We start from the raw sequence: 72,089 nt of genomic DNA, 5'->3' as shown, positions 1-72,089 counted from the left end.
ATTTATGTAAAAGTGTAGTATGAATGTGTATTAATAAAAAAGAATCATGAGTGTGTGTGTGTGTGTGTGTGTGTGTGTGTTTGGGTATTGGGAGATAGGAAGTCTTTTTTGCTCATCACATTTTGCACATCCCCATGTCGCTCCCTCTATTTCGTATGCCCGCAGAGGAGCTTAGAGCACTCACTTTATTTTGTTATCAAAACAAAGTATTTTTTGTTTACGTCTACAGTGCAGCATGTTTATTCAGGTGCAGTGTCTGCAAACCTATAACTGTATGCAGCTTTGCGTGGCTGGTCATTTCTTCAGTGACAATGAAGAGACGCTTCAGCTTAGAGGAGGGTCTGGCTGCTGTCCTGCAGTTGTCTGAGGGTGAGGAGATGTCCTCCATCAACACAGACACAGCCACTGAGGACGAGGAGGAGGATGTCCTCCATCACAGCCACTGAGGACGAGGAGGAGGATGTCCTCCATCACAGCCACTGAGGACGAGGAGATGTCCTCCATCACAGCCACTGAGGACGAGGAGGAGGATGTCCTCCATCACAGACACTGAGGACGAGGAGGAGATGTCCTCCATCACAGCCACTGAGGACGAGGAGGAGATGTCCTCCATCACAGACACAGAGGACGAGGACGAGGATGTCCTCCATCACAGACACAGAGGAGGAGGAGGACGAGGATGTCCTCCATCACAGACACTGAGGAGGAGGAGATGTCCTCCATCACAGTGTGTGTGTGTGTGTGTGTGTGTGTGTGTGTGTGTGTGTGTGTGTGTGTGTGTGTGTGTGTGTGTGTGTGTGTGTGTGTGTGTGTGTGTGTGTGTGTGCGTGTGTGTGCGTGTGTGCGTGTGTGCGTGCGTGCGTGGTGATCACTTCAGTTGGTAACAAAAGGTCAATCTAAAATGTGGTCTGCTCTCAACTAGCCATTCTGAATAATGTTATAATAATGTTGAATAACCATTAATAGTCAGAAGATCCTTAAGAACTTCTACTCATGTACAATAGAGAGCATCTTGACTGGCAACATCACCTCCTGGTTTGGGAATAGCACTGCACAAGACCGAAGCAGACTACAAAGAGTGACACGTTCAGCCGAACGCACAATTGGAGGGGGGCTCCCCACCCTCCAGAACATTTACAACAAGCGTTGCAAGGGCAAGTCTAAGAGAATCATTAAAGACTCCAGTCACCCGAACAACTGCCTCTTTGAACTGCTGCGGTCAGGCAAGCGATACCGGAGTCTCAAGGCGAGCACAGAAAGACTAAGAAGAAGCTTCTATCCCCAGGCCATCAGGCTGCTAAACGAACAATGAACACTACACAACAACAACCATCAAACGCACATAGCACACACATCCACACGCACACACTCACTTTAAACAAACACACTGTAGCACCCACTCCACACACTTTATAGCACACACCCACTTTAAACAAACACACTGTAGCACCCACTCCCCACACTTTATATTTATTGATGAAGGATTGCACTACAACTCGTACACCTTACTGTAAATTGTACCTAAATTGTACCTCATCCCATTTATGCTTTGCACTATATAGTACTGTACATTAGTACACTGCATAGTATTGTATATTATATGGTAACTCAGTTACGTCTATTCTGCATCGAACATTGTACATATGTCTATACTGAACACTGTGACCTCATTTTCTACTTCTAAATTACATGCTATACTATGTTATTTGATACTATCTTGTCTAGCACAGTCTCTGGAGCGTAACAGTAAGAAGCATTTTGTATGAAAGTATTATGTACTTCTGTATGACAACTATTAAAGAAACTTGAAACTTGAAACTAATAATCAATCAAAAATACACTACAGTATCAAATCTATTGATCATATGAATTTAAATTGTTACTTCACATGCATTCATGATGAAACATAATACCTATTAGCAGTGGCGAATCCTTGTGGAAGCCAACGGAAGCCATGCCTCCCTATAAATTCATATCAAATTATGAAATATGAAAAAAAAAAAAAAAAAATTTAAATATAAGTTTTTTTTAATATAGTTTACATTCTTTTTCATCTGTGCATCTGTGTTTTTTTTTTTTTTTTTTTTTTCTCCCTCTTCTCCTTCTCACTCCCTCTAACACACTGTCAGACTGTGCTCACTACTGCAGCTAGTATAGGAGAGAGGCAGTGGGTAGGTCTCTTTCTCCAGGCTTCCAGCATTATAGAGTGAGTCCAAACTCCAAATCCGATCCTAGCCAATCAGATTCGAGCTGACTGCCACTGTGCCACACCCTAAAAGTTTAAAACGGAGCTGGGAGGAAGACGTTCAGCATATTTTCCACCTGGAGGCGGGGCAGGTCAGAAGTTCACGTTTCCACCTGACTACCTAACGTGACATCCCATTTGTACTGAGGACCAGCAGAGCACACCACTGTGGATATTATGATTTAACAAATCTATCTGGCAAGAGGAGGACCACATTATTGACCAGGTAAGAACTGAGCAGCCTGACTAAGGACTAACTAACGTTATCAGGCAAGCTTGTATACCCTTTCATGACTGCAATGCAAGCCAGGGGCTGGAATACGCAGTAACTTATTCCTCCGTAGTAGCCAGGTTAATGTGCACCATCAAGCACTGCTTAAAAGCTAGCGGTGGGTCCAAAATATATCGGATATAAATGTCAAAGGTACCCAGCGTTCCATTAGGGTTTCACACACAGATGCGGCGGGGTTTGAAAGCTCGGCGTTGCTAATAAACATTTTAAATCATTTTTATAAACGAGTAAAACTGAGGCTGAAATGACTGCTTCCGCATTTTACAGTAGGAGCGCTCTGATGGCTGGGCGCGCGGCGCAACAGACACGTGAATGAATGAATGAATGAATGAATGAAAACTTTATTTAACAGATTGCAGAATGGGTACAATACAGTACGGCTCAATACACACAATTGTTAAGGGGATGCAGACCAGAGAAATACGTTTGTCTTGTCACGTTTGTCTAATAGACAGTCATATTCTCTCCCGGTGTTCTGCGGAATCCTACTCCCTCCTCGAAAACAACACCGGCCGTATGTATATTTCTCTCCCACCCACCCACCCCCTCCTAATGTACAGTCCCCTCCCCATCATATGTATATACTCTGTCAGGATCTAGGGGTAACAGTACTGTATATTTGATGTCATGATGTCTTGTATGTCATAAATGTCACTAGTATGAATTGAAAATGGGGGACCCTGATGTAAACAAGACAAACGTCTTTCTCTGGTCTGCATCCCCTTATACAATTGTGTGTATTGAGCCGTACTGTATTGTACCCATTCTGCAATCTGTTAAGAAAGTTTGACTGGCCGCCGAGCCATACTGTAGTGTACATGGTGATTACATGACTTAAAAAAAATCAGGCTTCCCCTGTTATTTTACCCACGCGACGCCACTGCCTATTATATACATTTGATTTGGAAATAGTAGCGTGTCCAGGGATGAAACGCCAATGCTTTTAGTAGAATTCAGAATTCATGTCGCGCTCTCCACGAATTTGCCCGGATCACTCCCAAACTATACTTATATTCACCACGGGATAACGCACGAACGTATTCATGAAAAAAAAAATTTGCATCTTGGACAGAAGATAGTTACTGTCAAATGACCATAGTATTGTATCCATAGCTATAATATAGTATATAGATATAGCTCTACAAACAAGGTGACTCACTCCTATCTTTTAAAGCGTGGCCTAGCTAGAACAGGATGAGGAAAATGGCCGGCACTGAATGAGTTAAGGTCAGATAGATCTGCATATCGTCGGCAAAGCAGTGGAAGGACATGTTGTGCTTTCGCAAGGATTGAGCCTAAGGGCAACATATATGATAGAAAAAGGATGGGGCCCAGTATCGACCCCTGGGGCACCCCACAGGTAAGAGGGGCCGCTGATGAGAAGAATTCTCCTAGCTGAACTGAGAAGCTCCGGCCAGTCAGGTAGGACTTGAACCAGCTTAGGGCGATGCCTTTGATGCCAACATATTGTTCAAGCCGCGACAGTAGGACAGTGTGGTCTATGGTATCAAATGCGGCTGTGAGGTCTAAAAGCATGAGAATGGCGGGATTTCCAGAATAAAATGAGACCATTAAGAACTCTCAGGAGGGCTGTTTTGGTGCTATGGGGCGATTTAAAGCCAGACTGAAATTTTTTGTGGATTTTGTATGCATCTAACAGTTGTAACTAGAGGTAAACTGCTCGCTCCAGGACTTTTGACAGAAAAGGCAGTTGAGAAATGGGCCTGAAGTTAGAGAGAATAGAGGGATTGTGGTGACACTTATCACGCACAATTGGTGCAGACATTCACTGGACTTGAGGAGCGGAGGAATGCTCCTTTACGCCTGGGGATTCTGGGAACGGTGTGGGTATTTGGTGATGTATATTAGGTCACCTGTCAGCTGTCAGCTGGCTGCTGTCACTTTGAAGTAGTAACGTTAAATGCCTCTGCACTCTGTTTGATGTATGTAATTTATGTTGGGAAGTAAAGGAAAGACTCGACTACCGTCTCCCGTTTCATCCTTTCTTGCGATCCCACATTGGTGACCCTGACGTGAAGTACGTGAATATTACATCATGACGGACGGAGAAGTGAACATTGTCTACGCCGCTGCAATTAAGTTACCCGACTTCTGGCATCACAGCCCTCGACCCTGGTTTCAACACATTGAAGCTCAGTTCGAGTTGAGAGGAATAACACAGGATGTTACGAAATATTATCATGTGGTAGCAGCATTGGATGCCCAGACGACGGCCCGCGCTATGGGGCTGCTGGAAGCCCCGCCAGCTGCCGGCAAATATGATGCTATCAAGGCATTCCTTTTGCAATTATTTGAACTGTCGGAAATTGAAAAGGCGGATCGTCTATTGTCACTTAACGGCCTCGGCGACGGCAAGCCGTCCGAACTGATGGACAGGATGCTGTCCGTTTTGGGCTCGGCAGATCCCTCTTTTTTGTTTAAGCATGTTTTCATGCGTCAGCTCCCAGCGCCTGTGCGCACCGCCCTGGTCAGCTCTCCCGTCTCCTTCACCAAGGACTACCGCGCGCTGGCTGCCGAAGCGGACAGGATTTATCTCGCCAACCGGCAGCAGTTTGTGCATGCACTGCTTCCAGCCTACCACCCACCTACCCACCTAGTGGACGCTGCGGACGCCGCTGCAGCAGTGACTGCCCGTCGCCAGGGTAACAGTGGATGGTGTTATTTCCATAACCGGTTTGGCGCCAGGGCCAAACAGTGTCGCCCACCGTGCAATTACAGTGACCAGGGAAACGCCAGGGCCAATGCTCATTAACAGCCATGAGCGTTGGCGGAGGCAGCAGGCTGCTATTTATTAAGGACACCTTATTTGGCCGGCGACTACTAGTCGACTCGGGTGCGCAACGCAGCATCCTGCCTGCTACAGCTGTGGACACTATGGCTGGGGGCCACGGTCCCCCCATGGACGCTGCTAATGGCACGCCTATACGTACCTACGGAACCCGGTATGTAGAGGTGTGTTTTGGCGGGCGCCGTTTCGGGTGGGAGTTTGTCATGGCCGCTGTGTCAGTTCCTCTCCTCGGCGCGGACTTCCTGTGTGCGTTCAGGCTGCTAGTGGACATTACAAACTGTCGCCTGATCGATGCTGTCTCCTTCGCTACCTACCCGTGCACGCTGGGAGGGCCAGGGACACTAGGTCTGTCCAACATGCTTGCTGCTGGGGATGTATATCAGCGCCTCCTAGCGGAGTTCCCTATCCTCACCACGCCTACATTTTCCTCAGCAGTCGCTAAGCATGGCGTGGAGCACTATATAGCCACTGTCGGTCCCCCGGTCTATGCACGTGCTCGGCGCCTTGACCCAGCTAAGCTCTCCATTGCCAGGGAGGAATTTGCAACCATGGAACGCCTTGGAATTGTGCGCCGTTCTGACAGTCCGTGGGCCTCCCCCCTGCATATGGTCACTAAGGCTGATGGTGGGTGGCGTCCCTGTGGCGATTTCCGACGCCTAAACAACGCCACGACCCCGGACCGGTACCCCGTCCCGCATATACAGGACTTCTCCGCCCACCTGGTGGGGACCACCATCTTTTCCAAGGTGGACTTGGTGCGGGGATACCACCAGGTACCAGTTCACCCACGGGACATTCCCAAGACGGCGGTCATCACTCCTTTTGGCCTGTTCGAGTTTCTGCGGATGCCCTTTGGCCTCAAGGGGGCGGCACAGACTTTCCAGCGACTGATGGACTCGGTGCTGCGGGATATGGCATTCATGTTCGTATACTTGGACGACATTCTCGTAGCCAGCACGTCTGCAGAGGAGCACCTGACACATCTCAGGCAGTTGTTTGAGCGGCTCAGTGCACATGGGCTCATTGTTAACCCCGCCAAGTGCCAGTTCGGCCGGTCGTCTATTGATTTCCTCGGGCACAGGGTCTCAGCAGAGGGAGCCGTTCCGCTCCCTGCCAGGGTGGACGCCGTTGCCAGCTTTCCACGCCCCAGCACCGTGAAGTCCCTGCAGGAGTTCCTAGGCATGGTGAACTTCTACAACAGGTTCATTCCCCGTGCTGCTCACCTCATGCGCCCCTTGTATGAGGCCCTCCGTGGTAAAGGACCCCAAGGCCGAGGTGGACTGGTCCCTGTGTACCGACGACGCGTTTTTGGGCGCTAAAACTGCACTGGCCAATGCCGCATTACTGGCACACCCATTTCCTACCGCCCCTATCGCCCTCACAACTGACGCCTCAGACTACGCAGTGGGGGCAGTGTACAAACAGTGGGTGGGGGGGGGCTGGCAACCGCTTGCTTTCTTCAGTCGCCAGCTGCGGGACAATGAAAGAAAGTACAGCACCTTTGACCGGGAGCTCCTAGGCCTCTTCCTGGCCATCAGGCACTTCAGATTCCTGCTGGAGGGCCGACGGTTTACTGCCTTTGTGGATCACAAGCCACTCACCTTCGCCATGGCCAAGGCCACCGAGCCGTGGTCAGGGCGCCAGCAGCGCCAACTCTCCGCCATCTCCGAGTTTACCACGGACTTACGGCATGTCGCAGGTAAAGACAACTACGTCGCTGACTGCCTCTCCCGGACAGTGGTGGGGGCCGTCCACTTGGGACTGGACTACGCTGCCATGGCTGCCGACCAGGCCACTGACAAGGACATGCAGGCCTACCGAACAGCCGACACTGGGCTAAGGTTAGAGGATGTGCAGTTTGGTATTGCCAACACCACGCTCCTCTGCGACGTCTCCACCGGTCAGCCCCGTCCGATGGTTTCCGCTGGCTGGCGGCGGCAGGTATTCGAAGCCATCCATGGCCTGTCGCACCCGGGGGTGAAGGCGTCAACTAAGCTGGTCAGTGCTAAATTCGTCTGGCATGGCCTCAGGAAGGACATTGCAGCCTGGGCCGGCTCCTGCGTGGTGTGCCAGCGTGCAAAGATACACCGTCACACCAAAGCCCCCTTGGCACCGTTTCTCGTGCCGGAGAGGCGCTTTGACCATGTCAATGTGGACCTGGTGGGTCCCCTGCCCCCCTCCCACGGGTTCACTCACCTCCTCACCATGGTGGACAGAACCACTAGGTGGCCGGAGGTGGTCCCGCTGGCATCGACCACATCCGCCGAGGTGGCCCGGGCGTTCATTGGGTCCTGGGTAGCCCGTTTTGGCACACCATCTGATCTCACATCCGACCGGGGCCCACAGTTTACGTCCGGGCTCTGGACTGCAGTCGCCGAGGGCCTGGGAGTGAAGCTCCACCGCACCACAGCCTACAACCCACAGGGCAACGGCTTGTGTGAACGGTTTCACCGCTCTATGAAGGCTGCTCTGCGGGCCAGCCTTACGGACTGCAACTGGGTCGACCGGCTTCCCTGGGTCATGCTTGGCCTGCGCTCTGCCGCCAAAGAAGACCTGCAGGCCTCGGCTGCTGAGCTGGTGTATGGACAGCCGCTGCGAGTCCCTGGGGAGTTCCTCCCGGATGCCGAGGCTCCCTGGTCGGTCACCTCATCTCGGACTGTGCTCAGGGATGGCGCCGGTGCTTTCACCCCAGTCCCAACTTCCCAGCACTGCCTCCCGCAGTCCTACATGCCTAGGGATCTGCAGTCAGCCAGGTATGTTTTCATTCGCCATGACAGCCACCGTACTCCTCTGCAGCCCCCTTACGACGGCCCTTTTCGCGTCCTGGAGGCGGGGCCTAAGAACTTCATGGTGGACATGGGAGGAAGGTCGGAGCGGGTATCGGTCGACCGGCTCAAGCCTGCCCATTTGGACCTAGACAGGCCAGTTGAACTGGCCCGGCCCCCGCGGCGTGGACGACCCCCTGCCCGGCCCCTGCCAACTGCTTTTCCCTCTAGTCACCTCATATCTCCTGAATCCCCCCCACACGCCCCACACGCCCCAATCCCCACCTCTACCCCTGCACGGGTGATACGGAGTCGTTTTGGGCGCCTGATCCGCCCCCCGCCTCGTTGACTGTGGATGATCTTTTGGGGGGTTATTGTGAATTCTGGGGGGGCCTGTGTGGAGTGTGGTGACACTTATCATGCACAATTGGTGCAGACATTCACTGGACTTGAGGAGCGGAGGAATGCTCCTTTACGCCTGGGGATTCTGGGAACGGTGTGGGTATTTGGTGACGTATATTAGGTCACCTGTCAGCTGTCAGCTGGCTGCTGTCACTTTGAAGTAGTAACGTTAAACGCCTCTGCACTCTGTTTGATGTATGTAATTTATGTTGGGAAGTAAAGGAAAGACTCGACTACCGTCTCCCGTTTCATCCTTTCTTGTGATCCCACAGGATCAAGGTTTTTCTTTTTAATCAGGGGTTGTACCACAGCATGTTTATAGGCGGTTTATAGCACTTCTTTTAGAAGGCGAGAGGGAAGGCTATCTGGGGGGCATTTGTGGGCCGCAGGTGCTTAATTATGTCAGAAAGAGAGGAGGGAGAAACAGGCTCAAACTGCTCCAAAACAGCAGGCAAGGGGTGTAGAGGGGGAGGGGCTGAGGAGGCTGTGGTGATAACTGGTCTGAGAGCGGAGATTTTATCAATAAAAAAGTTTAGAAAACGTTCACAGAGGGCGCTCTAGTAGCACACCATGTATCGCGCTGGGTCGTGAAGCGGCCGTCCCGGGTTCGCTTCCCACTCCCGGTGACTTCCATGCCTCTTCTCCCGTTCATCCTCTCCTCATCTGTCGGTCATGTCTGACCATGAAAAGCTATAAATGCTAAAAGAAATAATTAAAATGTAATATAAAAAACGTTCACAGAGAGTAGATGATGGCACAACTGGGGAAACATCACAGGGTTTATGAGGGAGTTAAGAATTTTGAAAATAATCTGGGGTTTGTGGCAGTTATTGGAGACCAAATTAGAAATGTATAAACTTTTTGCTGTTTTGACAGCATTTGATAGGCAGACAGGCAGTCACGTAGAATTTCGAGGGAGACGTGGAGCCTATCCTTATTCCACTTTCTCTCCGTGCGCCTACATGTGCATCTGAGAGTGCACATTTTTTTACGTGGGCACGGGGCTATTAAGGTAAACACAACAGGTGAATGGTCAGAAATACCTGCAGCACAGATGTCTGTTATAGAGACAGATACACCAAACGATAACACAAGATCTAACGTATGACCTTTTTCATTGTTGGGCCAGTGACTGATTGTGTGAAATTAAAGGAATCAATGAGATTCAGAAAGTCCCGGGATAAGGGTTGCGACGGACAACAAACTTGGACATTAAAATCACAGCAGATTAAAACATGGTAATATTTCACCATGATCCCAGCGAGAAAATCAGCAAAGTCAGTGATAAACTCCTTGTTGAATTTAGGCGGACGATAGATAACGGCACAGAGCACAGGAGACGACAGGTGCAGTTAAAATGTTTGCAGCTCAAAGCTAGAGTAGCTAGCTACAGGCTGGGACAGGCGGCACTGGAAGCAGGATTTGAACACAGAGGCTAAGCCTCCACCTCTGCCGGAGGACTAAATATGTACAGTCAGAAGGGAGCAGTTTGGAGAACGGTGTACACTCACCAGCGTGGAGCCAGGTCTCAGTCAGAAGCATAAAGTCCAGTTCGCGGGAAGTGAAGAAGTAATTTAGTAGAAAGGTTTTGTTGGCAAGCAACCTAGTATTTAGCAAAGCGAAACGGACGTCTCAGAGGCCGAAGGAGCTCATGATCTGCAGGCCTGCAACTTGCAGCGTCGGTGCAGGGGATCAGACACCGGCACAGGGGGGGGTGAGCAGGACAAGGAGTACCGGTGGGCACGGCGAGGCGTTAGACATCAGCGGACCAGGTGTTGTCATCGGGCCGGGAGAAGGAGTAGCAGCGGTAGCAGGGGCAATCGGCGAAGTGGGGCACGGGCCGAGCGGCATCCGGAGGCCAGCGACAGGAGTAGCCATCCCCAATTTTGTTGGCAGTAGCTCGGGTACAACGGGGAAAATCCAGCGGCCTCTGGAGTGCAGAGAGCGTCGGACAGCAGGTAGATAGCGTCCGTCATGGAGGAGGCAAGGATCAATCACGGACGAGAAAGCCAGGTAAGCCTTGATTTTTGCAGGGGAGGCGGCGTAGGTGCGGGGGAATGTCAGGGAGCGCGGGAGGGATAGTTCCAGATTGGTCACCCAAACAGTGATCAGACAGCAACAGCATCTCACAAGAAGCTCTAATGTTTAGAAGAGCTTGGCGATCGTAGACAAAAATCGACAGCAAACACAACTCCGAAAGAATGCCTAAACTTAACCCTAACCTTAACCAACTCCGAAAGAATGCCTAAACTTAACCGGCGAAAGAATGCACATTTATATAGAGAGGCGATAAATGAATTAAACGTAAAAAATTATAATAATAATAATTTAAGTGATTCGAACTTGTCACCAACGCACCGCAGGCTCCACAGCAAGGCGGTGAACGAGTTGAGCTAACCGTCGATGTGAAAACAGGGGGGATTACGGTTGCATAATGCCGCGGAGCTCTGCCGCGGCATTATGCAGCCGTAATCCCCCCTGTTTCGAATCACTTCAATTATTATTATTATTATTTTTTTACTTTTAATTCATTAAGCGGCTCCGTTCTGCCGCTGCCGCGTCGCCGCGGGGGCGTGGCTAGGCGCAAGTTGGTTGCCTAAAGTGTTGACGCGGCCAGGTACTGACGCTAGCTCAACAGAACGTTAGCTACGACAGCTAGCCGGCCCGCTTGGCTCAATATAACGTTAGCTACGACAGCTAGCCGGCCCGCTTGGCTCAATATAACATTAGCTACGACAGCTAGCCGGCCCGCTTGGCTCAATATAACGTTAGCTACGATAGCTAGCCGGCCCGCTTGGCTTAACATAACGTCTACAACAGCTAGCCGGCCCGCTAGCTCAACATAACGTTGGCTACGATAGTTAGCTGGCCCGCTAGCTCAACATAACATTAGCTACGATAGCTAGCCGGCCCGCTAGCTCAACATAAGGTTAGCTACGATAGCTAGCCGGCCTGCTGGTCCAACAGAACGTCAGCTACGATAGCTAGCCGGCCCGCTGGCTCCACATAACGTTAGCCAACATAACGTTAGCCACGATAGCTAGCCGGCCCGAGAGAGAGAGAGAGAGATATCTCCACGGCGGGAATAGAATAGAGTGCATTAAAAACTCACCAAACGTCCATGAGGATGGAGACAACCATGTGGAGTTGACGAAGTTCTTCTGCCAGAACGACTGTCCTCTTCATCTTGGCATAACAATGCTGCACGCGCTCTCTCTAGGTTAGCTAACGCTAGTTAGCCTTTAGCTAAGCTACTAGCCGACATGGCTATCCCGACTGAACCACACGTTAGCACTCGATACTATAACGTAGCTAAAGCTAACTAGCTGTCCCTGCCTTTAGCTAAGCCGACATGGCTAGCCTGACTGAACTTTCTAACATGCAACAACTTTCATCTTCAGTCCATCTGCCGAACGACCGTCCTCTTCGTCTTGGCTGGCATAACCTCCAATGCTGCACTCGCGAAATAGTCAGACGCAGCTGACGCACGCCGGCCGACTGTACACATGTAACCCCTCCCTTCGTTGAAACCAATAGTATGTCTGCTGCAGAGCCCCAGAGCTCCAATAGTGTATCTGCAGAGCCGCAGAGCCAGGAACAAGTCAGACACATTCTACAAACGTGTCTAATGTGAAATATATAAGCATATAAGCAAAACTAGATTTTTAGGTCTGTGATGAAAAAGGGCCTCGCGGGAAGGGGGGCCTCGCAAAAAGAAATAAAAAATAAAAAAACAATAAAAAAATTATAAATTAAAGAATTAAAAAATTATTTTATAAATGTTTTTGTGTGCGAGGCCCCCCTTCCCGCGAGGCCCTGTGTGACCGCACTTCTTGCACACCCCCTGAGGCGGCCCTGCCTTCATTTATTTTTAGTTTAGTCAGTTTTAGTCAACTACAGGTCTGAGCATTTTAGTCTTAGTCAGTGTTCGTCTCGATTTTGTCTTTTTTGTTTTTGTCTAGATTTAGTCGCAGAAAACTGATGATTTTGTCTAGTTTTCGCTAATGAAAAAAAGGCATTTTATATTTTTATATTGTAAATAATGCAATTCTATTTATTAAGTATAGTCTAACCAAAACCCTATCAGCTGATTCACAATAAGTTCAGTAGAAGGCTAGAAGCCCAATACTAACTAAACATTCCTTGAAATGGTCAATAGATTCAGAAATAGTCAGACATGGAATGGGACATATTCTGATTTAAATAGCTTATTTTCTTTTGTAACCAACAAAGCAACATTAGGATAGTGTAAATACACAGTAGGCCTACACACTGATTGCAATTCTCACTGGGACCTACTGTACAAATTTCACACACGTCACACACATTCCCTTTTGTCCGTCGAGTACAACCGTAGATCGCTGACGTCACTTTAAACTTAAAACTTAAAATGGCGGCCTCCATCAGAGCATTCGGCTAACAACATTAGCTTAGCGAACATGCTGTCAGTCTGGTAAATAAAGGTTGGTGTAGGCTCATATGATGTCTGGTATCAGTCTAGAAAGCACTGACTGTACTTGGGTGATATTAGACATCTATAACCATATAGAAGGAATGTTAAAGTTATATATTCATTTAGAGGAGACTTGAGCAGCCAAGACCCACACAGGAGATTGAGGAGGTGGGGGCAGCCAGCCCCCACAGAGGAAACCAGGGGGAGGGGCGGACCGCCCTTCCAGAAGAACCAACCGGATTGGACCAAACGTATTAGCAAAATGTGCTACTATTGGTGGGAAATTATAGTATATAAGAGCGAACATAGAGTTAATTCAGGAGCCCAGACCGCCCCCAGGTCTGTGGCTCCCCGCTCCCCCACCCAGAGAATGCTGTTGGCTGATTTTCATGTAAGTAAGCTGGATGGTCCCATGGTTGGTTAGACTAGAATGTAACTTATCTTAGAAACCAGGCTTACTCATATGAAAAGGAGCTTACAGTAAATCCTCTATTTTCATTGATGTTAACAATGACTGTTGTATGTACATGTTGGGGTTTTGAGATGCAAACCTTGTTGATCCTTTGTACAAAACAGACATGTTTAATGTATTCTGATAATCCTTGTATGTGAAAAGCAACCTTTTTATTCACTCTGGGCCGCAGAGACAAATAAATCCATGAGTTTGAATTCGAACTCTCCTGTCTGGACTGCACATTTATTCCTTACTGGCTATATTGGAAGTCAGATGAGGAGACCAAATTCTATCACTTATGACCTTTCCTTCCTCCTTCCAGATAGCGATCTCATTGTACTGTACAATAACCTTAGATATTGATAGGATTATACGACACATACAATTATTTAGTAGTGTTGTGAAGGGCCAGATTAAACCGAATATATATATTTATTTATATATATATATTTAATTGTATTTGTATATTCTCTAATATTCCCTGATATCCCTTGTATATTCCTTGTACAATATGCATTGAATATCCATTCTAGCCTACTGAACATCCCATAATAGTCTCCATTCTACTATTGGTCGAGACCTTGGTGCCAGGCTGCCATACCCCTCAGACCCAGTTCAAACGTACCGCTCCACATGTACGAACAAGTCCTAGTTCCGCGTAGGAATCTGGCTACCGCACCACTAATGGGACTATTTGTTCATAGTGCGTATATATACTGCGCTACTAAAGTAGGATTTTCTTTTCAGTCCAGTTTCTTACCCTCCAATAGAGTCACAGACGTAAAGCCTCCCCGCGACGCCACGTGTGGGAGTAAGGCCAAGTTCGGCCTACCATCGGTATTGAGACATCGTGTATATTAATATTTGAATAGTCATATTTGGCACTATATCGTCGAGTTGGACGTAGTCTATTAAGCTAATAATAGTCTGTTAATATATAGTGCTTCGTGCGGTGAGAATACTACCGTAGTCAGTACCCCATCGTTTCGGGCAGAGAACTGGCTGCTTACCCAGGGTGGTTGACCCCATGTGAAGCTGCACCCGAGGAGCCCCAGAGCCGACGAGCGAGTGGACCTGTATACCGGATTATTCTACCGACGACAGCCCGCCTTCCCAGGCACGGATTATGCTTTGTATACTTTGATTATTCCATGGATAAAGACCCCCGACACTGCCGTGTGTTGGAACCCCCCCCCCTGGAGAGGACGCAAGGTGAGGAGACGCTCTGCAAGACGAGGTCGCTTCACGTCTCTCCCCCGTGGACCGGAGAGAGCCGGCCCACAAAGAGTCCACCTGCTTTCATCTGTGGTCCAAGGATCGCCGGCGCATTGAACGGCACTACAGTGGGTTCACCTGGGATACCCTTGGCCGGACGAGGCAGCCGGATTCTACCCCCCCCCCCCTCCTACTCCTGTCGGCTTACAAGCGACCGGATTAACCCCCCCTTAGTGTATCTAGTATATAATCATTAAAGTATCATTGCTGTTATTCCTTAACTATTCCAGGTCGTATATTTACCACCTGCGCCATCAGAGATTGGACATTCTCTATTGATATACCGACGAATACTCTTTGCCATAAAAGTGCATACTATTTCAATTCATAAATGTAATTAAGTGATTAAGTGCTTGCTCTACACACCATTGCTGTGTAGTAATAAACGCATACTTCGACTTCGTACATTTGTGTTGGATCCGTTTCATCTACGTGAGAGTGTTTATGATAATATATTTATGCCGTGTACTGGGTGGCCGAATATTAAGTACAAAGGTAGTGGTAGTAAGTATCATATCTAGTAATACAGTCAGGGAATTGTACCCCTCAGTTACAATTGGTCCTTCGAGCCGGATGGTAATCAGTGTAATATTAATATAGTGTTATTAATATTGAAATGGCCTATGATGAACACTCCACGAAACGATCCTCCTAACCAACGCCCGCAGCGCGAACGACGGCTCCCTCAGTACTTAGAGGCTTATGCTGTCAGTCAACAACCTAGTCTTCTACTAACAGTAAACGCGGTAAAACTAGAAAGTAAAAGTATGTCTAACCCCAACGCCCAGACTACCCCGACCATAGAGGCCCCTACGGGTTCTAATGTAACTGACCAAGTTCACGGTGGGGACCAGTGGGAACCAGACATGACTTCACACCCCGCCAGTACTGAAGAAGTAGTCCCCGATGAGTCCCGGGAGGAATACAACGCTACCGAGAGAGAACTCGGCACGGAAGAAGACGGGGAGAGCACCGTGGAGATAGAGCTCCAAGGCTCCGCAAGGAGTACCCCGAGGGAAGGCTCCCCTATACAACCGCCTTCTCCCAGCGAGGCAGAGAGGACCCTACAGCAGGCCTTCCTCATCAGCCTGAACGCCGCTGCTGAACGCGACCGACTGCAGATCCAGCAGCGAAGCGAACACGAGCAGATACGTCTAGAAATAAGACGCATTCAGATGGAAGAGAATGTGGCCCGAGAACGAGCCGGTGCTCAACGGGACGCAGCGCGCGACAGACAGCAGTCGCAACTAATAGAACAGCTGATCAGACGGACAACACCCTCTCCCTCCGCCAGAGGCTCCAGGAACTCGTCTAGACACACCTCCAGGGCGGCATCCCCTAGCCGAGTAAACAACCCTGAACTTGACCAACAGACGAGGTCTATACCCCCCACAGACCACCTCCCCCCACCGGTCCAAGCGAGACCTAGCAACCGGGAAGGAGCAGCATATCCTGTGGAGAGGCTAAACCAGAGACTACAAGCACTGGATGACCTAACTGAAGACGAAGAGGAAGAGGAGGAGAACCACGCCCGAAGACAGCACAGTACTCTACCGGACCAGGAGGTCCGGTACAGCCCAGGCTATACTCCCGCGGAGCTGCGCTACAGACCCCCGACTCTATACACGGGTGAGCACGACGCACGACCCGCACCGAGGAACAGCACCTGGACAAGCGGGCCATGGTACACTGCCGGTACCAGCCCATACCAAGGAGCGGGAGGAGACTCGCCTAGGAGGCCTCTCCCCCAACGCTCGCCGATGTATCCACAGTCAGCGTCATACATTGGCACGCCTATGGTACCCGACTTCACCCAAGAGAACCGGGCCCAGTATACAGAACTCCGCATGTGTCTGGAGACCATGTTGGTGGATGTATTGGATGAACGCCACAAATACGGCATCCTACTGAAGCACTTAAAGGTACCCCGCGCACATAATATAGCGCTCGCCTACGCGACTTCCACCACCTCATACACAGCAGCGCTGGTAGCATTGGACCAGAGGTATGGGCGCATATGGGATTACGTGATCCAGGAGATCCGACACATCGACCGCTTACCCCCAGCAATAGACAATCGAGCACTGGACGACCTGTCCATCAGAGTGCAGTCCCTGGTAGGGATGTTGGGAGCGCAAAGAGAGAAGGGGAGGCATGAACTTTACGCCAACTCAAATGTGGAAAGGATTCTGGAGAAGCTGCCGCCCGCTCGTCAGGAGCGCTTTAGGCGGCAGAGGGACCACAGAGACCCGAATGGCCCCGAACCGAACCTCCTCGATCTAGCAGACTTCCTGGCGAGAGAAGTCAGCAGCCTACGGCTAGATACATTCGGACGGAGCACCCCTGGCTCCAGAGAAGGAACCAGACGACTAAATGATGGAAGAAGATCGGTGACTGTGATGCACCAATCGGAGTCAGTACCGAGCAGCAGGAGCCACAGTACCCCCTCCAGAACGGAGAAGTGGAAGATAGTGTGCCCCTACTGTGAGAAAGAACACTGGCTAGCGCAATGTGACTCCTTCCCCAAGCTGAACGCGGAGGAAGCAGGTCAATGGATAAAGTCCAACAAGCGCTGTTTTCGCTGTGCGCGCTCACACATGGCAGCCGAATGCTGCTTAAAGAAAAGGTGCACCAAGTGCGATGGAGCCCATCTGGACATACTTCACGACAGTAACAGACGGCGCCCTTCACCCGCACCATCCAGCCGCAAAGCGAGCGTCATGTACATCGATCCCGCCAGCAGCAGTGGAGCCCGAGTACTCCTAAAAGTAGTGCGTGTGACACTAAGCTACCAGAATAAAGTCCTGGACACTTACGCCGTCCTCGATGACGGGTCAGAGAAGACCCTGCTGCTCGCCTCCGCTGCGGCCCAGCTAGGGCTGCGGGGAAGCGAAACCCAAATGACAATTCGGACAATAAGACGAGATTTGAAGACGATAAAGGGCGAGAATGTCTCATTCTCTATCGCAGCAAGCGGCCAGCCTGAGCGACGGTACCAGATTACAGACGCTTTCACCAGCCAAGAAATAGGACTGTCGCGGTACACATACCCCGTCGCCAAGCTGATGGAGAAATATGTACATCTGCGCAAGTTACCGATCCCGCTCATAGACAATGCTATGCCGACCCTGTTGATAGGCTCCGACCATGCAGACCTCATTGTCCCGATAGACCGGGTTCATACCGGACCCCGAGGCTGTCCTGCAGCAGTCGAGACCCGTTTGGGATGGACTCTCCAAGGCCCGCTCGCCAAATCTCTCAACCGAAGTACAGCCACTAGATGTCTCCACTCCCGAGTCACAGAGGGAGAAACCGCACTCCTGCAACACGTAGAGCGGCTATGGACCTTGGAACAAATGCCCTTTAAGAACGGAAAGAAAGACATTCGCTCTAAAGATGACATTTACGCCATTCACCTCCTCGAGACAGGGACCAAGAGAGTCCCGGTCAACGGCGTGTTGAGATACGCCACGCCACTCCTGCGGCGAGAAGGAATGCCTACTTTCCACGCCAAGACAGACGCCACAGAACGGTACCTGCTGAACACGGAGCGGCGCTTAGCCAAGAACCCCGCCCAAGAGAGTGTATACCGCGCTGAGATTGAGAAGCTCATCACAGTGGGACACGTCACAAAGATGGACATTAAAGAGGCTGACCAGACCACTGAATCGTGGTACGTGCCTCACCACAAGGTCCATCACAACGGTAAAGACCGCATAGTATTTAACTGCAGCTACCAGATCGGATCCCAAAATCTGAATAAAGAGTTACTGCCCGGTCCCACACTCGGCCCCTCCCTACTCGGCGTTCTACTCCGCTTCCGCCAGGAAAAGGTGGCCATCAGCGGGGACATTAAAGGAATGTTCCTGCAGGTGAGATTAGTAGAGGCGGACAAGCCCCTGTTACGGTTCCTATGGAGAGAGAAGCCAGGAGATGAGCACCCAGCCATCTACCAATGGGAAGTCCTCCCCTTCGGAACGACGTGCAGCCCCTGCTGTGCTACATTTGCACTACAGAAACATGTAGCAGAGGACCCAGCAGCGGACGAAGAGGTCCGACACAGCGTAAAGAACAGCTTCTACGTAGACAACTGTCTACAAAGCCTTTCAACCCAAGAAGAAGCCGAGGCTCTCCTGATTAAACTCCGCGCCTCATTGATCAAAGGCGGCTTTGATCTCAGGCAGTGGGCCAGCAGCGATCCGCAAGTACTGCGCAGCCTCTCCTCCGAGGACAAGGCAGCCAGCAGCGAGACCTGGATGGCTACAATCCCGGGAGAAGCCCAGGAGATGACCCTGGGATTGGTGTGGCGATTCAAAACAGATTCGCTTCACTACAGACACAAGCCCCTGACTACGGAGCAGGGAAGGCCGGCGGCGGCGCCGACCACCAGACGGAGTGTGTACACAACACTCGCCCGACAATATGACCCGCTAGGATGTATTCTACCGTACACCACCAGGGCAAAAATTATTGTACGAGCATTGTGGGACAAGGACCAGGGCTGGGACGACCCCATTCCCGCACACCTTACATCCACCTGGAGAGAGTGGGAGATGGAGCTCCACTCACTCCCAGGCGTTAATATGCGCCGAAGCTACTTCCCACCCACGGTGAGGCCAGAGACATGTAAAATGGACTTACACGTCTTCAGTGACGCCTCAGAGGTCGCATACGGATCAGTAGCCTACTTACGGGCCCAAGACCAGGGGGGAGAGATCTACACAGCATTTGTCCTCGCCCGCTCGAGAATAGCCCCACGCAAGCAACAATCTATCCCACATCTAGAGCTCTGCGCAGCCCTAGCCGGAGCGCACCTAGCCACGCTCATCCAACGTGAGCTCACCATACCGGTGTCTAGAACAATCCTGTGGTCAGATTCCACGACGGTACTCGCCTGGATCAAATCGGACTCATGCAAGTACAAAGTCTTCGTGGGAGTCAGAGTCACCGAGATTCAAGACTTAACCGAAGAGTTAACCGGAGAAACAGAGTGGCGCTACGTTGATACAAAACAGAACCCAGCTGACGTCATCACCCGGGGGATGCCCCTGGATGACCTCACCCGTCGCAATGTCTACAGTGACGGCCCCGCATTCCTAAGACTCCCGGAAGGACAGTGGCCCATGCCTATCCCGAGGGAAGCAAGTCCAGAGGAGGTGGAAAATAAGAAGTCTGTGTTCTGTGGATTGAGCACCGTAGCCTCCACCGACCCTAACATAGACGATTGCACGTCCATAGAGAGTGCACAACAAAGAACATTCCTGCGGTACCACCCGGAGTGCAAGTCCCCCGCTGATATGTCAGCAGCTAACTACGAGGAAGCAGAATTGCTTCTACTGCAGCGAGCCCAGAGAGACTCGTTCCCCGATGAATTGGCCTGTCTACAGGGAGGAAAGCCCGTCCCATCCGACAGCAGATTAATTCATCTGGCCCCCGAGAGCGACGCTCATACCCTCATCAGAGTGGGTGGTCGCCTACGCAGAGCCCCCAACACACTCCTGATGGGGCGGCTAGATCCTGCATTACCCCAGACAATGTACCGGCCTGAAGAAGCGAACGGCCGACGAATGTGGAGGTACAGCCAAGTATTAGCCGACAAGTTTTGGAACAGTTTCCTACTGCACTACCTACCGTCTCTACAGACCCGCCAGAAATGGGTAAAGGAGAGAGACAATTTGACAGAAGGAACATGATTATTGATCAATCACTGCCCAGAGCTATGTGGCCGGCCGGCCGCGTAAGCAAAGTGATCACCGGTGCCGACGGCAAGGTCCGAGCAGCTGAAGTGCTCGTCCAGGGTCGCACTTACACCCGTCCCGTGGCGAGGCTCATAGAACTGCCTCGACTCCCAGACACAATCGATGATGACCATGACCCTACAACCCTATGACTTTGTGAAGTTGACTGACCCCTACAGCAAACCCTTATGTGTAAATAGACAACGCGATTAATCTGTCTCTGTTTAACTGATTAGGTCTGGGACCTATTCAGGGGGTGGCTGTTGTGAAGGGCCAGATTAAACCGAATATATATATTTATTTATATATATATATTTAATTGTATTTGTATATTCTCTAATATTCCCTGATATCCCTTGTATATTCCTTGTACAATATGCATTGAATATCCATTCTAGCCTACTGAACATCCCATAATAGTCTCCATTCTACTATTGGTCGAGACCTTGGTGCCAGGCTGCCATACCCCTCAGACCCAGTTCAAACGTACCGCTCCACATGTACGAACAAGTCCTAGTTCCGCGTAGGAATCTGGCTACCGCACCACTAATGGGACTATTTGTTCATAGTGCGTATATATACTGCGCTACTAAAGTAGGACTTTCTTTTCAGTCCAGTTTCTTACCCTCCAATAGAGTCACAGACGTAAAGCCTCCCCGCGACGCCACGTGTGGGAGTAAGGCCAAGTTCGGCCTACCATCGGTATTGAGACATCGTGTATATTAATATTTGAATAGTCATATTTGGCACTATATCGTCGAGTTGGACGTAGTCTATTAAGCTAATAATAGTCTGTTAATATATAGTGCTTCGTGCGGTGAGAATACTACCGTAGTCAGTACCCCATCGTTTCGGGCAGAGAACTGGCTGCTTACCCAGGGTGGTTGACCCCATGTGAAGCTGCACCCGAGGAGCCCCAGAGCCGACGAGCGAGTGGACCTGTATACCGGATTATTCTACCGACGACAGCCCGCCTTCCCAGGCACGGATTATGCTTTGTATACTTTGATTATTCCATGGATAAAGACCCCCGACACTGCCGTGTGTTGGAACCCCCCCCCCCCTGGAGAGGACGCAAGGTGAGGAGACGCTCTGCAAGACGAGGTCGCTTCACGTCTCTCCCCCGTGGACCGGAGAGAGCCGGCCCACAAAGAGTCCACCTGCTTTCATCTGTGGTCCAAGGATCGCCGGCGCATTGAACGGCACTACAGTGGGTTCACCTGGGATACCCTTGGCCGGACGAGGCAGCCGGATTCTACCCCCCCCCCCCTCCTACTCCTGTCGGCTTACAAGCGACCGGATTAACCCCCCCTTAGTGTATCTAGTATATAATCATTAAAGTATCATTGCTGTTATTCCTTAACTATTCCAGGTCGTATATTTACCACCTGCGCCATCAGAGATTGGACATTCTCTATTGATATACCGACGAATACTCTTTGCCATAAAAGTGCATACTATTTCAATTCATAAATGTAATTAAGTGATTAAGTGCTTGCTCTACACACCATTGCTGTGTAGTAATAAACGCATACTTCGACTTCGTACATTTGTGTTGGATCCGTTTCATCTACGTGAGAGTGTTTATGATAATATATTTATGCCGTGTACTGGGTGGCCGAATATTAAGTACAAAGGTAGTGGTAGTAAGTATCATATCTAGTAATACAGTCAGGGAATTGTACCCCTCAGTTACAAGTAGGCTACGCGTTAAAAACAAAGACGGACAAATAACGTAGGGCTAAGACAGAGCTAAAAAGAAGAGCTAAAATAGGGCTAAAATAGAGCTAAAAGTGGTGGGGGGAAAAAAGAAAAAGAAAAGAGTCTAATTATGATGTTAATTAGTTACAGTCCACAAATCAGCTCCTCCAGTCCACGGCAGTTAGCCCGTCCTGGCCCTGCCTGGTTGTGGAGCCTGATTGCCACCGGCACAAAGGACTGCCCGAAGCACTTTGTGGTATGTCGGGGGGGGGGGATAAGTCTGTGGCTAAACGCGGACCGCATTGCGGTCAGCTCATCATGGAGGGGGTGGCAGGTCAAACATTTATATGGTTAAAACATCACATTGGGGCTTTAACTAGCACTGTATGCTGTTTGATACATGAAGCTGAAGACACAACAGCACACAGACAGACACAGAGCGCCAGGCACTGAGGCAGGTTCAAGAAAGAATCTCATGTTGGAATTGTTCCAAAGTGAAAGGCAGATATATAAACAAACAAGTAATAAGAAAAAGGAAGGAGAAAATGCCCACTCTCTCTCCCCAGACCCTGTTCTCCTAACTGGAGAGATGTGGGGATGGTCCTGGAGCAGAGTTCTGGTGCAGATTGCCTACGGTGACACTGATGTATGGCAATATAAACAATAACAAATGGAGGCAGTGCTATCATTATGGCATGTGAAGCTTTTTGGGAAGTATAATGACTGCGAGAGAGAGAGAGAGAGAGAGAGAGAGAGAGAGAGAGAGAGAGAGTGTGTGTGTGTGTGTGTGTGTGTGTGTGTGTGTGTGTGTCTGTCTGCAGGTGTGTGTGTCTGCAGGTGTGTGTGTGTGTGTGTGTGTGTGTGTGTGTGTGTGTGTGTGTGTGTGTGTGTGTGTGTGTGTGTGCCTGCAGGTGTTTATGTGTGTGTGTGTGTGTGTGTGTGTGTGTGTGTGTGTGTGTGTGTGTGTGTGTGTGTGTGTGTGTGTGTGTGTGTGTGTGTGTGTGTGTGTGTGTGTGTGTGTGTGTGTGTGTGTGTGTGTGTGTGTGTGTGTGCATACATGTCTGCCTGCATGTCTGCCTGCAGGTGTGTGTGTGTATGTGTGTGGTAATGATTGTGCCCTGGTGCGATGCCTCAGCCAGGCTGATTACCTGTCAGCAGGTTTTGGGCCTCCAACAGGACACACGCACACCACACACATACACACAAGCACTACACACACGCACGCACACACGCACGCACACACGCACGCACGCACACACACACACACACACACACACACACACACACACACACACACACACACACACACACACACACACACACACACACACACACACACACACACACACACACACACACACACACACGCAGGCACACTACCCACTGGGCACCACCATGTTGGTGTTTAAAGGGAGCAATATTACCATCATCCCCCACCAGTCTTACCTTCTTCTGTGTCTGCCGGCTGCTCTGTGTGTTTTTGGGGAGGCTCAGCGAGGGAGACAGACTGGGTATTATGGAGTGTATTAGGAGAAGTCAGTGGTGACATGTTGAGGCAATCTGTGAGCCATTAGTGGAGGGGGATATGTTGTGGTTAGCTGTCCTGTGTTATAGTGATGATATACAGACCACACACACACACACACACACACATTCATGCATCTGCACACAAATACACATGTGCCGGTGTTTGTGCAAGTGGCACACACACACCATTAAACACACACACACACACACACACACACACACACACACACACACACACACACACACACACACACTCACACAAAAACACAGGAGAAATATGTCAGCACTGCAGGCAACATATTTGGAGAAACTATTGATTTTTTAGTCATTTCCCTCAAGTCTCTACCGGAATTTAAAAACGAATGTCTTGGTCTTCACAGACAAACAGTGATCAAACAGTGTAATGATTTCGTCAACAACTTCATCATCACAGCATGTGGCATGTTTGTCCAAAACACGGCTGTTTTCTGGTGATTTGTATGACTACTATGTATATGGTGGTGTGTTGTGTGCATTGATAGTTAAAAGACATCAGAAACTCTACAGGTGATGCAGAACATTCACACGCCAAGTGACATGGATTAACTGTACAACAGCAAATTTTTCATCTGTTTTACATTCTTTTTAATAATAATTGTCCTTTCATTCATCAGGAAATATTTGACTACTACATTTTCAGTGTTTTCAGTGCATGCTACTACTGTACGAGTTCATAAACCAGCATCAAGGCTTCCCATGGTATCCATTTGTATGGTGATTCACTTGCTTTCATGTTGCAAAAAAAATTTAATAAAAAAAGGTTTGTAATAAAGTGAAACAGAATAGCAGTGAATACATGTTAAACATCAGAATCACCTTGTTCAGCTCCTTGGGATATTTAATAACTGTCAAGGTTACAGTGTGATTCCTACTAATACGATTATGCGGTGGAGGAATCTGAGGTTAATAAAGGAAGGAGAAGCTGTTCCGTCACCGTGGCGATGACAGGAGGTCCTTCCAAAGTTGGTGCCCTCGGAGTTGCCAGAAGGACCTTTAGAAGTCAGGGCCTTCCTTCTTCAGGGTCTTATAGTCTGTGTTGACGGTCACAAACTGCAGGAGGCAGGGAGAAACATTTACATACTGTATGTTCTGCTTAAATTACATTTATCAACACTGTCTTAAGGTGAGCAAAATGCAAAAAGAGAGAGCACATTAACCACTGGGTGGGTACATTTTTCCTTCTAATTTGCACACACGAGCAAGTGGACAGGCACACACACATGCATGAGTGCACACATACAAATTAATTTAGCACAATCCTTTGTTTCTTATTTATTCCACATATTTCTGTCTAACTGAGCTGCTCAGGACTACAGTTTACATATGTGCAATGTGTGCGTGCGTGCGTGTGTGTGTGCATGTAAGGGGTGGTGCAGCTCTCCCAGCCATGACAGAAGACATGTTTTTGCATCATCTCCCATTATTCTCTCCCTTCAGATTTTCCTCGATTAGTGTGCTGTCAGAGACCTCCTCCTTTCTCCTCCTCCCCACCCCTCCTCCTCTCTTCCTTCCTTCCCATCCTCCTCTCCTCCCTTCTCCATCTCCCCGCCCCTCCTCCCTTACCCCCCCCTCTTTCCCCCCTCTCTTCTCTCCCCTTCCTCCTTCTCTCCCCCTCCCTTCTCCTCTTCCTCCCCTTCTCTTTCCCCTCTCTCTCCTCCTCCTCCCCCTCTTCCTCCTCCTCTCCTCCTCCTTACCACCCTCTTCATTAGGATCATTGTTTGGACTACAGTGGAATCTCAATGTGAGACCTTTGCCTCACTGCAGAATTAAACATAGCATGGCCTGTCATTACACTGGTGAGGGGACCTTTTGGACCCTCAGAAACACACCATGCACACCTCTTCTAGTGGGGCTTGTCTGACAGTTGTTATTTCCTCCTTGGGCTTCAGGTGAGCCTTGCATGGTATTTTCATTAGCTCTGTCTGGGGTGCTGCTTCATTCACAGGGCTCTGCGAGCTACCTCTGACCATCTGCTTTCATTTGGATTTTTACAGGCAGTTTGTTTGTCTGTTGTCCCAACAGATGCAAAGATCTGTTGATCTGGATTTATTTTATCGGGGCAGGTTCTCGTCCAAATTGGTTCTGGGAATCACACTGGTTATGTATGGGAGTTTTCTTTTTGCCCAGAATGGAAATAAGGTTACCGTGTGTTCACACTACATGAAGCTACAGACACACGCCCGACATGCAGCATTCCTTGTAGCATGTGACAGATGACAGATCCTGGCACGATGGGCGACAGAAGTTTAAAAACTGAAGTTGAGATGAGCTAACATTAAAAAAAAATGCTCACGCTCTAATCATGCGGTAAGGTGTTAACAAATCACAACACAGAAAATGATAATTCTGCTGAATGACAAACAGAAAGATCCATGTATCTTTCAACAAAAATTCTATTCAAATATCATAATATTGCCAAAGAATTAAGCTAGCAGCTAGTTATTGTTGGAGCGTTTGACTGCAAAATAATTTAATCACAACAAAAAAAGATTTGGTTAGATTTTATGTTAGTTAATATACATATCAGTCACACTGATTAAGGACCACGGTGCTCAAGCAACAGCCTACTTCACGGGCGACTCGGCTTCAGTGTAGCTGCAGCCACACTTGGCCGTTTTGTAGCTTTGTAGCCTGAAGTCTGAACACCACATTAGTGTTGATTCGTTTTTCAGACAAACATAATTGAGGACGAGTCATGTGGCAGGCCAGTGTGTGGAGGAGGATTAATCACCTTGTACTGGTAGGTTGGCTCCAGCTTGTTCCAAGGCTCCGGGTTGGTCTTCTTCTCCCACCAACTGGCAGAATGGGCAGAAGGCCAGGGCAGAGAGGAGACGGGAAGGGGGAGGAGAGAGAGGGGGGAGGGTTCAATCATGGAGGCACACCATTGGGTGACACAGACAAAAGCAAAATGACAGAGACATAAGACAAAGACAGACACAAAGATGCAGAGTCAAGTACGGAGACAGAGAGAGAGAGGCAGAAAGATAGACAGATAGACAGGGAGGGAGATATAGACAGAGAGAGATAGAGGCAGAGAGAGACGGAGAGGGAGAAAGAGGCAGAGAGAGAGAAAGGCAGAGAGATAGACAGAGAGGGAGATAGAGACATGAGAGAGATAGAGGCAGAGAGAGACGGAGAGGGAGAAAGAGGCAGAGAGAGAGAAAGGCAGAGAGATAGACAGAGAGGGAGATAGAGACATGAGAGAGATAGAGGCAGAGAGAGAGAAGAGTAGAGAGAGAGAGAGAAACAGAGAGGTAAATATACAGAGTCAGGGAAAACAAGTGCGGAGGAGAAGAGAGGAGAACGAGGTGCTTATGAGAATAAAGTGAACTCAGCCCAGTGGCTTGGCAGTGCTGCTCTGTTCATTAGTGAGGTGAACTCAGCCCAGTGGCTTGGCAGCACTGCTCTGTTCATTAACCAGAGTATGCTTCTTACAGAACTCCACTATGATGCCCCCCCCCCCCCCCCCCCAGGCTCTACCCCACTCCACCAAACACAAACAAAGTTATAGTATAGAGAGTAGGGAAGAGAGACTGATGGAAGAGAAAACACGTCCTTCCTCTCTCCATTACTATGAATGCTCGATGTTGTGTCGCTGAACGGCTCCCTTCAAGACACAGTGATGAGGTCAGGCTTTATGGAACCCTCGGTGTAGATAAAAGTGGTGTACCAGGAAAATAGAATGTATGTACGTTTATGCAGAGTCATCGAGTTTAGTCTGGGGGCCATTGTAATTGTTCCTGCTTTATTCCCTGTTTTATCGTGGACTCAATTTACACAACTGAGCGCTTCTATGTAGGGATTATTATATTATTTTCAGCACTACTCAGATGGAACTGTTGGCCACCACAGATTCTGACACAAAGATTCTGGATAAAAAATTGTGATTTTACACTAGACTGTCATGGGCCAGTGGGCTAGTAAAAACTACAATGCTGTTTGTATGGTATCGACCAGGGGTTCCCAAAGTTTTCAGGCCGTGACCCCCGAAATAACGGTGTCAGAGAGCCGCGACCCCCACTATTATAGGAGGTAAAACAATTTTATTAAATATATATATATATATTTTTTATACATGCAAATATATGGTTGAAACGTGCAAACTTTCAAACGCACACACACTAATAAGCATTGGAGGCTTTTAACCAGGGCCGGACTGGGGAAATCATTCAGGCCAGGAAATATAGTGCGAAATATAGAATTTTTTTTGTTACAAAGACTTAATTTCCTGCATTCTGGTGTAGGATCTTTTTTATTTGTACGCTTTAAATGCCAGTGTTTGTGATTTTGATGGATTTTCAGTTTTTCTGTAATGTCAGATTGAAAAAAATACTCACTCTTACCATAAGGGACTAAATTGTCCTCTTCAAAAACGCCATACAAATATTACTATATGTTGAAATAGCACTTTTTCTTTCATGAATATTTTATTCAACTTCAGCCCTGATCATAATACCACATATTAATTTTATAATTCTAACCTTTTAAGTGTGTGTGATGGCATATATTTGCAATATATCAAATGCAAAGTAGATTTTTCTGGGGGGGATTATTACAGGCTAGCATGTGTCAATGATTAGCAACAACACTGATTTTGATGGGTTTTTTTGTAAGGGTCCTGCCTCCACCAATCACATTCCCTTTGTGTGTGTGTGTGTGTGTGTGTGTGTGTGTGTGTGTGTGTGTGTGTGTGTGTGTGTGTGTGTGTGTGTGTGTGTGTGTGTGTGTGTGTGTGTGTGTGTGTGTGTGTGTGAGTGTGTGTGTGTGTGTGTGTGTGTGTGTGTGTGTGTGTGTGTGTGTGTGTGTGTGTGTGTGTGTGTGTGTGTGTGTGTGTGTGTGTGTGTGTGTGTGTGTGTGTGTGAGCAAGAGAGAGAGAGAGAGATAGTTCTCCAACTTGTGTGAGTTGCAGTGATCTCCTGGTTGTTCCCCGCCTAGGTTATCTAACTATTGCGCCGCTGCAACTAGAAACACTGGCCTGGCCTGCTTCTAAGTTCAGTGGCCTGACTGCATACATTTTTTTTTTAAGATTTTTTCTTTTTTTTGTAATATCTTTTTTTATTAATTTTTTGTATCATCTGGTGACCCCCCCACGGCGGCTCGCGACCCCTAGACCACTGATATAGACTACCATCTTTGATGAAACCATTCACATTCAACTGTAGTAATGTCAGATGATATACATAGTACTTTGTTCCAATTAGGGATTACACAGGTAGCCATATCAGGACCATTTTTATACACACGTGTTGTTCCATTCTCAAGAGCAATTGTTTGGGAAATCCAGTAACAGGGTGGGACGAGTTCTACCTTGACATTCACTGCAAGTGAGGAAGGACTTACTTCACATGAGGTCCCCTTGCCAGACGGATCAGGTACAAGGAAGCTCCGCTGATACCCAGGGTCATGAAGAAAAACTGAGGTATCAACTGGAGAGGAGAGGAGAAGAGAGAAGAGAAGAGAAGAGAAGAGAAGAGAAGAGAAGAGAAGAGAAGAGAAGAGAAGAGAAGAGAAGAGAAGAGAAGAGAAGAGAAGAGAAGAGAAGAGAAGAGAAGAGAAGAGAAGAGAAGAGAAGAGAAGAGAAGAGAAGAGAAGAGAATGAGAAGATGAATATACATTAGCATGACTTATATGTAATATGTGTGATATGTACTGTACCATGACACCTGTGTGAGAGTGTTGTTGGTGCACCACCACTCTGCACCCCCCGCCCAAACACACACACACACAGACACACACATACACACACACACACGCACGCACGCACACACGCACGCACACACACACACACACACACACACACACACACGCACACGCACACGCACACGCACACGCACACACACACGCACGCACACACACACACACACACACACACACACACACACACACACACACACACACACACACACACACACGCACAAGTGGTTGTTATTCTTGTGCTTCTCCCTGCCCTGCTCCATATGCATGAGGGCCGGGCTGTGTGTGAGGCACCTCACTGTCAGCCTGGGTTGAGCAGGCAAGGACGCACAGGAAGAGAGAGGTGCTGTTTCTCTCTGTGTGCCAGACGCTCCGCTCCTCTCCTCTCTTCACTACTGCCTGTCAGCCTGAGCAACAGGATTTCACACACACACACACACACACACACACACACACACACACACACACACACACACACACACACACACACACACACACACACACACACACACACACACACACACACACACACACACACACACACACACACACACGCACACACACACCTACCTATGCACTAGCTCGTGCAAGTGCACATACTCCGAGACAGACGGAGACACAGACATATACATAAATACACACGCACACACACCAGGACTCACAGCTAGACACACACATACACACACAGAAGAGACACACACACATCACACAGTTGTGAGCCGTAGTGTTGACAAGAATTAAAATAGAAAAACACATTAGTGGGAAATGAGAGGATGTCATGAGAGCTTACGATCCTAATTTTAACACTTCATCTAGTCATTACAGTGAGATAATCCTTTCAACACTTCATCCAGTCCGAGCCCTATTTTATCAAAATCCGCCTAAAATACTAAGTAAATGGAATATTGCTCCACTTCTACAAGGTCCATTTGCATATTATTGGTATCTAGGGACATCTATGGACCTCAGTGAATGTATTCCCAGTGTCAGAAATATTGTGTCTATTACTAGGCTTGCTTAAATTGTGATGAAACAAAGGAGAATATGAATTATGATTTTTCTTTGCAACTTTGACAGTGAATAACACCATGCTAATAATGACCAGACATGAAGAACTGATCTCGTTCAGTACCTTCTTGAGATCATGTGTACAAAAAATCTAAGGAAATGAATAAAGCGAAGATGATTAAACAGAAGGTTCTGTAGATACATTACTGAATTCTCCCATCCGGACCAATGCAATTTTAAATATTATTATAGAATATAGAATAGCAGGCTTAAAAATTACCTTATTATGGCCAATTCGCACATTTATATATATACATATATTATCTTTCAAATGGCCGAGTTCAATTTGGATTTAGTATCACCAGGCTAGCATAAGAACAGATAATGAAATCGACTGTAATCTACTGTACCTTTTTATTTTGATCAGGGTGCAACCGTTTTGAAACTAATTTCAAATCTAAATGTTGCTGCATGCTAAACACAGGGAAGAGAAACTAACTGCGCTTCAATATTTGGCAATAACGTTACTTTTTGTGGTTTATTATCCTGAATAATAAGAGTTATTAAAAAAATTCATACAGATTTATGAAGCTTGAAACCCCATAGAGGCTTTCAGGAAGTGTAGTTCTGAAAAATTCCAACGCTGATCCAGAGCTAGCGCTGCCCTCTACAACTACAATTCCCATGGTTCAAAATATCCAAAATGGTCACCTCTCGCGAAATAAACCAGACCAAATCGAGAATGAAAATCTATCTAATAACACTTTAACCTATTGCTAAACTAACATATTGATGATAATATACATTATAAATGCTGTTGTGACATGGTTATGATGTTTATACTTGAATACGTTTGGAAAAAAAAATTGTCAAACAGTCTGGAGATATTGATTTATGACATGATGTCATTTGCGGTCCGCCGATGGACCGCACGGGTGGAAGAGGTTTTAATCTAGTCACTTAATCTAGTCACTTCATCTAGTCACTTCATCTAGTCACTTCATCTAGTCACTTCATCTAGTCACTTCCTCTAGTCATTACAGTGAGATAATCCTTTCAACACTTCATCTACTTCATCTAGTCATCAGTGTTAATTTAGTAAACTAAAATGATGACGAAAGATGTTCGTCAACGAATGTTTTTTTTCATGACGACAACAAGACGTGACATCACGTTATTGAAGACCTTGTGACGCTAACAAGACTAAATAGTTTATTAAATATCGTTGACCACAACTGAGGACACAAAAATGTCATTTACAAAAACCAGAACAAAATTTCTCTTCATGTATGTTGATATTGTTGACTAAAACAAGACGAGACAAAATAATTATAACTTTTCTTAATGCCATCGTCCCAAGTAGAGCAGTGTGACGGGGAGCTCTGTTATTAGCATTAGCTGAAGAGCTATTTGAAAAGCTAGTTTTAGCTTAACATTACCTTGGCTAAAGGTGGGACTATTCATAATCCAGCTGCAGACCTTCAAGCAAAGTACAGCAAGTTGGCAAAGGAGTATTCCAAGGTAAATCACTTTTTCACCAGTAACGTTACATTGTTTGTATTTCCATCTAGCTCGCGTTAACTAGTGGCTAACCTAGCTCACGCTAATGTGGCTAACTGATCGACCTCTTGCACACAATTCTCACGTCTATTCTGCATCGAACATTGTACATATGTCTAAACTGTGACCTCTTTTTTTTACTTCTAATTTTACTATGTTTTTATTTCATACTTATCTTGTCTTGCACAGTCTCTGGAGCGCAACAGTAAGAAGCATTTTGTACAAAAGTATTCTGTACTTCTGTATGACAACTATTAAAGAAACTTGAAACTTGAAACTTGAACAATTAATGACATGTTGCGGACAGCCATACCGGTGACAATGTTTAGCTTTTAGTGCCAAATGATAAGAGTCTGAGGCGGAGTCTCAAAAGAGAATGTTGAATATTTATTGTGCATTAAAAATCACAACAGAGCCTCTGCTACTAGCTGACCTAAACGGAGCCTTCTGGAAGCAAGTGCAACAACGTATAATGTCCGTGTGGAACCAATGTGCCAACAACCTTTCCGTGGGTGAACTCATTGAGCACAGTTGTCATTTAATGATACTAATACTAATCTATACAATCGCCTGTTGTTGAATAAATACCATTACTTTCTAGTTATTACTAAAAAACAGTATATATAAAACAGTAGCTGTAAAAAATAAAATATTTTTTTTTAATAATTTATATAATATAATATTTTTTTTGTACATTAACTAAAAATAGACAAAAATTTCATCCGTTTTCATCGACTAAATCTAGACTAAAACAAAAAAGACCAAAATGCTCAGACATTTAGTTGACTAAAACTGACTAAACGAAAAATAAATGAAGATGACTAAATATGATGAAAATGAAAAAGGAGCACTTGACACATGACTAAGACTACCACAGAGAGGCTTCAGCTAATCCAAAACTCTGCAGCCCGACTGATAACCAGAACCAAAAGGAGAGAGCACATTAGTCCAGTTTTAGCTGCTTTACACTGGCTTCCTGTAACATTTAGAATTTACTTCAAGGTCCTTCTCCTTACATACAAAGCTCTAAATGGACAGGGACCTAGCTACATCGCCAACACAATAAATTACAGGCCAGCAAGAACACTGCAATCATCAGCTGCTGGACTACTAGAGGCTCCCAGAAACAGTCAAAAGATCGGTGATGCAGCCTTTATCAACTATGCCCCAAAACTATGGAACAAACATCAGGGAAGCCAACTCGCTAGATATCTTCAAAAGACATCTTAAAATCGATCTCTTTGCTCAGGCATTTAAATGAAACATCAGGGATATCCTGACACCAATTGCACTTTACCTGCACTATTCTTATTCTACCTACTTGTATACACTTCCTATCAAATTCATGTGTCAGTTCTATGCAAATTTGATCTCACTACCTCTTATGCACTGCAACGTTAAGAGCACTGCTCTGTTGTAATTTAAAACAGAACTTTGTAAAGAAACTCAAAGTTGAGAGCAATGCACTGCTCTGTTGTTCTATAGGGTCATTTAGAACGAAAGGTTATGTATATAACCTAGTTATATGAGTACTGGCTGAGCGTCCCGCTCTTAAGCCTATCGAGATATACCTCATCTCATGTACCTACACAGTACTCCACTAACGAAAAAACAAATACGCCCATCACCTGCCGGGTCCCGCCCCTATGGAGGCGTAGCCTATAAGACACTAGGCATGGTCACCAAACACTCTTCCTCGCCAAAAAAAAAAAAAACCTGTTGCCAGGAAAAGATTCCTCAAAAGGGAACTTAGAGCCGTTAAGAGCGGGACGCTCAGCCAGTACTCATATAACTAGGTTATATACATAACCTTTCGTTATATTATCGTACTTGGCCATCGCGTCCCGCTCTTAAGCCTATCGAGATATGGGGTAGAGCGGACGCGAGGCCCGACAGATGTACCCCCTGAGGACCCGTAAGCCCACATCAAGGGGTTGGGGAGTCCCGTCACCCCATCCTTCCTAATGAAGGGGGGGCACAGTCAACTCCACCTGATTGCGAGCAAGAGGGAACTAGAACCCCTTGAACACACAGCACAGGCGGAACCACGTGTGACCTAACACACTGTGGCCCATACCCACACACTCCTGCTACCCTACCAAAGGACGGGAAGCAGGAAAGGCCACAGACCCCAGAACCGCCTGGGAGACAGAACCCCCGGTCATGTCCATGAGGTAAAACCTTACAAAGGGGCCCGGGGAGGACCATGAAGCTGCAGCACAGATGTCCTCCACCGAGGCCCCACCCAGCAGAGCGGCAGAGGCAGCCACCCCACGAGTGGAGTGCGCCCTGACGCCCCCAGGGGGATCCAGCCCGGCCAACGTGTAGCAGAGGGCAATGCCCTCGCACAACCAATGGGACAGGCGCTGTTTCAAAAAGCTGATCGGTAACCCTGAGGTCCTGAGTACGGCTGAGGTAAATTCCCAAAGCACGGACCGGACATGACAGGTGAAGGAGGCGGACGAAACGCCTGAACTACAATATCCCTGGAGCGGAAGGAACTCCGGATATTCTTAGGCACGAAAGCAAGATTAGGCCGCAGAGTGGCACCGCAATCGGAACGAATAGACAGGCACTCTGGACGTACCGAAAGAGCACAGAGCTCACCCACGCGTTTAGCGGAGGTGACAGCCAGCAAGAATGCGGTCTTGAAAGACAGCTGTCCCAACGGCGCTTGCTCAAGCGGCTCAAACGGGGCCAAGGACAACCGACCGAGGACCAATTGAAGATCCCAACTCGGAGCCAAAGAGCGTTGCACCGGCTTAACGCGTCGAGCGCCAAGCAGGAAACGCTTCACAAGAGGGTGGCTGAACAAGACATCCCCCTCAAACCCCTCATGATAGGAGGATATAGCTGCTGCATATACCCTCACCGTCGAAGCCGACAGTCTACCAAGGAGAGACTGGAGATAACTAAGGACAGAATCCAGGGGGCAGGAGACTGGGTCCCGGCCCCCCGCCTTACACCACTCTTGGAACATACGCCATCTGCCCGCGTAAAGCGCGACAGTGGAGGGAGCATGTGCATTCCGGATGGTATTAACCACAGAAGAGTCCATCCTCTCCAGACTTACCCTCCCACCAGCCACACCAACAGGCGTTGGCTCAACACCGGGTACTGGAACAGCGACCCGTGTTGCTGAGAGAGGGCCGTCGCCGACAAGGAATAACCCAAAGCGGAGCGACCAGTAGCTGGATCAAGACCGGAAACCACACTGCCGTGCCCCGGTCCGGCGCGACCAGGATCACCGTCCTGCGCTCCCTCCGTATCCGCTCCAACAGCTGACCCAACAGCTGTACAGGAGGAAAGGCGTACAGAAGACCGGGCGGCCATGGAAAGATCGAGAAGGCATCCACCCCCAAGGGGGGATGATCTGCTCGACTGACCGAGAACCACAAGGGGCAGTTGTGAGAGCGTCGGCTCGCAAACAGATCTACCGAGGCCTCCCCGAAACGATCCCAGATCTGTCTGACTATGTCGGGGCGGAGTTCCCACTCGTCGTAACGAGGACCGCCCCGAGACATCATATCCGCGCCCACATTCTCTGCACCAGGGATGTGAAGCGCCCTCAGACTGCGCAGCCTGCGAGATGCCCATAGCCAAAGTTCGACCGCCGCCCGGTGCAGGCGGATGGAACGAGTCCCACCCTGCCTGTTGATATACGCCGCTGCCGTCATACTGTCCGTTCTGACCATAACGTGCTCGCCTACCACCAGGTGGTCGAACCGTTTGAGGACCAGGAGGACCGCCTTCAATTCCAACACATTGATGTGCAGGGTAGACTGGCCAGCATGGACCTTCGTCCAGCTGCCCCCCACTGCGTGGGTCCGACACGTCCCTCCCCAACTCGTGAGAGAGGCATCGGTGAAGACCATGACGTGTGAGCGCCTGCTGCCCATGGGGACCCCAATGGTGAGGATACCCAGCCTCCTCCAATGGGCGAGATCTCCCCATATCGACAAAGGAACCGTCAACCGTTTCCATTTGTCCCTCACCGGATCTATCCCCATAGAGAAAAACCTCCTCTGTATCCTCCTCATGAAGAGGCGGCCAAGAGGAACCGTGTGAGCAGATGCCATCATACCGAGCAGGCGCATCACTTGCAGCGCCGTGACGTCCCTCCCAGACGGAAACCCCCAAGCGCGCGAAGGATAGACACCCGCCGCTGCTCCAAGAGGGTTACAATCATGGGCCTTGACCTCAACGTCAAGCCCAAGTACTCCACCTGTTGACTGGGAAGAGGTGTACTCTTCTTCCAGTTCACAGCAAAACCCCGCCTGGTGAGGAATTCCACCACCAGCCTGGTATGAGACCTGGCAACCTCCTCCGAACAACTGAGGAGTAGAATGTCGTCGAGATAGAATAGAACCCGTATTCCCCGACGACGTAGAGGCTCCAGCACAGTCGCTACGCACTTGGTGAATGTGCGGGGAGCCAGAGAATAGCCGAACGGCAACCTCTGGTACTCGTACGCTACGCCCTGAAACAGGAACCGCAGGAACTTCCTGTGAAGAGGGAAAATCGGGATGTGAAAATACGCATCCTTCAGGTCTATGGAGGTGAACCAGTCTCCCCTTCTGACAGCAAGCAGAAGGAGTTTGACGGTCAACATCCTGAACGGTCTCGCTACAATCAACCGATTGAACGCGGACAGATCCAGTATAGGTCTGACCCCCCCCCCCGTTTTCTTGGGTACCATAAAATAACGGGAATAGACGCCTGACATCGCGTCCTCTCTCGGGACCACGACTACGGCCTGCTTCGCCAACAGAGATTGGATCTCGTCGGCCAGGGCTGTCACTGCTTCTGACCCTGACAATAGGGTCGGCACCAAACCTGAGAACGGAGGGTGGGGTTGCGCGAACTGCAACACAAGCCCCTCCTTCAACGTTCTCTCTATCCACCCCCCCAAACGGCATTCTTGTCGCCATATGTGAAAATAATCCCACAGCGCACCCGCCGTCAACTGACGCTGGGCCGCAAGGAACAGTAGATAGTTGGCCCGGTCCCTCCCGCTGTGCGACGCACCCAAGGGGGGACCCCGACAGAAAGGGCCGGTTTGATACGGGAGAAGCTGTCATCAAACTGGTTGACACACACCCCCCCCCCCTGAACACCCCTCTAGCGCATGCTGAGGAGTTGTTCTACAGCTAGACACGCAAGGCATGAGGACCCCATGGGCTCCTACACGCCGAAGCCCTGCAGTGATATTGCTATCACCCAAATCACGCTCGCCTCTTCTTTGCAAACCACTGCCGCTCTCACGGGAGTGGGAGGCATCAGCGTGATACCCCGCCTGGCGAAGGCGAGGCCGGGGTAACCCTTGCTGTGCATTCAACAGAAGAGGCCTCGAGTCCTCCTGTTGACCACTGTAGCTAGTGGCAGCCGTAACACCAGGCTCCCCATCACACAACATGTGGTGCAGGAGCCACGCGACAGCACAACATTCTCACGGACAGACCCAGGCTCAGCCATCAACTGGGTGTCAGCCCCTGTCCCCATGAGAAGTGAAGAATGGGGCCGCATGCGCTTCAAAGAAGGTTCGCGGCCCGCAGCCAAAGGAAAACGATCAGAGCCCCGCTTCTGTGGGTAACAGAGAGAGGATTGAACGGGGATCGGGCTGCTCGCGGCAGAATGACAACGGCTTGTTTTATCCAAGCCGAATACACCCAAAATGGCCGATCCCTCGGCCGCCAAGGCTGTCGGCCTTGTGGATCCCTGTTGACTCTCCGCCCAGGGCACCACTGGCGGGGGAAACATGGCCGCCTGTCGAGGGCCTCGCCACAGTCGTTGACGAGGCCGTGCTCCCACCTCTGGCTGCACAGCGTGAGGCGGTGTGGGACCCAGATCAACAACCGCCTGCGCCTCCACAGAATGACAAAAGTCTTTCCGTGGAAAAAGGAGTCGTGAGGAGAGAAAACCTATCCTCTTCCCCAAGAGGAGAGTGCTCCAACCAAACGTGCCTAACAACAATTGTTGATAGCATCCTAATCCTCCCCGCAGTTATAGCTTGCGACTGAGTCAAGATCTCTATAACACCACAAACATGCAACATGTTTACAATGTCGGCTGGACCCATAGCCCCACTACCCGACGCCAATGTGGATAGGAAACTAGCCAGCTGAGCCATAACACTGGCCGCCGCTACAAACCATTGTGGGATATTTGTAGATATCCTGATGAAGAATGTGCTCAGTCAACCGAGGCTTGGATAATAACAAGGGTTTATTAACCAAACAGATAGAATTACATAGAGAGAATGGCTGAGGGGCTCTCCCCAGGTAGTCAGCTGAAGTGACCCAGGTAAAAGACCTCGATAGATCTCGGGAGGAGACCTATATAGTTAACAAGGGGGGGATGTGGTCCCATTTGATAGGTCAGATGGGGGGGAGGGGGTACAGGTTTGGGGGACACAGGGGAGGGGGGTGATTCCACAGAGAGGGGGGGGGGGGCACAGGTAAGGGGAACATATTTACATGAGGACATATTATACCACAATACTCACTTTTCTTTCTTATAATGTGGGTGAGATTAATGTATAATATACCAGGATTGTTTGGAACAGGTAAAAGTGGGGACCGATGTAATCCATGTTATCAGATAATGAAAAAAATAGAAAATAATTAAAATAATGAAAATGTTGGCCAATGTGTTCTGTTGGTTGGCCTAATAATTTAAACTAGTATTATTTATATACATGATTCATGACATGATCGACTGGACTGCGGTCTGTGTTATTTTGATATCAGAGATGTGGGAATAGATATCACCCTTTTCTTTTATTAATCGCTCAAAATACCTATATCAATGAGTGGTCCTCAACTCTGATATCAAACAACAATTAACATAATCATTAGAAGCTATAGCTGTGCAAATATCTTGGCATACCTTCAGTCGTTCATGTCGTGACTCAGGGGAGCTAATGTGATCGTTGTGCATACAGGCATCTTAATAAACCAATTAAATACATGCACTGTCTCTGTGTTCAGAGTGCACAGGGTGAAAACACAAAATCGTGTGCATAATTATTAGGAATAGGATTTACACATAAGGCTAATGTGTACAAAAACATTTTAACAACCGTTAACCTGGTGGTTAATAAAACTAACATGATTGATTATGGGAAACTGTTCAAAAATATATATATATATATATTTGCACATTTTATGATGATTCTTGATGAAATTACTTAGGATCCAGTTGTATTTACCCTGAGTTTGAGTGTCACTTTCATCTGTGATTGCCTCAGTTTTGTTGGTCTTTACTTAGAATCAGGCAATTTTCTCCATTTCTTCTCTATAAATGAGGAGATAAAACGTCTTATGCATCGCTTCTGTATGTAATTCCAGTGCATATACTATCAATGGTTCACCATACAGGTGCAAAACAACGTTACATGTCCTCTTCTATGAGAGAATAAAACAACTGATTCTTTCTTGTCTGACAATACAATTTTGTAACCTAAGTAATTCAAATGTGATGTAATGTGATCATGTGGTCACTTCTTCCTTCAGCAATACATTTTAGCTCATTATTACTAACCATTGTTAATGCTTTCTCATTGATTTCGTTTCATCACATCCCTAGTTCATCGTTTTGCAGATACATACAATTGTGTGAAAAGTTTCCTGCTTGTGAAGGTATTAATCTGAATGATGTTGCGTCGTTGTTGACAAGGTGTTCTCTGTCGGTCGTGTGGCAGGGCCAAACAGTAACACATAAAAATTAAATAAATACATACAATAGACATTACCTTAGTGGCTAATGTGTCAAAATAAAATTGAAAACCGTTAACCTAGTGGTTAATATAAAAGGTGATTATGATAATCGTTATGCATTGTTCTGTGGTGCATACTATCAATGGTCAAAACAAACTTGGTGTCTTGGAACAATCCAACTGGTTCTGCCCTGTTTAACAATACCATTTTGCAATGTGACTCTGTGATCATTTCTCATTGTCATTATAAAATTGGTTAATGCAATCTTACTGATTGTATTTCATCATATTCCTAGTCAATAATTTTCCAGATACATATGAACTCTGTGAAACAGTTCTTGTTTGTGAATCTGACAGTTGCTGTGAAGTGTTGATCATCTGTTCTCGGTCTGTCGTGTGGCAGGGCCAATACATACATAACAATGTGGACAATGTGTGTTCAGAAGTATCTTGTTCCACAGGTCTCTGATGATGTCTCTTCTTGACGATGCAGACGATGCAGTCGGGAACATTCACTGGTCGTCGTTCATTCAGAGGGGGCCTACAGGAGGTCGCCGTCCGCTCCCTGTGTACCTTGTCAAGGGTCACCGGTAGCAGTCAACTATAGTGGTCTTTTCCTGCAGCCTATGTTGTTCTCCACCACCATCACATGTCTGCCACTGTGCTCACGCTTGGCCCCTATCAGGCCTAGAGACATGGTGGTCAGGGCGTTCTTGAACGTGCTGTGTGGTGGTTGGTCCCCCCCGTTCCTCGTCATCGCGGTACTAGAGGGGCGAGGGGGCGGGCGTTTTTGAATGTGTTGTGCTGGTTTCGCTGTCCTCTCCTCGTCATTGCGGTACCACTTGATGGAGGGCGAGGGCCCGCCGGTGTAGTGGCTAGTCAGTAGGACGCTCTCTCTCACACGGATGACAATCTTGTCATGGGAATCCACCTTGATGGTCGGGGCTTTGGTTCCCATCTGTAGGTGATGGGTTTGGTCTGCCGTGGTCTGCAGTGCCGGGGTGGAGGCCGTCAAAGGTTGATCTCCTCTTCGTCAGTGTCTCCTTCGTGGTCCCCTGCTCCACTTTCTTGGGGACGTCTGTGGGCTGGGTTGGTGGTTCTCCCACGGTTGTTGTCGTCGCCCTGGTTGTGTCCGCAGCTCCTTGGCGGCGTCTCTGGTGGTAGTATGCTGTCGTGGGTCGCTCAGGTCGCTGGGTTGTGTTCCTCTTCCTGTCCTCTCACCAATTCGTGATCTGAGGATGATAAAAACTGCCTTAGAAAACTCCTCACATAAATGATTCAACGCCTTTCTGCTACAGAGGAAAATCATTTAGGGTTAATTCAATTTATTGTAAATAAAATCACTTAATTGAAAATAGGAAATGCAAGCCAATTGCATTAGCAGTGATTCCTTGTGTCAAGAAGGTCACATTCACTACAATCTTATCAGATCTTGTATCTAACTAGATCTTACAGCATTAGGCTTTAAATAAAATTGTAAATGAATGGCCAAAGTCTTGAATTAGATAAAATAGTCTGTGATGTTAAATTGAAGTTGATCTTACCTCAGGATGCGTTGGGTGTGCCTCAGGATACTTACCTCGCCACGACTTCTCTGGCGTTATTCACGTCTCAGTGTGGCTCGTCATAATTTAGCATGGGGAAAAAACATAAAATCTAGGTAGCCAGTTAATTTTGCATGAAAAACAATCATTCGTTTTGTCATCTAATCCTAACTAACCTTACTGTCATGCATTTGTCCTAATAAACTAACCTACACTGTAGCACTCAACACTAATAAAACTAACATACACTGTGGCACTCAACACTTTGATGAACATTGTTACTCAGCTGATAGAGTTGTGCCCTTTTTGATGTCCTGTCATACAGTGTCAGCTAAATGATCAATGTACGTGTATACCTTGTACATTTAGATAATTGTGTTTCAATTTTGTGGTTGATATTTTGCAGTCATGGAAAGTACTTGAAATTTGCAAGGAGTTAGTGGTTAAGCAGAGAATAGAAGGAGGGGATAGTATGTTTAAGTTGTTTTCATCATTGATCTTTCATCTCAGGCACTTCTACTTTGTTTGGTGTTATTCAGACATCATATCTCTAATTTGTGTGCCTTCTTGAAAAGAGAGAGATAAAAACAACTGGTTAGTTATTCTGTTAGTATGGGAAATATGGTAGCCTTTCATAACTGCAAATTCATCGCCTGTGTCTAATTCATGTCAACTAAGTGGCTCTCTGTTGCCATCCACCGCCAGGTGAGTCCACCATGGAGTGGTCACGAGTGCAGGCATTTGCATTGCTTTGTCTCTCAAGTGTCCACTCTGAAGAAATTTACATGTGGGTGTTTTGGATGTAGATTTGTTCCAAATGGTCAATCGATTGTCTCTCAGCTCTGCACTGTCTCTCGGTTGACATGCAAATTTGTCTCTCAGCTCTGCACTGTCTCTCGGTTGACATGCAATTTGTTGGATTTTCTGTCTTTTGTGATACAATTTGGGTGTAGTCATGCACTGTTTTGCATCTCGCCTCAGAGCCAGATCTGTAAATACAAACACATGTTAATTTTCCACTCTTTTCTAAGACCATCTGAGTGGGTTCTCCTTGATTGTCTGTGAGCTTAACAAAACATCAGCTATTTCTCATCCATCCCGTTCTAGGATGTAATGATAGTGTTATCATTTATCAATCATATCGCATATGTACACAAGCATCATATGAATGTGGAACCACACATTTTGAATCATGTTTAAAATGTCTTACAATGGAAAGGGCTAGTTATCTTTCATTGGTTCTTTAGATAAACACATTAACTCAAGTGAATATAACCTAAACATCTTACTTTTAAACATGATCTATGTTGTTTGTGCCCAAGTTTGTACTTTGCTGTAACTGAGATGATAGTTGTGTATATGTACAGTTTCTACGTCAAATGACTCCCTTTTCTTGACTCCTTTTGTATCACAAACAGTACTGAATTTGCAAATCTGGTATGTCATAAATGTACAGATGTAGCAGTACTGACTATCTGTATGTCATGTATGTCATAATATGTCCTGATAAATTGAAAATGGGGGACCCTGATGTAAACAAATCTGGTATTGAAAATGGGGGACCCTGATGTAAACAAGACTAAAGTCTCTCTCTGGTCTGCATCCCCTTAACAATTGTGTGTTGAGCTGTGCTGTATTGTACCTATTCTGCAATCTGTTAATAAAGTTTTCAATCAATCAATCAAAGCATCTATATTTATGATTTTCATACTCACCGGGGAAAGCTGTTTGTGTTGACGTTGGTTCCTGAGGCTGTAGCACGTTACGTGTCGTTAATGCAATGTTCGGTTCGTTTCTCCGGTGGTCTGGGATAATGCAATCCTGGAAACACTCTTCTGCATCTCGCCACCGCAACTCAACACTTTCCAATAGCAGCGCGCACATACATATACAAATAAAACATATACTACACGTGGATTTCATATACCTTCGGCCTTGGGCATATTAAACTTTACGTTTGCCTATGGATAGTTTAATATAAAATCATAACTTAACGGCGCGCATAGCGTCACGTCATTGCTCCATGCGACGTTCGTGTGTTCTCATTCGCCTCGGAAATAACGCTTTGCAATTCATACAGTATTTTTCCCACGAGCTCTCAATAGCCTGGACTTCCTATACCAGCGTTTTGTTACCGAATGAACGCGCCTGTGCATATGTGAAACGTAAACAAACTGAAACGATAAAACTATACTTCCCCAAATGGTTGTTCCCGTGGGCCGGTTTTGCTGATTCCGGAATTACTATCCTAGTTTGTTCCCGTGAACTGCACTTCAATGTTATTCTTTGTATAACGGTAACTCGTCTCTCAATGCTCGTCGCGCTATCCGCAGCCGGTTCTTGGCTCAATAAAGCAACGCGACGGGTCCTATAATACTTGTGCACATACAAACGAGACTTAAACAGACAAACAAACATTAATACATATAAGTTAACGTGTGTATATATCTGACTGTATTGGATCACTGTACGTTTAGTCGGCCAACATCTGTTGCGACAAGGCATTTATCCCTTGATTTAACTACACATCGTTATTAAAGTCATAACGACCGAACCTGACTTCGAAATTTACCAGCGATATATTAGATTATATATACCTTTTAATCACACTCACGGTCCCTTCGACCTGCGAAATGTACATTCACGTACTCCCGAGACATGGTCATCTTCCCGCTATCTGTATAATCAATTGGAATTCAATCCAAATACATCGTTTTCAGGAATGGAAGAGATTGTGGGCTTAGTTTGAGGTTGAAACAATGAATATTATGACGCTACTCTGGTAATTAATAGGTTCCAATAGAGTAGCGTTTTCCAAGGATATCACATCATAATAAGCCCACGTTTCTTGCCTTGTTGCCTATATTTTAGCCTGCATCAGCTAGACTTGGGTTAGCAAACCAACAACCTTATTTTGTGCCCTAACTTTCGGTTTGGCAACAGCCAAATCCGGGAATAGCACAACAACCCATCCTCTCAGAACATCTGTCCAGATAAGGACCCAGGTACACGCGTTTCCCCGGTACGATTCTCAATACAGATCAGATATATTAATGCACATTATTCTTACTCAGCCATGATCTCAATATTTGACAACATTCTGTAATATTCACCTGGCACAGAGAAAAGCGGGAAGGTTTTAATTCCTTTCCATACATTTTTGGTCGACCAGTCTATTATACTCACTTTTCTCTGTATAGTTGAAATGATACAGCACGCCGGGAGGATGCAAAAGTGTCCGTCACAAGTTCGTAGACGCCAATTGTGGGATATTTGTAGATATCCTGATGAAGAATGTGCTCAGTCAACCGAGGCTTGGATAATAACAAGGGTTTATTAACCAAACAGATAGAATTACATAGAGAGAATGGCTGAGGGGCTCTCCCCAGGTAGTCAGCTGAAGTGACCCAGGTAAAAGACCTCGATAGATCTCGGGAGGAGACCTATATAGTTAACAAGGGGGGGATGTGGTCCCATTTGATAGGTCAGATGGGGGGGAGGGGGTACAGGTTTGGGGGACACAGGGGAGGGGGGTGATTCCACAGAGAGGGGGGGGGGGGCACAGGTAAGGGGAACATATTTACATGAGGACATATTATACCACACCATCCTGCAGCAGTATACCACTCATCCGTCCATACTGCCACCCTCCGAGCCGATTCGCTCTCAAGCATCGGCCGGGTGGGACATCGTTCATCCCCGCCGGGGCACAGGAACAAAGCTACCTGGCTACGTAGCCACGGTACCCCCGGCCTGCACCCTGTTGTTAGCCCTTTTACCCGTAAAAAAGGTAAATAAGACTCAGTGAAACCCCCCACATTAGCAACCGACTGACCTTCATCAATGAACCGGGCAAGAGGAGGGAAAAGCGGCAACGTCCTGCGGCAGGGAATATTAGAACAACGACCCATTTCAGCATCAACATTAGCATTAGCAGTAGTGTAACTGAGGGGTACAATTCCCTGACTGTATTGATAAGTATGGTATCATTAAACCACTACCGCTTTATGTACTTTAATTACTGGCCATACAGTACATGATATATAAATATGATGAACACTTCCCACAATGAATCGGTTCCACACAAAGTGGTAATTAAGTATTTATTGCAGCAAAAGGTACATAATATACTTCTCTATTTTACTTTGGATGCGCTTATAAGGCAAAGGAATGTGCGTAGGCAAATCAATAATGAATGTCCATTCTCTGGTTACGCAGGAGGTAATTATACAACCTGAATCTTAGGGAATTATATCTATGGTACACTAGTAATATATAGCGGGAGATACTGGAAGGATCCCCCCGGTTGTAAGCCAGCAGGGGTAGAGGATCTGTCGGTAGTAGAGAGTCTGGTCAACGATGACTAAGGAGACTCCAAGTACAGGAGACGGTGCAATAGTCTCTTGATCCACAGACGAATACAGCTGTTCTCCGTAGACTGTAGCTCCACAGTGAAGAAAGCTAGCCGGCCTCAGGCTCTCTGAGGCGCAGACTCGACGTGGCTCCTCACAGGGTAAATCCCACACGTGTAGGCGTCGGCGATTCTCCGCTCCATAAATCACAGGACCAAAACAAATATAATCCAGCCGCAAAGGGCTATGTAGTCGTCGGGTAGATTAATCCAGTGTACATGTCCACACGGTTCTCGTCTAGGTCTCCTCGGGTGAAAGCGCCATGAAAGCAGCCCAGCCTGGATAAGCACTCTAGCTGGTACGAGGAAGCGTTGGTGATGCTGGTCACTGTAGAACTTTAGCCGCATGATACACTATACACAAATAGACTATTACTGACTTAATAGAAATATGTCGCACTCGACGGTATAGCGCCAAACTCTGACAATTCAGTTATCAATTCGCACGCGGTCTCAATGCTCTACTTGGGGCCAAACAGGCCATACTTCACCGCACGGAGTATCGTGGGTGAGGCTTCAACTTATTGGGTAACTCTACTTCTGTATTCACCTGCGCCATATTTATATGCACGGCGAACAATCTAGTGCCAACCTCATTTCTGTCTCGTATTCCTGGGCAAGGCCGGGCATGTACAGACATGTCTTGACGGTGGCTTTGAACCTGACTCCGGAGGCATGGCCCTGGCGCCTGTGGACCACTGTCCAATAGGAGAATGAAATATTATGGTCTGGTCTAGGCTAAAGGGATATTCCGTGTATATGTACAAGGAATATACAAGGGATATCAAACGATATACAAATACTATGCAATATATATCAATCAATAAATATATATATTCGGTTTAATCTGATCCTTTGTAACAGCCGCCTCCTAATTAGTCCCACCTAATTAGCTAAGCAGAGACAGATTAACCGCACTGTCCACTACTCAATGTCTGTTGTGAGGGGGTCGGGCAGTTCACAAAGTCATGGGGTCATGGTCGTCATCGATAGTATCGGGGAGCCTTGGCAGTTCTATTAGCCTCGCCACGGGTCGGGTGTAGATCCGTCCTTGGACGAGCACTTCGGCTGCTCGGACCTTTCCGTCGGCACCGGTGATCGCTTTGCTTACGCGGCCAGCCGGCCACATAGCTCGGGGTAGTGACTGGTCGATAATCATGACGACTGTTCCTTCTGTCAAATTGTCTCTCTCTTTCACCCATTTCTGGCGGGTCTGTAGAGACGGTAGATAGTGGAGTAGGAAGCTGTTCCAAAACTTGTCAGCCAATACTTGACTGTACCTCCACATTCTTCGGCCGTTCGCTTCTTCAGGCCTGTACATTGTCTGTGGTAGCGCGGGGTCCAGCCGCACCATCAAGAGTGTGTTGGGGGTGACTGGGTCGACATCTGCTACATCACTTGAGACGTAACCGAGGGGCTTTGAGTTCAATACTCCCTCGATCTCCGTGAGGACTGTCATTAGGACTTCTTCCGCCACGGTCTGGGCCCCAAGCACGGCGTACAGGGCTGTCTTTATTGAACGTACTTCTCGTTCCCAAGTTCCACCGAAGTGAGGTGCGTTCGGGGGATTAAACTGGAAGTCAATCTGGGATGGAGCGAGGTGGGTCTTAAGTTCTGGGCCCATAGCTTGGAAGCTCTCTCTCAGCTCTCTTTCTCCGCCTTTGAAGTTTGTCCCGTGATCAGACAATAATATAGACGGTTTGCCTTTCCGCGATGTGAATCTTCGGAAGGCCATAAGGAATGAGTCTGTGCTCATGGTTGGAAGGAGTTCTATATGCATCGCTCGGGTGGTCATGCATTTGGATACAATACCCCACCGCTTCTCGGTTCCTCTTCCTTTCTTTATATACAGCGGGCCGAAACAGTCCATACCGGTGGAGTGAAAAGGCTTGTCGCCGAGTCGGAGGCGACAGGGAGGTAGGTCAGCCATCCGGGGTATACTGGGCTGCGCTCGCCACTTACGACAGTCTAGACAGGTTCGCTGGAAGCGCCGCACTGCTTCTCTCCCTTGCAGTATCCAATAACGACGTCTGATCTCCGGCGTGATGCACATCCTCGTCGTATTTCTTTATGATCAGCTCTGTGACCTTGTGTCGGCTGTTTAAGACTATCGGGTACTTGACGTCATCCGGTAAGTCTGGAGCTCTCCGCAGACGACCACCCACTCTGATGAGACCATGGGCGTCGCTCTCGGGGGCTAGGTGGAGCAGTCTGCTGTCTGATGGGACGGGCTTTGCTCACTGTAGACAGTCTAGCTCATCGGGGAACGAGTCTCTCTGGGCTCGTTGTAGTAGAAGAAGTTCTGCTTCTTCGTAGTCAGCTGCTGTAATGTCGGTAGTGAGCTGAACCTCTGGGTGGTGCCACAGGAATGTCTTTAGCTGCGCACTCTCTAGGGTGAGGCAATCGTCTATGTCGGGGTCTGTGGAGACGAGTGTGTTCAATCCATAGAACATAGATTTCTTGTTTTCGGCCTCCTCTTTACTCGCTTCCCGTGGGGTGGGTGTAGGCCACTCTTCTTCCGGGAGCTTGAGGAACTCTGGCCCGTCACTGTATAGGTTGTGACGGGTGAGGTCATCCAGGGACATTCCCCGGGTGATGACGTCAGCTGGGTTGTGTTTTGTGTCCACATACCTCCAGCTTGCTACTTCTGTTAAATCTTGAATCTCTGTGACTCTGACTCCCACGAAGACCTTGTATCTGCACGAATCAGACCGGATCCATGTGACTACCCATCCCAGTTAGGACAGCCGAATCCCGTCCAATCTTTCGCCGTCGACTAAAGACTCACTTCTTCAACCATTATCTGAAATGATAAAAAAAAAAAAAAAAAAAACGACTAACCTTAATGTCATGCACTTGTCCTAATAAACTAACCTACACTGTAACACGCAACACTTTGATGAACATTGTTACTCAGCTGATAGAGTTATACCCTTCTTGCTGTCTTGTCGCACAGAACTTGTAAGTCGCTTTGGATAAAAGCGTCAGCTAAATGGCTAAATGTAAATGTAAATGTACTGTCGTGGAGTCTGACCACAAGATTGTTCTTTGCACCGGAATGGTGAGTTCACGTTGGATTAACGTGGCGAGTTGCGCTCCTGCTAGGGCTGCGCAGAGCTCTAGACGCGGGATAGATTGTTGCTTTCGTGGGGCTATTCTTGAGCGAGCCAGGATGAAAGCAGTATGTATTTCTCCTCCCTCCTCTCGGGCATGCAAGTAGGCCACCGAACCGTAGGCTACTTCGGAGGCGTCGCTGAAGACGTGCAGGTCCATCTGGCACGTCTCCGGCCTCACTGTGGGTGGGAAGTAGCTGCGGCATATGTTGACACCTGGGAGTGAGCTGAGTTCCGTCTCCCACTCTCTCCATGTGGATGCAAGGTGTTCGGGTATGGGGTCGTCCCAGCCCTGGTCCTTGTCCCATAACGCTCTTACAATCATCTTTGCCCTGGTGGTGTAAGGTAGAATACATCCCAACGGGTCATATTGTCTGGCGAGTGTTCTGTATACACTCCGTCTGGTGGTCGGTAGTGCAGTCGACCTTCCCTGCTCCTTGGTCAGGGGTGTGTGTTTATAATGGAGCGAGTCTGTTTTGAAGCGCCAGACTAATCCTAATGTCATTTCTTGGGCTTCTCCTGGGATGGTCGCCATCCAGGTCTCGCTGCTTGCTGCCTTGTCCTCGGGGGAGAGGCTGCGCAATACTTGCGGGTCGCTGCTGGCCCACTGCCTGAGATCAAAGCCGCCTTTGATCAGGGAGGCGCAGAGCTTGAGTAGAAGGGCCTCGGCTTCTTCTGGCGTCGAGACGCTTTGCAGACAGTTGTCCACGTAGAAACTATTTCCTACACTTTGTCGGACCTCTTCATCAGCTGCTGGGTCCTCTGCGACGTGTTTTTGCAGTGCAAACGTAGCACAGCATGGGCTGCATGTGGTTCCGAAAGGGAGGACTTCCCATTGATAGATGGCTGGTTGCTCATCCCCGATCCTCTCTCTCCATAGGAACCGCAGCAGGGGCTTGTCCTCCTCCACTAGTCTCACCTGCAGGAACATCCCTTTGATGTCGCCGCTGATGGCCACCTTGTCTTGGCGGAAACGTAGTAACACGCCTAGTAGAGAGGGGCCGAGTGTTGGGCCGGGCAAGAGCTTTTTATTCAGATTTTGTGATCCGATCTGGTAGCTGCAGTTGAACACAATACGATCCTTGCCGTTGTGGTGGACTTTGTGGTGCGGCACGTACCATGATTCGGTCGTCTGATCGGCCTCTTTAATGTCAATTTTCTTTATGTGTCCCGCTGTGATTAGCTTGTTAATCTCAGCGCGGTACACCGTCTCTTGAGCGGGGTCTCTGGCTAGGCGCCGCTCTGTGTTCAATAGATACCGCTCCGTTGCTTCTTTTGGGGCGTGGAAGGTAGGCATACCCTCTCGCCTCAGGAGTGGAGTTGCGTATCTCATCACTCCGTTGACTTTGACTCTCTTTGTCCCCTGCTCGAGGAGGGCTATAGCGTAAATGTCTTCCTTGGAACGAATGTCTTTCTTTTCGTTCTTAAAGGGCATTGTCTCTAGTGTCCATAGCCTCTCGACATGTTGTAGGAGGGTGGTGTCTTCTTCTGTCACTCTGGAGTGGAGGCAGTTAGTGGCTGCTGTTCGGTTAAGAGACTTAGCGAGGGGGCCTTGTAATGTCCATCCTAGGCGGGTCTCGACTGCTGCAGGACAGCCTCTGGGCCCTGTGTGGACCCGGTCTATCGGGACGATGAGGTCTGCATGGTCGGAGCCTATCAGCAGGGTCGGGGTGGCACCGTCTATGAGCGGTATAGGTAGTTGACGCAGGTGCACATATTTATCCATCAGCTTGGCGATGGGGTAGGTGTACTGCGACAGGCCTATTTCTTGGCTGGTGAAAGCATTAGTAATCCTATACCGTCTCTCTGGCTGCCCGCTTGCTGCGATAGTGAAGGAGACATTCTCGCCCTTTATCGTCTTTAGATCTCTTCTTATTGTCCGAATCGTCATCTGGTTTTCGCTCCCCCGCAGCCCCAGCTGGGCCGCAGCGGACGCGAGGAGAAGGGTCTTCTCTGACCCGTCGTCAAGGACGGCGTAAGTGTCCATGACCTTGTCTTGGTAACTCAGTGTTACGCGGACCACCTTTAAGAGCACCCGGGCGCCCCCGCTGCTGGCGGGGTCAATGTACATAACACTTGCCTTTGTGCTGCTTGAGGGTGCAGGCTTTCTTCTGTTACTGTCGTGTAGGACATCTAGGTGGGCTCCGTCACACCGACTACACCTCTTCTTTAAGCGGCAATCGGCTGCCATGTGACTGCGCGCACATCGGTAACAGCGTCGGTTGGACTTTATCCATTGACTCACCTCGTCGGCGGTCATCTTCTTGAATGTGTCACATTGTGTCATTCGCAGTACGGGCACACCATCTTCCACTTCTCTTTCATCGAGGGGGTACTGTGGTTCTTGCTGCTCGGTACTGATTCTGATTGGTGCATGACGGTCACCAATCTTCGGCCATCGTTTGCTCTCCTAGGTCCCTCTCTGGAGCTTGGGGTGCTCCGCATGAACGTATCCAAGGCTGTTGACTTCTCTCGCCAGGAAGTCGGCTAGGTCTAGGAGGGATGGCTCGGGACCGTTAGGATCACGGTGGTCTCTTGGCCGCCTGAAGCGCTCTTGTCGGGCGGGCGGAAGCTTCTCTAAAATCCTCTCGACATTAGAGTTTGCGTACAGTTCGTGCATACCCTTTTCTCTTTGCGCCCCCAGCATCCCTACCAGGGATTGTACCTTGATAGACAGGTCATCTAGTGAGCGATTGTCTGTGGCTGGGGGTAGGCGGTCAATATGCCTTATCTCTTGTATTACGTAGTCCCATATGCGTCCATATCTTTGGTCGAGTGCTGCTAGAGCCGCTGTGTATGGGGTAGTAGAGGTGGCATAGGCCAGCGCTATATTGTGCGCTCGGGGCACCTTGAGGTGCTTCAGTAGGATAGCATACTTGTACGGTTCATCAGCTACATCGGACATCATTGTCTCTAAGCACATTCGTAGCTCCGTGTACTGTGCTCTGTTCTCGTGGGTGAAGTCCGGAAACGTCGGTGTGCCAATGTATGATGCCATGGATGGCTGGCACATCGGTGAGCGTTGGAAGAGAGGCCTCCTAGGCGAGTCTCCTCTTACGCCTCTTGGTGGGCTGGTACCTGCTGGGTACCATGGCCCGCGTATCCAGGTGCTGTTCCTCGGGGCTGGTCGTGCGTCAAGCTCACCCGTGAATTGAGTCGGGGGTCTGTAGCGCAGAGCCGCGGGGGTAGAGCCTGGGCTGTACTGGACCTCCTGGTCCTGTGGAGTACTGTGCTGCTGTCGGGCTTGACTCTCCTCCTCTCCCTCTTCTTCTTCCTCTGGCAGGTCCTCTAGATCCTGTAGTCGTCTATTTAGCCTCTCCGCGGTGTAGACCGTTTCTTCCTTGTAGCTGGGTCTCACTTGGACCGGTCGGGGAAGGGCTTCGGAGGGGGGTATAGGCTCTCTCTGGTGGTCGGGCTCAGGGTCGCTTGATCGGGTAGGGGAGGGTGCCCTTGACCCTTGTCTTGACGAGGCCCTGGAACCCCGTGCGGAGGGAGGGGGTGTTGCCCTGGTGATCAGCTGCTCCATTATCTGCGCTTGTAATCGGTCGTGCTCGGCTTCGCGCTTGGTGAGAGCGAGGTCGCGCTCTGCTTCTCTTTGGGCACCGGCAGCGGCGCGCTGGGCTTCGGCGGCGGCGCGCTGGGCTTCGGCCCGGTCCCTTACCATATTCTCTTCCGTCTGAAGGCGTCTAATCTCTAGACGTATACGATCTTCGTCGCTCCGTTGCTGCGCCTGAAGGCGTTCTCTTTCCATGGAAGAATGTTCGCGCTCACTAAGCGTCTGTGCTTGGAGTCGATCGCGCTCTGTTGAGGCTGCTAGGCTGGCGAGGAATGCCTGTGCCAGCATCTTGTCCGCCTCGCTGGGGGAAGACGCTGGTTGAGGTGATCCGCTCCTGGCAGTACTCGTTGGAGATCTGTTCTCCTGTGGCGAGTCCTGGAGATCCATCTCCGGGGTGCTCTCCTCTTCTTGTAGCGGGTAGAGTTCCATCCCTGGAGAGCTGTCTTTATCCTGGAGCTCTCCGGGGACTACTTCTTCGGTCTTGGCGGGGGGTAAAGTCATGTCGGGTCCCTCCTGGTCCCTACCGTGAGCTTGGTCAGTTACGTTAGAACCCACTAGGGCCTCTATTGGCGGGGTAGCCTGGTCGATAGGGTCGGACATAATTTTTACTTTTTTTTTTTTAATTTTACTTTTTCCGCCTTTACCGTCTGTAGAAAGCTAGGTAGTATATTACAATATTGGCAACGTAATCCTCTAAGTACTGAGGTGTCTGCCGTCTACGCTGCGGGCGATCTACTTTAGGAGAACCGTTTTGTGGAGTGTTCATCATAGGCCATGTCAATATTAATACCACTATATTAATATTACACTAGTTACCCTCCGGCTCGAAGGACCAATTGTAACTGAGGGGTACAATTCCCTGACTGTATTGATAAGTATGGTATCATTAAACCACTACCGCTTTATGTACTTTAATTACTGGCCATACAGTACATGATATATAAATATGATGAACACTTCCCACAATGAATCGGTTCCACACAAAGTGGTAATTAAGTATTTATTGCAGCAAAAGGTACATAATATACTTCTCTATTTTACTTTGGATGCGCTTATAAGGCAAAGGAATGTGCGTAGGCAAATCAATAATGAATGTCCATTCTCTGGTTACGCAGGAGGTAATTATACAACCTGAATCTTAGGGAATTATATCTATGGTACACTAGTAATATATAGCTGGAGATACTGGAAGGGTCCCCCCGGTTGTAAGCCAGCAGGGGTAGAGGATCTGTCGGTAGTAGAGAGTCTGGTCAACGATGACTAAGGAGACTCCAAGTACAGGAGACGGTGCAATAGTCTCTTGATCCACAGACGAATACAGCTGTTCTCCGTAGACTGTAGCTCCACAGTGAAGAAAGCTAGCCGGCCTCAGGCTCTCTGAGGCGCAGACTCGACGTGGCTCCTCACAGGGTAAATCCCACACGTGTAGGCGTCGGCGATTCTCCGCTCCATAAATCACAGGACCAAAACAAATATAATCCAGCCGCAAAGGGCTATGTAGTCGTCGGGTAGATTAATCCAGTGTACATGTCCACACGGTTCTCGTCTAGGTCTCCTCGGGTGAAAGCGCCATGAAAGCAGCCCAGCCTGGATAAGCACTCTAGCTGGTACGAGGAAGCGTTGGTGATGCTGGTCACTGTAGAACTTTAGCCGCACGATACACTATACACAAATAGACTATTACTGACTTAATAGAAATATGTCGCACTCGACGGTATAGCGCCAAACTCTGACAATTCAGTTATCAATTCGCACGCGGTCTCAATGCTCTACTTGGGGCCAAACAGGCCATACTTCACCGCACGGAGTATCGTGGGTGAGGCTTCAACTTATTGGGTAACTCTACTTCTGTATTCACCTGCGCCATATTTATATGCACGGCGAACAATCTAGTGCCAACCTCATTTCTGTCTCGTATTCCTGGGCAAGGCCGGGCATGTACAGACATGTCTTGACGGTGGCTTTGAACCTGACTCCGGAGGCATGGCCCTGGCGCCTGTGGACCGCTGTCCAATAGGAGAATGAAATATTATGGTCTGGTCTAGGCTAAAGGGATATTCCGTGTATATGTACAAGGAATATACAAGGGATATCAAACGATATACAAATACTATGCAATATATATCAATCAATAAATATATATATTCGGTTTAATCTGATCCTTTGTAACAAGTAGCATTAGTAGCATTAGTGTAAGCAGCATGCTCCAGGATAGCCAGGAAATCGTCCACTGCAGTGGAACGTTCACCAAGCCACCCCGGCCCTGGCGCCGAAACACACTCCACAGCATTACTAACACCAACATCAATGCCTGATGACACAGGGCCTACCTGTGTACAAGCTGGCCCGATAGCCAAACCTTGTACGCTGCTCCTTGGTCTGCTGCCACCAGACGAGGAAACATCAACATAGGCCCGACGTGTCGCTGAAACATGCCCCGAAGATTCCAGGGGTAAGCAAACCTCCGGTAAGCTTTCAACATTACGCAATTTCTCTAATCTTTTCATAACAACTAGTTACATAAGGCGCACTGCGACCGTTATGATGGAAACGAAATAGAGGAAGAGTGTTTGGTGACCATGCCTAGTGTCTTATAGGCTACGCCTCCATAGGGCGTTAGTGGAGTACAGTAGGTACATGAGATGAGGTATATCTCGATAGGCTTAAGAGCGGGACGCGATGGCCAAGTATGATAATATAACTGAACTTTGTAAAGAAACTCAAAGTGTTAAGAGCGATGCACTGCTCTGTTGTTCTATTAAGTGTTATGAGCGATGCTCTGTTGTAAATGTTATTGTATATTTTTATCTAACTATTTTATCACACTTTTTTACTCTGTCTATTCTATTTTATTATTTTTAGTATTGCCTATTTTTTTACTGAATCAAACCGCACTTTTTTACTCTGTCTATTCTATTTTATAATTTGATTTGATGTGATTTACCTTACCTTGCTACCTCTCTATAATTTTTATGCTCGCTTATGTCTGCATTTATTACTGCTGTGAAGCACTTTGAACGAAAGGTTATCCTATAACCTAGTTATATGAATACTGGCTGAGCGTCTCGCTCTTCGCCATAATGAGATATCTCTTATCACCAGCACCTACTGTGCTCATGAACAAAACAAATGCACCCATGCACCTGACCAGGCCCCGCCCCAGCGTCCTCCTATAAGACGCCGGACATGGTCACACTCCCCCTTCCTCGGGAAAAAAGTTTCCATCATAGAAAACTAGGGATGCTCGATATTGGCTTTTTTACCGATACCGATATTCAGATATTGTCCAACTCTTAATTTCCGATACCGATATCGACCGATATCAACCGATACCGATATATGCAGGGTTTCCCCCCCCCCAAAAAACGGAATAATTTCAGGTAACTAATAATTTCACTGGATATATATATATAACAAATATTGTTATTGTTTTTTTCTTTTTTTAAACCGATACCGAGATTTTCCGATATCACATTTTACTGCCGATATCGGCCGATAATATTGGTCGGCCGATAATATCGGACATCCCTATAGAAAACCCAACCAAGGGACCTCAGGGCGCTAAGAGCGAGACGCTCAGCCAGTATTCATATAACTAGGATATAGGATAACCTTTCGTTATATAGCATTATTGGCCTCGCGTCTCGCTCTTCGCCATAATGAGATATGGGGCAGAGCAGACGCGTGGCCCGACAAGTGTACCCCCTGAGGACCCGCAAGCCCTACTACCAGGGGGGAGGGGAGTCCCGTCCACCCGCCCGTCCTAGTGAAGGGGGGGCGGCAGTCAACTCCACCAAAGTGCGAAAAAAGAGGGAACCAGAGACCCCTAAAAACGCACAGCACAGGCAGGACCACATCACCCCGTGGCATACACCCACACACCCCTGCTAACCCACCGAAAGGCGGGACGCAGGGGAGGTCCCAGACCTCAGAACCGCCTGGGAGACAGAACCCCCAGTCATGTCCATGAGGTAAAAACCTAACGAAGGGACCCGGGGAGGACCAGGAGGCCACAGCACAGATGTCCTCCACCAAGGCCCCCCCTAACAAGGCGGCAGAGGCTGCCACTCCACGAGTGGAGTGCGCCCTGACACCCCCAGAGGGGGCCTGTCCAGCCAACGTGTAGCAAAGGGCAATTCCCTCGCCCAACCAATGTGGCAGGCGCTGCTTGGACAGTGCCTTACCAGCGCGAGGGCCACCGTAACAAACAAAAGTTGATCGGTAGCCCTGAGATCCCGAGTCCGACTGAGGTAAACCCCCAAGCACGGACAGGATACGACAGATGAAGGCTCGCCTCTAACCCACTAGCGTGAGGAGGCGGATGAAACGCCTGAATCACAATATTCCTGGAGCGAAAAGAGCTCCGGATATTCTTTGGCACGAAGACTGGATTAGGCCTCAGAGTCGCACCGCTATTGGCACGAATAGACAAGCACTCAGGCCGCACCGAGAGAGCACACAGCTCACCCACGCACTTTGTGGAGGTGAAGGCCAATAGGAACGCAGTCTTGAAAGACAGCCGCTCCAACGACGCCTGCTCAAGAGGCTCAAACGGGGCCTCAGACAACCGGCCAAGGACCAGTTGGAGGTCCCACTCGGAGACAGAGAACGTTCCACCGGCTTGAGACGCCGAGCGCCAAGCAGGAATGTCCCATGAGAGGGTGGCTGAACAACGTTCTGCCCCCACACTCGACCATAGGCCACTCCCCAGCGTAAGCCGTGGTAGAGGACGGAGCGCGCGCGTACCGGATAGCGTTAACCACAGAATAGTCAAGACGCATCCCCACCAGATTCACACTGTCAGCAGCCAAGCCTAGAGGCTGCCCCAGAACAGGAAGGCAGAACAGAGTTCCGCGTGCCTGAAAGAGGGCCCGCGGTGACCACGGAACAGGCCACGGCAGGGCCACACAGAGCTGAATCAGGGCCGGGGACCACACAGCTGAGCCCCGGCCCGGCACGACCAGGACCAAGTCCCGTGCTCCCGACGTACCCGCCCCAACAGCTGAGCTATCAGGTGTAAGGGGGGGAAAGCATACAGAATCCCGGACGGCCATGGAATCGGTCCAAGACCTGCCCGACTATGTCTGGACGTAATCCCCACTCGTCAGGGTGAGGACCGCCCCTGCGGCATCACACCTGCACCCACATTCACCCTGCCGGGGATGTGGAGAGCCCTCAGGCTGCGCAGATGGAGAAACGCCCATAGCCAGAGCTCGACCGCCGCCCGGTGCAGACGGGGGGAGCGTACTCCTCCCTGTCTGTCGATATACGACGCTGACGTCGTGTTGTCCGTCCTGATCAAAACATCCTTACCCACCACAAGGTGGCAGAGCCATTTGAGGACCAGAAGGACTGCCTTCAATTCCAACACATTGAATGTAGCGCAGACCGGGCAGCATGGTTTTGCCAACTGCCCCCTACTGCGTTGGCCCGACACATCCCCCCACCCATCCCGTGAGGGAGGCGTCGGTGAAGACTGTGACGTGTGACAGCCTGCTGCCCATGGGGACCCCGCTGGTGAGGGCCCCAGGCCCTGACATGGGAACCTTCAGCTGCTTCCACTTGCCTCTCACCGGGTCTATTTCCATACTGGAAAACCACCTCTGTATCCTTCTCATGAAGAGGAGGCCAAGAGGGACCGCAGAGTGAGCAGATGCCATCATACCGAGCAAGCGCATCACGGACAGCGCCGTAACCGTCCTAGGACAGAACCTCCCGAGCGTTCCGAGAATACCCTCTCGCCGCCGCTAGAGGGATGCCCATATAGACCTTGAGCTTAGAATAAGCCCAAATACTCCACCCGTTGACTGGGAAGAGGAGTACTCTACTTCCAGTCTACAGCAAAACTCAGGCTGGTCAGGAATTCTACCACCTGCCTGGTATGAGACCTGGCGATCTACCCTCACCAGCCAAGGACCAGAACGTCGTCCAGGGCAGAATACACTTCGTAACCCCCGACGACGCAGAGGCCCCAGTACGGTCTCCACGCACTTGGTGAAGATGCGGGGAGCCAGAGAATAGCCGAACGGCAGCCTCTGGTACTCATACGCTAAACCCTGCAAAGGAAGCGTAGGTAAGCCCTAGGATGGAAGATCGGGATGCGAATACGCAGCCTACAGGTCTATGGAGGAGAACCAGGCCCCCACCTGACAGTGTTCAACAGGTGGGAGACGGTCAAAATGCTGAACCTTCCATGGGACAGGTCCAGCATGGGTTTGACACCCCCCCCCCCGATTTCTCTGGCACCAGAGAATACCGGGAGGAAACGCCACGCATCGCGTCCTCCTTTGGGACCACGACGATGGCTTGCTTCGCCCACAGAGATTGGATCTCGTCGGCCAGAGCTGTCACTGCTGATGACCCTGACAATAGGGTCTGTACCAAACCTGAAAACGGGTGGGGTTGTGTAAACACAAGTCCCCGCCTCAGCGTTCTCTCCATCCACCTCGACATATGGCACTGCTGTAGCCATATGTGTTGATAATCCCAAGCGCACCCGCCGCCACTTGGCACTGGTCCGCCAGAAACCGTAGATAGGCGGCCCGGTCCCACCCGCTGTGCGTTGCCAACCCTGGACTCGCCAACCGCGCGAGCAGGGCGTCTCGTGGAGCTGGGATACCGCACCCTGACACTACCAATGAGGCAATCGCACCCAAGGGGGGACCCCGACAGAAAGGGCCGGTTTGATACGGGGGAAGCTGACATCACACTGGGTGACAAAAGCTCCCCCACTGAACACCTCGCCAGAATGGATTGCTGAGGAACTGTTCTACAGCTGGACATGCAAGGTGTGAGGCCCCCACACTGCCCGATAGGGTGGGTTCCTACACACCGTAGCCCTGCAGTGATATTACTACCACCCCAATCACGTGTGCCTGCCAGACCACCGCCGGTCTTCCGGCCGTGGGAGGCACTAACGTGATACCCGGCCTGGCGAAGGCGAGGTCGGGGGAACCCGCACTGTTTGCCTCAAGAGGTCTCGAGCCCCCCTGCTGACAACCTTTGTAGTTGACAGACATAACACCACGCTCACCAAACACAGACGCAAAACGTGTGGCGTGGGAACCGCTTGAGAGCACAACATTCTCACGGACAGACCCAGGCCTAGCCAGCAACTGGGTGTCAGCCCCTGTCCCCATGAGAAGCGAAACGTGGGGCCGATTGCGCTTCATTGAAGGCACGCGGCCCGCAGCCAAAGGAAACAAATCAGAGCCCTTATCCCGCTGGTGTTGGGGGGGGGGAGTGACCGGAGAGCGAGCTAGACACAGCTAGACGGTGACGGTTTTTTAGGGCGTGCTCATCTAATGTAGCCGATCCCTTGGCCGCCAAGGCTGTCGGCCTTGCAATCACCTGTTTTCTTTGTGTCCAGGGTACCTCAGGCAGGGGAAACATGGCCGCTGGTTGAGGGCCTCGCCACAGCCGCTGGCGAGGCCGTGCCCTCACCTCTGGCTGCGCGGTGTGAGGCGGTGTGGGGCCTAGGTCAAATACCGCCCACGCTCCTGCGGAAAGACCAAAGTCCCTCTGTGGAGAGGGGAGCCCTGAGGAGGGAAAAAACGTCTCACCCCCTCAAGGGGAGACTGATCCAACCAAGATGTCTGTAAACAAGCGTTGACAGCATCCTAGCCCTCCCTGCGGTTATAGCTTGTGGCTAGGTCAAAGCTAATAACGTCAAAACCTCGAGCGATTTTTTACAGAAAAAACAGCAATTCGAACAATGTTACTAGTTGCTGCTAATTCTATACCGTGGCGGTATAGGCTTAACAGCCCACCAGCCACCTGCCGGGCCGACTGGCCTCATGACGTCGGCCTGGGGGGACACCGTCCCAACATGTCAGAGGCAAAGGACTGATGCCACCTGCTTCACAAGTGGCTGCAACAAAAGACTACTACTAGTGAAGCACTATCTCACTAGTAGGAATGCAGCAACCTCCACTGTAGTGTGCACCCATGAAGGGGTAAATGAACGAAAACTCCACCAACACACTGCAGAATGGGCTAGCCCATACACACAATGTTAAGGGGATGCAGACCAGAGAAACACCAGTCCCGCACACAATTCATAGATTCACAAAAAGCACACCAGCCCTAGGCCTCAGCCCATCCACCCATGAAATGGTAAACAAGCCCCCGTCAAAACTCCCAACAGTAGACACAGATTGACCATCAGCATGAATGGTTAAGAGGAGGGAAGACCTTTTAAAAAGACAGCCCTCGGCGGGGAACAAGAAACGGAGACCCAGCATTGTAGCATTAGCATTAGCCGCGCGCACTAGGATAGCTGGGAAAACACCCAAAACAGAGTCATGACGACCATGTTTTCCCAAATATCCTGCCCCTCGCGCCAATACACAACTCAGCTGTCTCACAGGACAACGAGCAGTATCACAAATGCTAGCATTAATGCCTGGCAGCGCAGGCCCTACCTGTGCGCGACCTAGCCCGACAGCTAGCCGCCGCGCGGCGTCCCTCGGTCCGCTGTCAGGAGACGAGGAAACCCAGGACAGGCCCGATGCGCTGTTAGGATGTGCCGAGAAGATTCCAGGGGCTGGTGAATCTCCGGCGAAAACCCAACATTGTTCAATTTCTCTCTGCATTTCATAACAACTAGTTCATGGAGTGCACTGCAGCGTCCATGATGGAAACAAAAAAAGAGGAAGGGGGAGTGTGACCATGTCCGGCGTCTTATAGGAGGACGCTGGGGCGGGGCCTGGTCAGGTGCATGGGTGCATTTGTTTTGTTCATGAGCACAGTAGGTGCTGGAGATAAGAGATATCTCATTATGGCGAAGAGCGAGACGCGAGGCCAGTAATGCTATATAACTGCAATTTCTGTATGAAAAGTGCTATACAAATCAAGTTTATTATTATTATTATTATTATTATTATTATTATCTAGTCATTACAGTGCACATGCACATTCGGTTCTGGATCTCTATAGTTTCTAAATCAGAAGGTGAGTGACAAGGCAGTTGACAGATATCATTGAGGTCACTCAGTTCAAACTGATGAAACTGTCATCAGATGATTCTCTCTAAAACTCTGCCAGATCTACAGTATATGGGGCGGCAACAGATGTTCACCGCTTGTGTGATAAACGCACACACACACACACACACACACACACACACACACACACACACACACACACACACACACACACACACACACACACACACACACACACACACACACACACACACACACACACACACACACACACACACACACACACACTGTACAAGTGAGGAGAGCAGGCCATATGTAGCTATGGGGAGTTATCTATTCCCTAGTGTTGATGTCATGCCATGCTGGTGAGTGTTTCAGTGCTTCACCATTAGCACTGACTGATATGTGAAGCACTTTCTACTCTGTGGGGTTCGATATTGTTGCTGGCCTTATTACTTTTCTGGTGCGCTGCCAAGTCAACAACCGCCAATCTAGGAATTTGGGTCACGCACGGCCTCTCTCTCTCTCTCTCTCTCTCTCTCTCTCTCTCTCTCTCTCTCTCTCTCTCTCTCTCTCTCTCTCTCTCTCTCTCTCTCTCTCTCTCTCTCTCTCTCTCTCTCTCGCTCTCTCTCTGGCAAGAGAAATAAAGCATGGCCTCTGGTGCTTTTTTAAATCAGTTCTTATTTCAATGATTGTTTTTGAGGCTTTTCATTATGGAAATAGGAGTATTTGTTTTTATTCTGGAAATGGTGTGGCTGCTAATTCGCAGAGGGGATGATTGTTTTCTCCAAAAGTGGTTTTAAAACGTTTTCAACGAGTTCCACGTTTTCACGATATTTATTCTAACACATGAAAGCTGACATTTTGGGATGAGCTGGCTAAATTCAAACCCCATTTTTGGCTACTATCACTTATCTAAATAAGAGTTTCATTCAAAAACACAGCTTAGAATGTATTTGGCACAACATGAGCAGTAGCCCTGGCTATCCTGACATTCTCCAGTCATTTGGAGACCTATTATATCCTAGGAATTTACAACTTATTAGAACTAGGAATTCAACAAATAATATCCTAAAACATAACTTGTTATTTACTTAGGAGGCCTGAGTGGCGTATATTATCAAACAGTCAGAATAAAGAGCAATCCGAAATCCTGAACATTCTGCTCATGAACTAGTCAGCAGCAAGCTATTAATAACAATCACCCACCGCTGGCAACGAGATAGAGAGAACTTCTACCTAGAGATGAAAATATCAGATGAATAACTTTAATAACTGATTTAAAGTGATTCTGTGTGAGGATATATGGGTTATTTATTTCCCGTGGCTATACTAGAGTACAGGGTTGGTGATTTTTCCAAATAGGGCCAAAGTAATGTGGGTAATAGGGTAAACCAAAGAAAAGTATCATGGCGTTTTGTAATTATTAGTCATTATTATTAGTCCTTATAAGTTTTATGTCTGTATTTATAATTTTTATTGTCTTGTCATTATTATTATTATTATTATTATTATTATTATTATTATTATTATTATTATTATTATTATTATTATTATTATTATTATTATTATTATTATTATTATTATTATTATTATTATTGTTGATGTCAATGTTGAATGAATGAATTATTTTATTTCGAATGTTTACTACAAATAAACAAACGAAAAGAATAGGTTTGAAGCCGAAGGCTTATAGAGCAACCTACCCCTAATTCACAAAACAAATTCAAAAAAGTTAAAGTTTTCAAAATATAACAAACAAAAAAATAAATCAACAATCAAAAATCAACAAAAACCGATCCAGAAAAGAACAAAAAAAGTTAGTTTGCAAGATAAAACAAACAAACAAACAAAAAATCAACAATCAACAATCAACAAAAAACTTTCCTGAAAAGAACATAAGCCAACGTAGGAAAATCAAAAATTCATCTGCAATACCAGAGTTTCATGGTAGAGAAAAACAGATTGTAGGTTAAATTTTACTATAAGATGTTGTGTTTGTTGTTGTAAAAAAAGAAATTGAAAATTTAAATTTTATAAAAAAAAAGGAAAGTATCATGGCGTGGGAGAGGGGTTCATCTACATCCCCTCAAAGAATGACCCATTACTTGATTAGCAGATGGGCGGTTTCATACCTCACCTTGTTCATAAGTAAGTCAATTCAACAACAACCTATGTTTTTAAAGAACTTTGGTTTCACTGAAACAATGCCAGACGCCTCAATAAATGCCAACAAACTAAGATTGTTAACAAGCTAAGAACAAGATGCCTTTTACAGCAGTAGCATGTGGGCCTATATAGGTGTAAAACATTGTGACATCTGGAGTGTATAAGACCACCTACCCCAGGATGTTTCCTTGCATGCTCAAAAATGGTCCTAATCATCTTTGGAGTTATTCCTATTCCAGAGTCCCAAATAAAACTGTGAAAATGAAGAAAAAAAATCTAAATCACGGGGGAAAAAGTCAAACAACGAAAGAAAAGAAAGAACAGTTAATCTTGATGACTGCGCCCATGTGGATCTCTCTATGTCAAGAGATTTATGTCAAGAGTTGTTTGTCAAAGTGCACTGGCCAATTCATGCTTTGACCTGTTGCCAAAGCACCTCCCTCCCTCCCTCCCTCCATCCATCCCGTCCATTCTTACATGAGGAGGGTCAGAGAGGGCATAGAGAGAGAGAGAGAGAGAGAGAGAGAGAGAGAGAGAGAGAGAGAGAGAGAGAGAGAGAGAGAGAGAGAGAGAGAGAGAGAGAGAGAGAGAGAGAGAGAGAGAGAGAGAGAGAGAGATCTAATCTGTATAATCGCATCTGGTGAAGACCAACTGAATGGAGGGCAGTTTGATTAACCGAGAGCATGGACTCTTATACAACAGTATGATATAATCACACTCATTGCGTGACTGTGAAGCGACAGCAGACACACTACAATACGGTGCTAAAGGACATTGTAGAAGTCACTCCTCCATGCAGCCACACTAGATAAGTAATACTAGTCATTCCTCTGATGGGGAAAGCAGCATTGCAGCATCATGTTAAAAGTGGGCCTTCTATATGGTGTTGTAGTCCTGACCAGGCTGAAGCCAGACTGAATCAAGACCAAGACCAGAGCTTATCAAGTCTGATTCCAGACCAAGACCAGAGCTGATTCAAGAGACCAATACCAGAGCTTATCAAGTTTGATTCAAGAGACCAATACCAGAGCTTATCAAGCTTGATTCAAGAGACCAATACCAGAGCTTATCAAGTTTGATTCAAGAGACCAATACCAGAGCTTATCAAGTTTGATTCAAGAGACCAATACCAGAGATTATCAAGTTTGATTCAAGAGACCAATACCAGAGCTTATCAAGTCTGATTCAAGAGACCAATACCAGAGCTTGATTCAAGACGGGCGGCTACCAGCTTGGCTGGTCGTTCATACTAACGCAATTGGCAGTGTTAGGTGTGGGAAGCTGGTGGGTGGGGATTGGACGTTGTGGACAGCGACTCCTACAGGTCTGTTGGTGCGCCTGCACAGCAGAATCAGGAAGCAACGGGGGCGGCGTGTCCCTCCCACGCAGACCCTCGCCGCTGAGAGATCGCGCTGTGCAGGTGAAAAGATGCGACAGCTGCCTCCTTGTGTACCGGAGGGGACACGTGATGCATGGCTTGGTTCACATTGCAGCCGGCCTGTGGGAGGCATGGCCTAACAGCGTTCGAGACAGGGGAGGGTAGAATTGGACAATACGAAATTGGGATGGGAGAAAAATAGAAAATGGGAGAAAAAGTAGATAAAAAAAAGACCAAGAACAGAGCTTATCAAGTTTGATTCAAGACCAAGACCAGAGCTTATCAAGTCTGATTCAAGAGACCTTACTGGGGGTGAGACCAAGTCAAGACCAGGTCCAGGGTCTGGCGAGATTTAAGTCAACACAGAGACCAGAATAACTTGAATCGGGAGTAAAAAACATTTTTATTTATTTTTTTATTTTATTCAACAAACATGACCATGTTCACGTCATACTGAGGCCTTCGTTTTGGTTTTAAATTACATATCTGTGAGGGCTGGCCCAGCACTGCGCGCCTCTCAGCGCCAATTACCATCACGCACCTGAGAGGAGTTTCCAATCAGCTCCTCGGGAGGACTTGTAACATGCGTTACTTTATGAAGAAGATGTCAATGTGTTGATAAATGAAGTGTGGGCCCAATATGTTAGGATGTGCCAATGTCAGCATATTTGGGTCACTTGACCTTTAAGATTCCAGGTATGGGTGTGGTTAGGGGCGGTCCTAACCATCAGGGGGCCATCTTGGATTGGAATCATGGCCTCATGGAGTTTTTTGTTTGCTACGGCTATTGTGAGAGGAAGGAGGGATTTTTCCAGGCCTCCTAAAAGATTCTCCAGTAACCAAGGACAGGTCAGCTGCAGTGGTGCTTCCCAGTGGATTACTTCTTTTTCCTTTCCTTTTCTAAGATGTGGATCAACCCAGGACTTATCACCTTTTGGACACTCAAAGGTTTGAGTGTTATTGGACACTACTAACTACCATGCAGGCTGCATGGGCTGGTAGGCCTGAACATTATACACGGTACATTATACATGGTAAACATACATGGTAAACATACATGGTAACATAGGCATGGTAACATTATACACGGTAAACATACATGGTAAACATACATGGTAACATCATACACGGTACATTATACATGGTAAACATACATGGTAAACATACATGGTAACATAGGCATGGTAACATTATACACGGTAAACTTACATGGTAAACATACATGGTAACATAGGCATGGTAACATTATACACGGTAAACATACATGGTAAACATACATGGTAACATCATACACGGTACATTGTACATGGTAACATTTATGTTGGGGCTAATGGACTGTAAAGCTGACAGGACCGTTCTTATTGGTTTGAGATGATTTTTGTTGTACCATACGTTGCTATGGGGTGCCCCATTTATTTTGATCCTCTTTTTGGTTAATACAACACTTTGAATTTAACACTGTTCCAGTACTCTCATTCTTTATAGCTGAACAGGTTTGTTTATTATTATCAAGCTTGTTACAGACTCTTATACACTGTTTGCAGAACATTCAGTGTCGGGTCGTCGACCAACTCTACTGCTGTTCCCTCTCGTGTTCCTCCAGTGCGAGAGGTTTCGCTTCTCCGCCGTCCCTTGGAAGTTGTTGCTGTTTTCTCTCTCTGCCTCCGTGGACCCGTGCCTCGTTTTCCACTTCGACCTTGCTCCTGCTGAGTTCTTTTGGAAGACTATTTTTCTATGAACTGTTATCCTCGTTTTTGTCCTGGACTCACTGCCTTCGTCCGTTTCCTTAAACACTGAAGAATTGTTGATTTGTTTTGTTTCTGGATTCTGCCTCGTAATTTCTACGTTTTGGGACATTCTCTGTTTCTTTTTCCTCGCGAGTGGGATCGCATAGAGCTGCAGAGCCGCAGAGTCAACCTTGCTAGAGGCAGAGCCGCAGAGTCAACTCTGCTAAGGGCAGTGCTGCAGAGCCGCAGAGTCAACTCTGCTAAGGGCAGTGCTGCAGAGCCGCAGAGCTCAACTTGGCTAAAGGACATTTCCCTCAAATGGATTAATATTATTGTTGCACATTTCTGTTTTGTGAAAATAAATACGCCCTTCGTTATTGGCTAACTCTGAACTACCTGTCTGTGTCGTGCTGTTGGGGTTGCTTACAAACCATAACAATATCATCATTAATTTATTTATTGTCGAACAGAGCAGAATAATTTGCCAAAACAAACGCATTTCCTTTGATTTATACCGTTGCACAACAGTGACGTATGCCGAAAGCTCAGTACTGTACAAGCTCACAACGCGTCGCTCCCGCAACACCGGCAGGTCCACCTGATGACTCGGAGCAGCTAAACAAAATGTCAGAAGTTTGGAAGCATTTAAAAATGTAAACCGAAGCCAGTCCAATAGCCAGTTGCAATGTTTGCAAGGCAGACGTTCCGCGTGGAGGAAAGAACAGAGCTGCGTTCAACACGACCAATCTAATACGTCACGTTATGTGACTAGAGCGAGCAAAGGAATGGGGGAGGTGGCGGGAGCTTTACCAAACGGCTGTATTGATTGCAATGCCTCGCTTGAATGAAGATAACATTCACCTGGATAACGCCAACATTCGCTTTGTGAGGATTATTGTCGGCGTTTCAGACCAAAATGGAGCAAATCATTACGTAAGTCGAACACTGTGAATGTATACTAATGTGCAAACAGATTGAAACTTTGAATATTTCTCGTATGAAGCACATTCTCAGGGGCTCAGGGTGAATGTAATGTGAGCCGCCGCACTCGATGGGCTATTGAGGCAACAGAGGGGCTTGTCTCGCTTCGCCAGTTTCTGACAAAAAATCGTTAAATTGGTTACTAATGGGGATGTTCGATATTGGCTCTTTTACCGATATCCGATATACCGATATTGTCCAACTCTTAATTTCCGATACCGATATCAACCGATACCGATATATGCAGGGTTCCCCCCCCCAAAAAACTGAATAATTTCAGGTAATTAACATTACATATCTCTTGTCGTGGAATTAACACAACATTATGCATACTTTGACAATAAATAAAATCATTATTTGTTCTTACTTGCTTGCCTGGGTAAAAACAGGTTAAATAAATGTAAAAAGAAAAAAATATTTTTTTTAAACCGATAGGCCTACCGATATTTTACGATATTACATTTGAATGCCAATATCGGCCGATAATATCGGTAGGCCGATTATATCGGACATCCCTAGTTACTAATGTGAAAGATCGGATCGGGAAAGATCGGTATCGGCAGATACTCAAAATCACATGATCGGGATCTGATCCATGAGCAAAAGAAATCTATCGGGACATGCCTAGAAAAAAGTTTAAATCACCTTACTGAGTCTCTCAAATAAACAGACACTGATGATGTAATTATGAGATTAAATGATAATGATGGTGATATTACTATGAAACACAGTATGTGATCACCTGTATGAGTATTGGTGTAAATAAATTAAACCATTACACCATGGAGTGGTTGTATTGAAAGTGAACTGGTTCAGCAGACATCTTCTACATCATTCGTCATGTGGTTATAATTCTGATTGTTATAGTTTATTTTGCATGGGTGGTAAAGTGTGGTATAGTGTTGTATAGTGTTGTATAGGGTGGTATAGTGTGGTATAGTGTTACGATTACGCTTAGATGGCATGATGACTGGAACCCAGATGCAGATGTAAACACGGATAGCTTGGAGAGAGCAGGCAGGAAACGGCGTAGTGATAATCAAACTTTACTTAAATTACAGGAAACACAGGATACAGGGAAGCTTCACGAATGACAACACGGAAACAAGGGTAACAGGAAGTAATGACCCAGCAATGGATGCTGGGCCGACAACACTTAAATACAAACACTAATTAGAGACAAGAGGGTGATTGTTGAATGGACACAGCTGTGGTAACAAAACAACACAAGACTGAAACACAGGGGAATAAACTAGAAACAATTGTACAATACTGAGACACACAAGACTAGAACACATTTACAAAACACAGACCGTAGGAACACAACACTAAAACAGTGGAAACAATACAAACAACAAAGACAACAAATGTACAAAACACAGATTGGTGCAAATAATATAACATAGCTGAATAGCCTGACCACAGAGCTGCAACATCTGGATCAGGCCACCAGATGGCAGTGGTGTATTGTGCAGTGGTGTATTGTTTCTGAAAGGAGGTTGTGAAAGTCTAATGCCTGGTCCAGCCGAACCGGAAGGAAAGTTACTGTCTGGTCCAGCAGGACCGGGGGGGACGTTACAGTATAGTGTTGTATAGGGTGGTATAGGGTGGTATAGTGTTGTATAGGGTGGTATAGTGTTGTATAGTGTTGTATAGGGTGGTATAGTGTGGTATAGTGTGGTATAGGGTGGTATAGTGTGGTCTAGTGTAGTATAGTGTAGTATAGTGTGGTATAGTGTGGTATAGTGTGGTATAGTGTGGTCTAGTGTGGTATAGTGTGGTATAGTGTTGTATAGTGTGGTATAGTGTGGTATAGGAGGTATAGTGTGGTATAGTGTGGTCTAGTGTGGTATAGTGTTGTATAGTGTGGTATAGTGTGGTCTAGTGTGGTATAGTGTGGTATAGTGTGGTATAGTGTGGTATAGTGCGGTATAGTGTGGTATAGTGTGGTATAGTGTGGTATAGTGTGGTCTAGTGTGGTATAGTGTAGTATAGTGTGGTATAGTGTGGTATAGTGTGGTATAGTGTGGTATAGTGTGGTCTAGTGTGGTATAGTGTTGTATAGTGTGGTATAATGTGGTATAGTGTGGTCTAGTGTGGTATAGTGTGGTCTAGTGTGGTATAGTGTTATGAAAAAGTATCTGACTGAATTGCACTTAGAGTTTTAGGAATGTGGTTAGAGTTTCAGGAAATGACTGAGAAACGATTGAGAAAAACTGTAAACAGTGTCGTTCTTGCAGAGCATTCTGTAGTGTGTGTACGGTACTGACAGACAATAGGAGCCACAAGACCCATTTCCCCTGGGCTGAGACCTTTGTCCCAGGGATGATAATGGCAAACAATTGATTACCAAGTAATGCAGAGACTGCATGCCCCTTCAAGTTCCTAAACAGCACTTTGTGACCTACAGTAATGTAATTAACACCAAAACGCAACGCTCTGCAAAAATGCAATTAAAGCGGCTTAAAGCTCAGCTTAGTTTACATTAGCAATCACCTTTAAACTTCCACTTTAAATATTCCATATGTAGCAGCAGAAATGGGACCCAAAATTATCTTAATGCATTTACTGTCAAAATCTGTCAATTTACCCTGATAAAGAAATATGTCAACCCTTATTTACCCAGAGAAGCTGATAAAGAAATAATGGCAACCCTTATTTACCCAAGGAAGTTGATAAAGAAATATGGCAACCCTTATTTACCCAAGGAAGTTAATAAAGAAATATGTCAACCCTTATTTACCCAAGTAAGTTAATAAAGAAATATGTCAACCCTTATTTATCCAGAGAAGTTGATAAAGAAATATGTCAACCTGTAGAAATCGTCGGAAAGGAGAGACGCACAATTTCTATCTTGCGACAACACCAAGTAGTGTGTCATTTATTATCTTCTTAGCACATGTGACAGCTGTCAGATCTATGCCGTGCTAAACTCTGACAGCTCCTCGTCACCAAAACATTTTATGAATGACATTCCACCAGCGCGTCTTCTCTAAGCCCAACCCCCAAAACCAACCTCATTAAAGTGACAGTGCCCAATCAATACATCAAAACAATCTAATGGTGAATTATGTCCATAGCACCCACTACATACGTCCCCCCAGAATTCATCATAACAAAAGAAGTCAATGAACAGGAGGGCGGAGAACCCTGCCATAACGGCTCCGCCTGACCCCTGTAGCGGCCGGCACCGCTGTAGGGAAAACCTTAAGGGCCCTACGGCCACTTGGGCACAGGATAGGTGGCGAGGGGGTCTCGTGGGCCTTACTCGGAAGACTGGGCAAGGTAGGGGGTCGTCCCCGCCGTGGGGGCTGGGCCAGTCCAACAGGTTTGCCCAAGTCCACATGAGCCGGTTTAAGGCGGTCTATGGAAATGTGTTCCAGCTTCCCGCCCATGTCCACCACAAAGTACTTGTCTCCAGCCTCCTGGACACGGAACGGACCGTCGTATGGAGGTTTCAAGGGGTCCCGGTGGGCATCGTGACGGATGAAAACATATTCCGCTGACTGCAGACTTGTAGGGACGTGCGACCGGGGAAGGCCGTGCTGTGAGGTGGGGACCGGCGTGAATACCTTAGCCTTCTCCAGAAGTGCTGTCCGCTGCTGGGCTGCACACCAGGGGGCAGTAATGTTAGGGATGAAATCCCCTGGCACCCGCAGAGGCTGACCGTAAACCAGCTCAGCCGAGGAGGTCTGAAGGTCTTCCTTGGGGGCCGTCCTGAGACCAATCATGACCCACGGGAGCCGGTCGACCCAGCCGCTGTCAATAAGGCTGGCCCGAAGTGCTGCTTTCATTGAGCGGTGAAAGCGCTCGCATAACCCATTGGCCTGTGGGTGGTATGACGTAGTCCGGTGTAGCTTCACGCCCAGGCTCTTGGCGACCGTGTTCCAGAGCTCGGACGTGAACTGTGGGCCCCGGTCTGAAGAGAGGTCGGCTGGAGTGCCAAACCGGGCGACCCAGGTTCCAATAAAGGCTCTGGCCACCTCGGCGGACGTCGTGCCTGACAGTGGAACTGCCTCTGGCCAACGGGTAGTCCTGTCTACCATAGTAAAGAGGTAACTGAAGCCATGTGAGGGGGGCAGGGGGCCCACTAGGTCAACGTTCACGTGGTCGAACCTCCTTTCAGGTACAGGGAAGTGCTGCAGGGGGGCCTTGGTGTGACGGTACACTTTAGCGCGCTGGCACTCCAAACAGGAGTCAGCCCAGTCTCTTACATCTTTTCTAAGCCCAGGCCAGACAAACTTGGCGGACGCTAGCCTCTGCGTAGGTTTCTTTCCCGGGTGGGAGAGGCCGTGAACAGCGTCATAAACACGCCGCCTCCATCCTGTGGGAACGATGGGGCGGGCCTGTCCCATAGAGACATCACACAGGAGTGTGGTGCCAGCGCTGTCAAAAACCACATCCTCTAACCGCAGGCTTGAGGTGGCTGACCTGAAATCTTGCACTTCAGGGTCGGTAGCCTAGTCCGCCGCCATACCGGTGTAATCCAGCCCCAAGTGGATGGCGCCCACTACAGCCCGGGAGAGGCAGTCTGCGACAAGGTTTGCTTTACCTGCCACATGTTGAATGTCAGTAGTGAACTCTGA

At 48.0% G+C, this 72,089-nt stretch overlaps 1 protein-coding gene across 1 annotated transcript; it reads right to left on the bottom strand.

Moving 5' to 3' along the window:
- Positions 1-24,425: 24,425 nt before the first annotated feature.
- On the bottom strand, positions 24,426-63,633 carry LOC311230075 (cytochrome c oxidase subunit NDUFA4; the record flags this gene model as incomplete). Its single annotated transcript, XM_084316223.1, has 4 exons — positions 24,426-24,750; positions 26,432-26,495; positions 29,041-29,126; positions 63,592-63,633. The coding sequence occupies 4 exons, from the start codon at positions 63,631-63,633 to the stop codon at positions 24,694-24,696; spliced, it is 249 nt and encodes an 82-aa protein (XP_084172349.1). The 3' UTR covers positions 24,426-24,693.
- Between the last annotated feature and the right edge of the window lie 8,456 nt (positions 63,634-72,089).

Source organism: Notolepis coatsorum, assembly GCF_963971535.1.
Source record: "Notolepis coatsorum genome assembly, chromosome: 6".
In the NCBI taxonomy this organism is placed as follows: domain Eukaryota; kingdom Metazoa; phylum Chordata; class Actinopteri; order Aulopiformes; family Paralepididae; genus Notolepis; species Notolepis coatsorum.
This window is presented reverse-complemented; position numbering and strand designations above follow the sequence as displayed.